The sequence below is a fragment of the Muscardinus avellanarius genome (genome assembly GCF_963383645.1).
Source record: "Muscardinus avellanarius genome assembly, chromosome: 3".
NCBI classification, from domain to species: Eukaryota; Metazoa; Chordata; class Mammalia; order Rodentia; family Gliridae; genus Muscardinus; species Muscardinus avellanarius.
The window spans coordinates 309,801-378,034 of NC_137788.1; the positions used below are offsets into that span (position 1 = coordinate 309,801).

General features: G+C 58.1%; 5 protein-coding genes across 5 annotated transcripts; 2 read left to right on the forward strand and 3 right to left on the reverse strand.

The window, feature by feature from the left end:
• Positions 1-14,010: 14,010 nt before the first annotated feature.
• Positions 14,011-25,752, forward strand: TTLL10 (tubulin tyrosine ligase like 10; the record flags this gene model as incomplete). The annotated part of the gene is made up of 14 exons (XM_080692701.1): positions 14,011-14,131; positions 14,335-14,499; positions 14,719-14,799; positions 14,869-14,992; positions 15,069-15,187; positions 15,259-15,388; positions 15,983-16,054; positions 16,701-16,786; positions 17,076-17,247; positions 18,283-18,454; positions 18,759-18,899; positions 24,619-24,735; positions 25,033-25,126; positions 25,403-25,752. The coding sequence occupies 14 exons, from the start codon at positions 14,011-14,013 to the stop codon at positions 25,750-25,752; spliced, it is 1,944 nt and encodes a 647-aa protein (XP_080548827.1).
• Positions 25,753-30,081: 4,329 nt separating this feature from the next.
• TNFRSF18 (TNF receptor superfamily member 18) lies at positions 30,082-32,263 on the reverse strand (the record flags this gene model as incomplete). Its single annotated transcript, XM_080690893.1, has 4 exons — positions 30,082-30,475; positions 30,624-30,711; positions 31,303-31,425; positions 32,104-32,263. 4 exons carry the CDS (start codon positions 32,261-32,263, stop codon positions 30,082-30,084), a joined length of 765 nt encoding a protein of 254 aa, XP_080547019.1.
• A 4,540-nt stretch (positions 32,264-36,803) lies between these two features.
• Positions 36,804-40,729, reverse strand: TNFRSF4 (TNF receptor superfamily member 4; the record flags this gene model as incomplete). Its single annotated transcript, XM_080692704.1, has 8 exons — positions 36,804-36,853; positions 36,927-37,046; positions 37,124-37,320; positions 37,648-37,714; positions 38,076-38,177; positions 38,643-38,761; positions 38,901-39,099; positions 40,636-40,729. 8 exons carry the CDS (start codon positions 40,727-40,729, stop codon positions 36,804-36,806), a joined length of 948 nt encoding a protein of 315 aa, XP_080548830.1.
• A 1,196-nt stretch (positions 40,730-41,925) lies between these two features.
• SDF4 (stromal cell derived factor 4) lies at positions 41,926-51,684 on the reverse strand (the record flags this gene model as incomplete). The annotated part of the gene is made up of 6 exons (XM_080692351.1): positions 41,926-42,102; positions 43,298-43,473; positions 43,693-43,851; positions 49,969-50,082; positions 50,532-50,668; positions 51,380-51,684. The coding sequence occupies 6 exons, from the start codon at positions 51,682-51,684 to the stop codon at positions 41,926-41,928; spliced, it is 1,068 nt and encodes a 355-aa protein (XP_080548477.1).
• A 7,146-nt stretch (positions 51,685-58,830) lies between these two features.
• B3GALT6 (beta-1,3-galactosyltransferase 6) lies at positions 58,831-59,805 on the forward strand (the record flags this gene model as incomplete). Its single annotated transcript, XM_080690511.1, has 1 exon — positions 58,831-59,805. One exon carries the CDS (start codon positions 58,831-58,833, stop codon positions 59,803-59,805), a length of 975 nt encoding a protein of 324 aa, XP_080546637.1.
• Positions 59,806-68,234: the final 8,429 nt, after the last annotated feature.

Consider the following 68,234-nt stretch of genomic DNA (forward strand, 5'->3'; position numbering starts at 1 on the left):
CCCAGAGTAAAATGAGGCTTTCAGGGCTGCCACAGTCTCAGTACCAGGTGGGCCCCTCTTCACAGAGCCCAAGAGGCAGCCATACCCCAGTGTGTGGGGTTCTCCTCGGGCAGGGGGTGAGGGGGGGATTCAGAGACCCACCTGGGCCAGGGGCCCGTCCCACTGCCAGCACAATGGGGGGCGGGGCCCTGGAGTGAGGGACAGATGGGACCCCACACACTCCTTCGAAGGCAGCCTCAGCCTGGTGGGACACTGGGGCCCAAGCCTGGGTGATCTGCCATCCAGACTCCACACCCCGCCAAAGAAGCCTCCCGACCTGGTTTTTGTTCAACCTCGGCTTGGCGGGCAAGGTGGGGGCAGGAATGTGCGGGCTTGCAGCCACCCTCGCCCACGTCACTGGAGCAGCCTCCCTCCCGGCCTATGGGAGCCCGGGGGACACACCTGTCGGGGGCCAGGAGCAGAGATTGGCCGCGGGGAGCAGGCACCTGCACGGGGCGGGGTGAGGAGCTGCATGTAAGGCGAGCCGGCCACGCCGTCTCTCCCCTTTTCCTGGCCGCCCAGAGCCTGCCTGAGCCCTCCACCTGTACGTGCCTAATCTACTCTCTCTTTGTGCCCGAGCCTCACCTGAGGGGGAGACCGTCCTTCCTGTGTCTCCCTGGCTACGACATCTGAGGCCGGATCTTGGTTGGGGGAAGGCTGAGCCGAAGCCAAACGTGGGTGCCTGGCTCTGTGGACCTCGGGCCGACAGGTATATGGGACGAGGATGCCCAAGCCTCTCCTGTCCTTCCCATGGTCGGGTTCACACACCTCCCCCCAGGGGTCCTGGGCGCCCAACTGTGCTGTGCTGGCTGCGGGGCTGGGGGCGGGAACGACTTCTAGCCCTGCCCGCAGCTGCTGAAGAACCTGTCAGGAACCTGTTGGGGCAGGTCAGGGCGGCAGGAAGGAGGCTCCGCAGGCTGAAGAGGCCGCTCGCAGCTGGGAGGGCCTCTGTGTGACGACTCGGAGCAGGGGCCTTGGTGACAGAGGGGCCACTTGGCTGTAGGGCAGCATTCGGTAGTGTTCTGCGTGTCGGGGTGCGGGCCAGGGCAGGTCCGTCCTTTCCAAGGGGGCCCCTGGGCGGCGGTGGGTGGGTTTTGGGTGCGGAGCCATTTTGGGCTGGGCTTGAGAGTGCCCCGGGTCCACAGGCCGCATCTTTGGTCCAAGTGGGTTCAGGCACCAAGCGGGCAGAGGACAGACTCCCAGAGAGTTCTCATCCTGCCACCCACCTGCAGCAGGATCTTCTGGAAAGTTCTTTCTCTGAGTAGCCACTGACACGGCCAAGCTACTTGGTCCCACTGTGGGAAGGCTGCGGCCTCCGAGGTGAGTACCGGGAGGGCTCGGGCCAGGGCCGACGTCACGCGCACCGCTGTTGGTGGGTTTCTGGAGTTTGTTTGTGGGAAGTGCTTGGTGTTGCCGCAGCTGTGGGCCCAGGGTGACCCTGCCGGCCGGTGACAGAGTGTGAGGCCCACGCTGATCAGGCCTGGACCCGGGAGCAAGGAGGTCCTGTTCCCTGGCCTGACTGCTACGCAGGTCAGGGCCGGCGTCTTTCCTAAAGGCTTTTTACTTAAATGCCGAGCAGCGGTAGTGACGAGTAGCCATACACACGCCTGGGTCTGGTAGGGCTGGCCCCAGGCAGCGGTGAGTGGGCACACGGGCCTTGAGCGTGTACCTGGGCAGCCCCTCGCACGCTAACACACTTTCAAGTTCGGGAGCTGGCAGGAGCGATGGGATTAGGTAAGGTTCGTTTTCTTTGAGGCACAATACAGAGTTCATTGTTTTCATTGCTCTTGAAGAGAACTTTTTGGGCATAAGAATATGTTTTGATTAATTCTCTGTATTGCAGACCTTTTTTGTTGTTATTTTTGGGGTTTTTTGTTTGTTTGTTTTAGCTGAGCATCTGGAGAAATTGGTCGGTTTTGTTTTTCTGGTAACCCAGCTGAGACATAAACACAATGGGCAGCTCGTTGAATTAGGCAGAATAAGTTTTGCATTTTATGGAAATGCAGCTCAAATATAACATGTAGATGTGGTCCTGTTAATTTTCAGAGGTTTTGGTGATTTGCAAATATTTGCAAATCAGTTTATTGGGTTGTTGTAGCATGCTTGCGACCAGGTGAACTGGACAAAGGAAGTCACCCTCCACCCTGGGGGCCGGTCCCACCTCCGTGGTGCAGGAGGACGCAGTGTGCTGAGGGACCCAAGTAGGGCTGAGGGATTGTGCCAGCCGTGTGGGCGAAATGGCGGCTTTGCTCGAGACACGTAGCTCCAACGGACGGCCCTAAGGAACAACCGAGTGTGGACAGGCCGAGCCGGTCGCCGCCCCCACCCCCCTCTGGCGTCTGGGGCCGTCAGGGAGAGGTTGGGTTTCAGTGCTTTGTTCTCTGGCGGCCTCGCCATTGATTAAGGCCCGCAGGGCAGGTTAACCGGACTCACTTTTTCACACTGGGATTGCATTCCAGGGGCCCCCACCCTCCCAGCCTGGCAGGTGGGGCCTCCACCCCGGGGGTGTTTGCTCTGCTGGGGGGTCGTCTTGCTCGTTCCTTGATTTTGATTTTCCCGAGCCCAGCCGGGTCCAAGGTGATGATTAACCAGCCGTTGGGGCCAGGCCCTGTGCTGCAGGAGGAGTGTTTTCACTTTTCATTTCCTTCTTGTGTGTGTGTGTGTAAGGTACTGGGGATTGAACTCCAAGCTGCACCCCCAGCCCTATTTATTTTTATTATTTCAAAACAGGGTCTCAATAGATTGGTAGTTTCACCACTTGCTGAGACTGTGCGCAAACCTGCAGTCCTCCAGCCTCAGGCTCCCAAGTACCAGGATTACAAGTGTACGCTGCCACGCCCGGCTTGACTTTACATTTCTTGACTTGCGGCCTCACCCACCTTGTTCTGTCCTTCCCCACCCTGTGCCGGGGAGCCCGCTGCCCCACTGCTGAACCGTGCCCAGAGGCAAAGGCTCTTCCTCACAGCCTTTTTTTGGGGAGTTTTCTCCGTGGAGTTACAGGCTCTGCGCTCAGGAGGACCATCCTGCCTACTGCTCTGGCCATGGGCTTATGCACCCCTCTTGGCCAGCTAGCTGAGGCTGTGCTGCCCCTCACGCCTGGAGGGCAGGCTCAGCACAGGTGGCCAGCTGGCTTTGGGCCCCTCGGCCCTCCTAGAGAAGGGCTGGCCCTGAGCAGCCAAGGGCACTGGAGACGCTGGGCCACACAATCATTGAGTCCAGGCTGTCCACCAGTCTGCCCAGGAACACGATGACCCACCCAGACGGGACAGACCGGGCACCTGCCTTCCCTGTGGCCAGCAGCCCGGGAGCTAAGATTTCGCTCTGTTCTGAAAGGGAAGTCTAGTTCACTGGAGCTCAGAAAAAAAGACGCACTGCATTCTCCAGGCACTGGTTGTCTAGGGTTGGGGGACACACCTGAAAAGGGGAAAGAGGAAAAGCATGCGGAGGCTCCTGAGGCCTGGGCAAGAGCCCACAAGACCCAGCCCCACGTCAAGGAGGCTGCCTGCCTTCTTGGGGGGGTCAGGTCCTCAGAGAAGCATGGGCCTTGGGGGAGGTCAAGGCTGGGACCTGGGCTACCAGGCCGTGGCTGGCCTGGGTGGCCTTTGTTGTGGTCAGCTGGAAGATCCCGCATGGCCTCTGTGGGTGGAAGGTGCGGGAAACTGGAGGAGCTGCTCTAGCCGGCTCTCCAGGCTCAGGAGACAGAGAAGGGACAGGTGGTGTTGCAGGCGCCCCAGGCAGTCCCTGAGAACTGAGGGTTCCATTCAGGGCCCACAGGCTATGCCCTGAGCAGAGGCAGCGGAGGAGGCCCCTTCTGCACCTGTGGCCCTGCAGGAGCTGGGTGTGCATCCGTACTCTGTCCAGGGCTGCTGTCCCTTCTGCTCTGGAGTCAGTGGGCAACAGACCCCAGTGCCGGCTGGGTGCTGTGACGTACCCTGTAATCCAGTACTCTGGAGGTTGAGACAGGAGGATCACAGGCTTGAGGCCAGTCTCAGCAACTTAGGGAGACCCTGTTTCAAAATAAAAAGGGCTAGGGTGTAGCTCAGAGATAGAACAGCCCTGGGTTCAATCCCCAGTACCAAAATCAAAACAAAACAAAAACCCAGTGCCGGCCAGGCACATCCGGACAGGGCCATGGCTCGGTGTTCCCCCATGCAGCGGGAGGGAGGAGGGCTGCCTGCCTCAGCCCGTGGCCTCTCCCTTCCTCCCCCAGTCCCCTTCCTGGGCCCTTGAGAAGGGCAGGCGGGGGCTGGGCTGGGTGGCTGGAAACAGAGCTGCATTGTCCAGCATGCACACGCACACACCTGAGACCCCAGGGGGCTGGGCCCGAGGCCCTGGCCTTTCTGTAGGGTCATCTGGAAGGAGGGTCCAGCTGTGATCAAGCCCCGTCCTGGCCCTTGGGCTCCTGGCCTGGTCCACTGGCCCCTGTGGAGCCTCCCGTCCCTAGGGGCTGCCAGCCTCTTGGCAGGAACATATCAACCCACACCTCCGGTGTCCCCCAATGCCCAGCGACACAGCAGGCCAGGCAGGGGAGCTCACTTGGGGCAGGGTGGGCACAAAGGCAGCCTCGGGGCTGAGCCCCGCCCTCCAGCTGAGCCTAAGAGCCGATGAGGCCACAGGATGCCCGGACCCCACCCCAGCCCTGCCTCTTCTGGGGCTGCTTTCCACCTTTGTCCAAAGAGGATAGGGCTCTGCCTCAGGCTGCTGGGCACCCGACTGACCCTGGCCAGGCGGTCCCGAGACCCAACTTGGGTGGCCGCGGCCATCTTACCGGGCAGCATTGGATGGTGTCTGGTCTCTAATACTGCCTGGTAAGGATGACCGCGGAGCCCTGCGCGCAGCAAGGGGCCGCCCCCCCACAGCAGCCCACCCCGCTCTGCCTGGGAGGGGGGGCTTTCCGATGGGGCTACAGGGCAGAGACCTGACTCGGGGAGGGGCAGCTCCTTCCCAGATCAAGCCTTTCTGAGAGGCTCCCATCCCCAGGGAAGGCTGTCAGCAGCTGCACGGGGTGGGGGGCCCAGATGGAGTTGTGCGGATTAGGACACTCAGGTATCAGGCCCTCCCCACAGGGCCCTCCCCACAGCGCCTGCGCAGGTGCTGCCACACCCAGCAGGTGTGGGCTGGGTGGAACCCAACAAAGGGCTCGCTGGCAGGGCAAAGGCCCTGCCTGGCCCAGAGCTGGAAGCTGTGTCCTGACCCGGGTGGGGCTGGCCAGGCCAGGGCCCCCTCCCTTCCTGTGTCCAGGGCCCAAGAAATGTGTCCTTGCTCTGGAAGAGCCAGGGAAGTTGGCAATGTGACCTCAAGGCCCTGGAGCGCTGAATCTGAAAGCCTCTGCTGGCCAGGCCGAGCTCAGGCATGGCCCCCTTCTCCTTACGCTGTGTCTTCCCACACCACAGGTCTGTCACTGTGCCTGGGCCTCTGTGGGCATCTTACCGGACAGTGCTGGATTTCTCGGCTTGACTCTAACACTGTCTGGTAACGATGTTCAAAGATGACCCACTGCTCGCCGGAGATGGCCCGAGGAAGTGCTGTCCTGAGCTCCTGGGCTGCAAATAGGGGCTGAGGCAGAGGGCTGAGCTGGGGGCCCGCAGAGGGCCTGCCTCCATGCCGCCACAGCCGGCCACCCATGGGCACACGGGCAGGGCGGGTTCTGTTGTACTAGGGCCTCCTGGTGCCGCCCGGGGCAGAGCAGCCTACTCCCCACCACCTGAACAGCCTCTGCCTGGCTTCTCCTGGCTCCCTCCAGGGTGGATCTGGGGGGTGAGCTGAGTCCTGAGAGACCACCAAGGCCAGGACACTGGGCCAGGGGGAGGCCTCTTACCTCAGCAGCCCCCTGGAATCAGGGGAAGGCTGGGGGAAGGAAAATTCAGTCCCACATAGAGGGCACAGCAGACCTCCCCACTATTCCTGACCAAGGCCAAGGTTAGAATTCCCTCCCCTGGCAGGGAGAACAAGAACTTTGTCCAAAATCAGAGCCAGGATTACCCATTGACCTCCAGGCTATACTCCCAGACCTATTTTATACTTTTTTTTTTTTTTTTTTTGTAGTACTGGGGTTCCTGGAAACCCTTCTACCTCTGGGCTGCACTCCCAGACCTACTTTTACATTTTTATTTGGAAACAGGGTCTCCTAAGCCAGCGCACGTGGCTGGCTTCGAACCTCCTGTCTCTGCCTCCCAAGCACAGGGATTACAAGCTTGCGCCACCACGCCCGGCTATTTTATACTTTTTATTTGGAAACAGGGTCTCTTAAGTCAGCGAGGCTGGCTCCGAACCAGCACGATCCTCCTGTCTCTGCCTCCCAAGTGCAGGGATTACAAACCTGCCACCACACCCGGCTATCTTTTTGATCTGAAGCCAGGATTTATGGGGCCCCAGGAACCACGCCCAGTATGGCTCCTCCCTGTGGAGGCTGGGGGGGGGGTCTTCCCGGTCTTCCCCTGTTACGCATTAATCCAGCTGGGCATCATTCAGGAAAGCAGCAAGGTGTTACCGTGAGCATTTCCCCAGGATGGAGGGCAGGTGCCGGATAGCTCCTGAGCTGCGCCCACAGACACTCAGGCCTGGAGCTGGCCACTGGGAGGGCCCACTGCATCTCCCGAGCAGCCTGGGCTCCCTCGACCCCAGGACTGACCCCACTGACGCAGGAGCTTTGTGCCATCTGCGGGAAAAGAGCGAACACCTCCGCGGGGACCAGGAGGCACCTGCCTGCGCTGGGTGTCTTACCAGACATGGTTAGATCTGGATGCTTCTGTCTAATACTGTCTGGTAATGCCGTCCATCCATGGCCTGACCACTCGCCGCAGGAGGAGGACCCCTCGCCAGAGGGCGGGCCCTGTGCCAGGCACCACTGCCCAGGGCTGGGCCCTCATGCTCCACCTGGGCCTAAGCCAAAGCCCGGCCCTCGGAAGCATTCCTGCCCTGGGTCCCTGGCTGCTCCCTCTCACCCCCGCACGGTGAGTGTTGGTGTTAGGAAGCTCAGGCCACTGGCTGACCCTGAGTACCCGGGCACTCGCCTAGAATCTGGAGATGCTACAGCGCTGCCTGGGCCCAGAGAGGACCAAGACCCAGCAGAACCTGGCCTGGTGTCCTCCCCACCTGGACTTGGCTGAAGCCCCAAGGAAGATGCAAGGAAGCAGTGCTGACCTCAGGATGCCCAAGCCCAGGGTAGAGGAAGTGAGCCACGGGTGGGAGGGAGCGCCATCTCCCAAGAGAGGGAGTGTGCAAGTGCCCAGGCCACCTTCCCCTCCACAGGGCCCACAGGCCCACACCCAAAGCCTAGACAATCGGGGTACTGCCTAGGTGCCAGGTGCCAGTGGCCCGCCAGGTTCTGGGGGCTGCATAGCCTCTGCATTCCCGGCCTGTCCTGGGCCACTCTGCCCCCCACTCCACCCGCTGAGACTCGGGGGTGCTCACAGCCAGCTCAGGAAGCAGACCCAGCATCCAGCCGCTCCCTAGAGCCCTTTGTCCCCGGGGTCCCAGGCAGGCCCTCTGCAAGGCTGGCTGATAGGCAGCCTTGACAAGAGTCCAAACACCTCAGTCACTGTGTGGGTGACATGTTGTGCTGTGATACTGACCTGGCGCAAACCCCCCTCCGGGAACGTGACGTCACTTATCAGACGCTGCAGTGAGCCACTGCCCAAGCACTAAACTCCAAGACACGCAACTCCAGGGGGACGGAGGCTCCGCTGGCCCACTCCCCGCCAGCTGTGGCCAGCCCCGCCTGCCACTGCCCTCTAGCTCCAGGGGCTTCCGGTGTCCTCCAGGTCTGGTTATGGCCTCCAACACAAGCGCGCCTCGGCTTTCCAGATCCCAGCGTCCACCCTGGCCATGGGGCATGGCTGATGCCCACGTCTGCTGAGAGCTCTCTGTGAGGCACGTCCCTGTCCCCTTTGTAAGCACTGCAAACACAAGAAAACAACTCTGTGTGGCAATAAACCACAATTTGTGAAATTATACTCTGGTCACCTCCTTATTTTAACCATGCAAAACCTGACCTGCCACTTTGCAAAGGACCCAGGTGAGGGCAGTACCCTGAACGCTGCACAGAAGCCTCTGCAGCCCCGCACAGGGGAGGCCCCCAGCTCACTATGAGTGTCTCCCAGTTGGGCAGCTGAGTTCCAGACGCGGGAAAAGAAGGAAGCTCCCGGCAGGAACCACAGGGAGGGGGGAGACGGCAGTTTCCATGAGCGCCCAGTGCCACGGTGTGGGCAGGGGTCACTTCTGGGACATGCTATGGTGGGTGGGCATCTACCCAAGGAGCCAGGGAGCCTGGGGGACTGAAGTGGTGGGAGGGGCAACCAGGGGCCCACGGGGCCTACACCACCACAGGAGGGGCCATGGGGCTGGGTCCTCCAGCCCAGCTGTTCCCAGACCACAGGACTGCAAGCGGTCCTCTGTGGCCTTTACCCTAGAACACATACACCAAATATCAGGGTGCTCTGCAAAGATGGGCTCCCTCTCTCTAGGCCGCCGTTATGGCTTGGGGAGGGCCAGGTGCATCCTGCCCAGCCCAGGGTTGGTAGCTGCGGGCCACTCACCCGCCTTCCCAGGCCAGAAGCCCACATAGCCCAGGCCCAGGCTGGGGCCCCAGGCCAGTCGCTTAGCCTAGGGCTGGGTGCAGCAGCTCTCTGGCCAGCCCTCCGTGGATCTTGTTCATGCTGTCCATGGCTAACTAGAAGAGGGGGCTCCTGGGCCAGACTGCAGCAGGACTGACCCCAAAGACCACAGGACCTTGGTATAGTCAAGTCCAGAGGGGTCAGCAACAGGCAACAGCCCCCCACTGGAAGGGGTGGAAGCCCCAGCCCCTGGCCCTGAGTGCTCCAATCTGCTCCTGCCCTGGTCCCACTGGGGATGAGGGAGGGAGGAAGCCTCCCCACCCCAGCCATGCTCCAGCCCCAGCATCCACCTGGTTCACCCCACAGAGCGGGAAGCGGGCTCAAGGGAGGGGTCCCCTGGGGTGGGGCCTGGAGCTGGGAGTCTGTGTGGTGAGAGAGCCTCTGGGCACACTGGGAGGGCTGGTGGGTGTGAATTTCCCCGGGTGCCAGGTGTGGTGGCGCACACTTATAATCCAGGTACTTGTGAAGCTGAAACAGGAGGATTGTAGGTTTGTGGCCAGCCTCAGCTACTTAGTGAGGCTCTCTGAAACTTAGTGAGAACCTGTTTCAAAATAAAAAATAAAAAGATAGGGCTAAGGGTGCAGCTGAGAAGTAGAATGCCCTTGGGTTCAATCCCCAGTAAAACACACACACACACACACACACACACACACACACACACACTCCTGGGGCTACTGTAAAAATGACCATGAACTGAACTGGGTGACCTAAAACAACAAAAGTTTATTCTCTCACTCACCAGATGGCAAAAGGCCAGCTCCAGGCACGGGCAGGCTGCATTCCCCATGGCACTGCACAGATCCCTCCTGCCTCCCTGTCCCAGGGCCTCCGTCTCTCCCTCGCCAGTTCCTCCTCCTCTCTTCCCTTTGTCTCCCCCTTAGGAGGACACAGGTCACTGGACTTAGGGCCCACCTGGTTGGCCCAGGATGATTTTAGATGTGTGCCTAACTTACATCTGCACAGACCTTTTTCTAGATAAGGATCATTCACAGGCGCTGGGGCTCAGGACATGGTCCTGTCCTGGGGGCATATCCAGCACCCTGCAAGGGGACCCTTATGACCCTCACAGGCTCTGAAGGGTGATGGGCTGAAGGGCCCACGAAGCTGGAGGCTCGAGTCAGAAGCAGGGAGTCAGACCCTGTGCCAGGGGCCTCTTCATAAGCTCTTCACAGACGGGGGTCAGGTCCTGGGGCGCGGGGCCTGGATGAAGGGGTCCCTAAGAAGGTTCAGAGATGATCCAGAGGAAACTGAGGAACGAGGACCGTGGCCCAAGCTGGGCCCAATGTGGGGCTGTGAACACAGGACCCCGACAGCCTCACCCTCATCGAGAATCCTCGGCCCTGCCCTCAGCTCCGACCTAAAGCCCATGTTTCCTCTAGGCTTTGCTGGATCATGGTTGCTGGGTAACGGTTGCCAGGAGACGGTTGTCAGGTCACCACTGTTGTATCCCAGCAGAGGGCTCCTGAGACCTTGTTGGGCAGGTAAGAGGGACAGGCCGGCCACCAGCTGGGGTTCTGGCTGCGGCTAAGGCTTGGCCCTGCCCTTCTGTGCCCCCTCTTGGGTCCCTGCCCAGAAGAAGGGAGAAGAGATTGGACAGAGACTGGGGTAGACAAGTCCTTGGGCCAGAACCAAGTCTGTCTTCCCAGAGCCGACCACTGGAGGGGCAGCCTCCTGAGAGCCACGGGACTGTGTCCCAGACAGAGCGCCCAGATAGGCGCAGACCTTCACGCCGATGTCAGCACCTCCCTAGGGCCCAGCGCCACCAACGCGCGCCTCTGGGAGCAACGCGAGGCAGGATGCTGACGTGTGGTCATTTTCCTCAGGTTTAAAAGCATCTCCTGTCCATCATACCGGAGTGCAATTTCCTGCCAGTTTTTTTATCTGACCAGGTAAATTTAATTTAAGTTTATTATGAAGCAGCGAGCCTTCTGCCTGCCCTCACCTGGGGTTTTGCTTGGCCTGCGTGTAGTGCCCACTGAAGACTCACGACCACCCTGCTCCAAAGGACACTCCCTGCCGATCCCACCACGAGAGAGTGAACAAAAGTGTGTGGAGGCACACGCTTATGATCCCAGCGGCGTGGGAGGCCGAATCCTTAGGTGTGAAGCCAGCCTCAGCAGCTTAGTGAGGCCTGCTTCCAAATAAAATATAAAAGTAGGTCTAGGGGTATAGCCCAGAAGTAGAAGGCCCCTGGGCTCCATCCCCATAACCACACACACAAAAAAAAAAAAAAAAAAAGTGCGCAAACAAAGCCAAGTGTGGTCATTACAGTACAGCTGTAATCCCAGTTCTTGGGAGGCTAAGACTGGAGGATCACGGGTTTGTGGTCAGCCTCGGCAACTTAGCAAGGCCCTCAGTAACTTAGTGAGACCCGTTTCAAAATAAAAAATAAAATAGGGCTGGGAATATAACTCAGAGGTAGAATGAGTTCAGTTGTCAGACGATGAGCGCCACTACCCCAAAGCCTCAGTGCTGGACTTAGGGCTGCGTCCTGTAGAGACCCAGATCTGCAGCCTCTAGTGGAGGCCAGTAGCGCCATGGCTTCTGTGGACTCTGCATCCCACCCCTCCTGCTCCTCATGTGCAAACCCCATATTGCACAGGATCCTGAGGGCATGTGTGTGTGTGTGTGTGTGTGTGTGTGTGTGTGTGTGTGAGAGAGAGAGAGAGAGAGGGGCGGGGGGAGACTTTGAACCTGGAACATTTTATCTCTGAGCTAGACTCTCAGCCTTATTTTTATTTATTTATTTATTTTTGCGGTACTGGGGATGGAACCCAGGAGCATTCTACCTCCGAGCTATACCCCCAGCCTTATTTTTTATTCTTTATTTTGAAACAGGGTCTCACTGAGTTGCAAAGAGCCTAAGTAGCTGAGGCTGTCTGTGAACCGTGATCTTCTGGTCTCAGCCTCCCTAATGCTGGGATTACAAGCACACGCCCAGCTTATTTTAATTTTGAAACAGCGTCTCACTAAGTTGCAGAAGGCCTAAGTATCTAAGGCTGATTGCAAACCGGCAATCCTCAGCCTCCCAAGTACTAAGATTACAATTGTATGTCACTATGCCCAGCTCTTGGGGTCTTTTCAGAAGTGTTTGTCAATCTGAAAGACAAGAAATGATAAATGATGGCTTATTGAAGTATCTGTGAGAATAATAAGTATACAAAGTTAGGAAAGGCAGAGACACGCCTAAGGCTTCTAATGAAAAATGGCACATATGTGGCCCTTCTAGATATTTCTTTGGCTGTAGCAGCAGAGTCTGGGCAGGGCCTAGGAGGGGTGGGGCGGGCAGGGATGCTACTTCCTCAGGGGCCTGGAGCTTCTACTGATGCATGTGTGCATGTGTTACTGAGGATGGAACCCAGACCCTTCCACCTCTGGGCTACACCTCCAGCCTATTTTCTAAAGTTTTTATTCAGAAACAGGGTCTCACTAAGTCACTGAGGGCCTTGCTAAGTGGCTGAGCTGGCCTCAAACCTGCGATCCTCCTGTCTTAGCGTCCTGTGCCGCCCCACGCCCAGTTCCTGCATCCTTCCTTCCGCCTCACATTTCTGAGCAGCGCCGGCATGGCAGGGGTGACAGTGGACTTTTCTCACTCCCACCTTTGTGCCGACTCCTGCGGACGCTGCCCAGCGGCCTCCGCACAGCGATGCTTTCTCTGGGGCTTCATGGCCCCCAGTCTGCATTCACTCTTCTGAGTTGTCCCCAAGCCCTGGGCCTCCTGGGCACTGTCGGGGGTCATCTCAGCCCCACGGGGCAAGTGCTGGCCGCGGGCCCCGTCCTGACCTGCTCAGGGTGGAGATCCATCTCACAGGACCCTGCCAGCCTCCGTCTCTCCCGGCCCATTGTTCTGGTGAGGAAACCAAACGGATTTGGTTTGTTCCTGCAGGCCCTGTCCCAGTTCTCCCTGGACAATCTCCTCTGCTTGAATTCCAACCTTTGTACTGAATGTCTGGCTTCATGGCCTCCTGCTGTTCTGGCAGCACCCAGCTCGCTTGGGGGCTCAGTGTCTCCCCACCCCATGTATTTCGGGGCCAGCTGGTCGCCTTGGGCTTCAGATCACCCTCCTGCCTCTGCCCCCCGTGTGTCCCGCGTGGGTCTGGCTCTTCCCAGGAGGTCTCCCCCAGACCACCTTGGGCCCTGGCAGCCACCTGGGCTGTGGACAGAGCCACTGTGGGCACGAGGGACCCAAAAGGAAGGGCTGGGGTCCCCTACCCCGTCCTCTGCAGGATCACACCCCAAGCTCTCCCAAGAAGCCCTTCTGTTCTGGGCGGGGAGGGGGCTCCCAGTTTCTGAGTTCCTGAAGCCCACCCTTGACCAAGGAGGGAGGCTGTATTCACACCAGGCAACCGCTAGCCTGGGCTGGGCTGTTCCCCATGACCTGCCACCCCTCTTTGCCACCTCAGGGGGGCTGGGCAGGGCAGAGCCAAAGCCTGCCCAGCGCACAGCCCCGTGGCTGCCACCTCCCTGTCTGCCGGCTGGTTTTCCTCTGTGGAGGTGACCTGCTCCTGCCTGGGAGCCTAGGCATGGAGGTCCGTGCCATATCTCTGTCCAGCATGCACCGGCATGGTAGGCTCCCATAGCTTGGCTCTGTTAAACTTCAAAAATAGCCCCAAACTAAGCCAGGCGTTGTGGCGCACGCTCGTAATCTCATTACTTGGGAGGCTGAGACAGGAGGATCGCACAGGTTCAAAGCCAGCCACAGCTACTTAGGGAGGCTCTCAACCCAGTGAGACCCTGTTTCCAAATAAAATATAAAACAGGGCTGGGAGTATAGCCCGGAGGTAGAAAGCCTCTGGGTTCCACCCCCAAGTACCATACACACACACACAAAAAGCCCCAAATTATGTGTTTGCTAGATGTTGAGGGCAAGGGACCCAGCCTGGAATCAGTTAAAATTTCCCTGACATCTCCAGAGCTGGCAATATGGAGAACAAGCCGCATCCGAGGCGCAGGCGCAGGGGCTGCAGGGCACAGCCAGCGGGCTGCAGTGTGGGCTGCGGGGCCCTCTGGCCCCTGTCCCTCCAGTGGGCACATCCACCCCAGCAGGTCTGACAGCCACCCTCCTCACAGCAGACACCGAGGCGGCGCTCGGCGCCAGGACCGAAGACTTTCCCAGCAGAGGCGGGGTACAGAGATGGCCCCATCCCCACCGGCTGCCAGGCCCCTCAGCTACCATGGAGATGGGAGCCAGCCAGGAGCAGAGGCCGCGGCCCAGGACTCAGGGAGGCACCCTGCCTGGGGCAGGGTCCGCCTGGCTTCGAGCCCCATCCAAGGGCTAGGTCCTCGGGCTGCCCAAAGGCCTGGAAGGGGCACGGTGGCCATGATCCCCCCGCGGGGCCCTCGCCACCGAGCCGCAATGCCTGTGCCCCTCAGCCACACCCGCTTCATCCACCGCCGGGGGCAGCCCGCAAGGCCCCACATCTGCTCCAAGAGACCCAAGAGGCCCAGGATCCGGAGGTGCCGTGCCCGGGTATCAGGTGAACACAGAGCTGCCCTGGGATGGGTCCAACCTCCCGAGCCAAGGTGCCCTGACCAGCGGGCACCCCACCTTGGGCAGGTGGCCTCATGGGGCAGGACCAGCCCAGGAGAGGGTGGGCAGGGGACCATGTGCTGGGAGAGAGGGAGCCACTGTTCTCCATGGTCTGAGTGTTCTGCCTGCCCATGCCACCACTGTGGGCAGCCACGGTGGGCACTGCCCCCCACACCCCTTACCGGAAGCCCCTCATGCCCCCCACTGACAATGGCCCCTTGGTCACCCATGATGTCATCATGGACATTGTGACCCCTGCCCTCTGGGGTCCTCCCACATCATGTCTGCTCCCTGAACAGAGCTCCTGCCCCGTTGGTAAGGAGGGTGGGTGGGATGCCTCCTCTCCCCAGCCCCTACCACCCACCCAGCCTGCTTGGAGGCTGGCCCTAGGAGATGGTAACTGTCCTGCCCCCCATGTGATGGCCGCCAGGCCTGCTGGACAGTTCTCTCCGGGCTGAATGCTGCTGGAATTGGCTGGGAGGGTCCAGCAGAGTGGGCACCTCCCCGACACCCACTGACCCCACCAGTCCCCAGGCAGGGCCCATGAGAGACGGATGGGGAGCAGCGTCAAGGAGGGTCTTCTGCCGCAGCTGAGCCGGCTGGACCCAGATGCAGGTGGGCTGCGGGCCTCGGGGGTGGGGGCAAGGCCAAGAGCCCCGGCTTCTGACCACCCACTGCCTGCAGACCTCCTGGAGGACACAGACGCTGCCAGGCCCCCAGCGGCCCCCCTGCAGGAGGGGGACCAGCTGCCGTCCAACCCCAAGCAAGGCCCCTTCTTCTACATCGGAGGCACCAACGGGGCTTCAATGTGAGTGGGCCTGGGCTGGCCGGCTGCAGGACCCTGGGGTCACCGCCGCCACTGCCCTCTGCCCTCTCCCCCACAGAATCAGCTCCTACTGCAAGAGCAAGGGCTGGCAGCGCACCCATGACAGCAGGCGGGAGGACATCAGGCTGAAGTGGTGTGAGACCAAGTGCCGGGACAGCTACTACAGCTTCCGGGAAGGTGGGGCCAGCCCGCGGGGGCCGGGCCGGCAGCCGGAGCCCCGCCCACAAGCCGCCCCCTTGTCCCGCCAGGCCAGCAGCTGCTCTTCCAGCTGCCCAACAACAAGCTGCTCACCACCAAGATCGGGCTGCTCAGCGCCCTGCGGGAGCACGCACGCACCCAAGCCAAGGTCAACAAGACGCAGCCCAGCGCCCAGGCCAAGTGAGCCCACCACCCAGCCCAAGGGACACCACAGCCCAGGGGCCTGCTCCTCCCCAAGACGGCAGCCTGACCACCTTCCCCTTCACACCGCGGCGGACCCATCCCTGCTTCTCCCATCTGCTGATCTACCTCCACCCTGCCCCCCACAGCTACCCTGGGCATCCCCCCCGCCGTCCACTCACCCCAACCCTTCCCGTCCACCCTCCTGGACCTGCACGGCCATCCACTCCCCTCCACCCACCACACAGCCACACGCGTGCCCACCAGCCACTCACCACTCACTCCGCCAGTCAGGTGCACACCTGCCTCTCATCCCACCAGTGCCCACCGTCTGTCCCACCCCCGTCGCCTGCCCATCAAGTGGGCAGCCAGCCAGCACCCCCTCGGTCATCCAGGACACCGCCCTGACGTCTGCACGTGCTGGTGTTCACTTCCCACACGCCTGTATCGGCAACACGGACCTGTTCCCCTCGAGCCACTGTCTGTCCACCTGCCCACCATGCTCAGCCACCCTCCATCTCTCCACTCATTCTCCAAACACTGTGGACTTGGGCGCTCATGCCAGGTCCTGTGTCCCCCAACCCCTGGGGCCAGATTCGGAGAGGACGTAGGACCAGTCTCGGAAGAGCTCCTGTGGACCAGCCCAGGATACCTAGGGCCACAGAGGTAGAAGCACTGACCCAGCTGGGAGGGGCCACGCTGACCTGGACTGGAGGAACCAGGCGTTAGGCGCAGGGGCCAGGGTCAGCCTTGGGAAGCTAGGCCAGAGCTCATGAGCACTCAGATCTGTACCGACCACCTGCCGCCAGCGGGGCGCCTCCCAGCACCCGGCACCAGCTCTGATCTAATGGCTCATGGGAACGCAACCAGAAGACAAGGTTACTGAGGTGGGGCTGTGGGGCTGAGTGGGGCAGGCCTGGAGGCTGTCAGCACCCAGGAAGCCACGGGGAAGAGTACACAGGCAGCCAGGCACCTGGCACACGCCTGTAGTCCCTGTACTTGGGAGGCTGACACAGGAGGATCGCAAATTCAAGGCCAGTCTCAGCAACTCAGTGAGACCCTGTTTCAAAATAAACAATAAAAAGGGCCAGGAGTATAGTCTGGAGGTAGAATGCCCCTGTTTCCAACCCCCGGCAGCCCCCCCAAAAAAATGCAAAGGCTGCATAAAGAATGTGGCTGGGAGGAGCAGAGGAACACAGTGCCAGCAAGTGTACACTGTCCCTCCAGCAGCCAACCAGGCAGGCCCCAGGACAGCCGTCGCGCCTGGGCAGGGGCAGGGCTCCCATGTCTCCCCACCTCCCCACTCTCCCAGGGTCCTGAAAATGGAAGAGTTTTTCCCAGAGACCTATCGTCTGGATGTCAGGGAAGAGAGACAGACCTTCTTCACTCTGTTTGATGGTGAGCGGTGGTAGGCCAGGGCCAGGGCCGGGGAGGCGGGCTGGGCTGGATCCAGGGAAGGCCTGGAGGGGGCTGGCTAGGATTTGGTGGGAGGGGAGTCCAGGAGGGGAGAGTGGGGCCAGGGCTGGGGAAGGGCGGCTGTGGCCTCATTGAGGGAGGGGCTCTAGGAGCCGGGGCAGAGGCTGCAGAGGGGTCCAGGTGGATGTGGTCCAGGGGGGGTCAGGCCAGGCGTCCAGGGATGGGAAGGCGGGCTGTGGTGGGCCAAAGGCTCAGGGGGCACTCCCTGCAGATACCCAGATGTGGATCTGCAAGCCCACGGCTTCCAACCAGGGCAAGGGCATCTTTCTGATCAGGAACCGGGAAGAGGTCACCGCCCTGCAGGCCAAGGCCCAGAGCATCGAGGATGACCCGGTGTACCGCAAGATGCCCTTTCGGGCGCCTCAAGCGCGGGTGGTGCAGAGGTGTGGGCATGGGTGCCAGGAGGGGCAGGGCCCTCTGAATGCTGCTGGTGATCACCTTGGCCATGGGAGGCCGGGTTCCCCCAGCACACATCCTAGCTGCCCCACGCAGGCCACAGCTGAGTCCCTGTAGCCACAGGAGGGGAAGTCTCACCTTTGACAGGTCGCAGGCAAAAGGGCAGCCCAAGCTGGATGCGATGGCCCACTCACTTATAATTCCAGTGCTTGAGAGGCTGAGACAGGAGGATCTCAGGTTCGGCAGCCAGCCAGTCTCTACAACCTAGGGAGGCCCTCAGCAACTTAGTGAAACCTTGTTTCAAAATTGGAAAAAAAAAAAATCAGAAGAATGAGAGTATAGATCAGAGGTAGAATACCCCGGGTTTCAAACCCTAGTACCTCCAACAAATAAAAATAAAACAGGGCTGGGGGGTGTAGCTTAGATATAGAATGTCCTTGGGTTCAATACCCAGTACCACAAAAATGGGCACCCCAGACCCAGGCCAGGGCCCAGACCCGGCTGAGGGGCGGTGTGGCCCTGCCCTCCTGCCGCGGCCACCTCCCCTGGACCCTGCCTGGCTGGCTCCTGAAGCCAGAGCTGACGGGTACTCTTGGCCTCCCAGAAGAACCCAGGGGCTCAGCCTCACTTGAGGCTGAGCAAGCGGAGGTGAGCCGGGCCTCAGGAGGTCCCTGTCCCCTCCAGGCCCTCCCAGGTGGCTGCTCCTTGCTTGTGGTCTTGAAGACCCGAGGGCTGTACCTGCAGTGTCCCTCCCTGTTCTCCAAGGCCACTCACCCCCAGGGCCCCAGGCCAGCCCTCCCTCTCCCCTCGAGGCTCCAAGGGAGAGCTGCAGCCCAGGACAGCCAGACACCGAGGTGGGCTGAGGTCTGGCTCCAGCCCTTCTTCCAATCCCCCGACCCACTTAGACTCAGGCGTGTCCCCCAAGCGGACGCTGTCAGTGAAGGCCACACTGGGACGAGGGTCCCAAGGACCGGAAGGCGGGCGAGGGACACGCTCCGCCCCAGCAGTCCCTGTGGCCCCAGGTACATTCAGAACCCACTGCTGCTGGACGGGAAGAAATTTGACGTGCGGTCCTACCTGCTCATCGCCTGCGCCATGCCCTACATGGTCTTCTTTGGCCATGGCTATGCCCGCCTCACCCTCGGCGTCTATGACCCCGACTCCAGTGACCTCAGTGGCCACCTGACCAACCAGGTAAGGGCGCCTCCCCCCTGAGGGCCTTCCTTGAGGTGCGGCTGATCAGAGGAACCCAGGCGGAGGAAGGGTAGCGGTTTGGCGCCCCGCCTGCCTCTGGCCATGGCAAGCGCCCAGGTGTCCTGGGTAATCCTCAAGCCCGGCAGCCCCCGGCCTGGCTTCCCGATGTGCTGAGAAGCGCCTCCCTCCATGCCAGAGTCCATGGCAGGGGCCCTGTGGGAGCTGGGGGCGCTTGCTTGCTGGGGTCCCGTGGATGGAGGGTGGGAGCGGCCAGGCCAGCTCTCTAGGGCCTGCCCTGCCCCAGTTCATGCAGAAGAAGAGCCCGCTGTACGTGCTGCTCAAGGAGGACACGGTGTGGAGCATGGAGCACCTCAACAGTTACATCAACGACAAGTTCAGGAAGACCAAGGGCCTCCCCCGGGACTGGGTCTTCACCACCTTCACGGTCCGTCCTCGGCCTCGGCCTGGGCTGTGCTGGGTGGGCGGGGGTCTCAGTCTGGAGCCACGGGCCAGATCGGAGAGTGCGTGTGTGCACGCGTGTGTCCACCTGGGCTGGTGCCCTTGGAGTGAGTGCGCCACCACCCTGGAGTCACACCTGTGTGTGTGTTCTGAAGGATGCTGCTCAAGAGGCTGAGCTCGGCCCAGCCCGGGCTTCGCTGTGCGTTTCTGTTTGGTTTTGGTTTTGGTGGTGCTGGGGATCAAATCCGGGGCCTTGTGCATGCTGGGCAGCATTGCAGTCTTCTTTCAAAACATGTCTCTTTACCAGGCACGCTGGCACACGCTTGTAATCTCAACATTCGGGAGGCTAAGAAAGGAGGATCGTGGTTCCCTGCCAGCTTCGGCTACTTTAGTGAGGCCCTTTGCAACTCAGCCAGACCTTGTTTCAAAATAAAGAATACAAAAATTGGACTGGGGGTATAGCTCAGAGGTAGAATGCCCCTGGGTTCCATCCCCAGCACCCATAGTTAGATATAGTAAGATAGGTAGGTAGATAGATGATAGATTAGATATAGGGCTACAGTTCAGAAGTAGAATTCACCTGGGTTCAGTCCCCAATTAAAAACAAAATCCACTGCCACTAGAGCGTGGTAGTGCACACCTGTAATCCTAGTTACTCGGGAGGCTAAGACAGGAGGATCCCAAGTTCAAGGCCAGCCTGGGCAATTTAGCCAGACCCTATCTCAAAATACAATAAGAAGGTCTGGAGATAAAATTCAGTGGTAAAGCACGTGTGGAAGCATGTGGAAGGCCCTGGGTTTGAGATCCTCAGTACCAAAAAAAACACACTAAATCTGCACTCATGAAGAGTTACGCTCATCATTTCTTCTGAAGTGTTCCAGACCGGGTGTGGTGGTGCACACTTGTAATCCTAGCACTTGAGAGGCCGAGACAGGAGGATCGTGCAGCCTCTCGGCAACTTAGACCCTGTTTCCAAATAAAATATAAAATAGGTCTGGGAGTGCAGCCCAGAGGTAGAAAGCCCCTGGGTTCCATCCCCAGTACCACAAGAAAAAAAAAAAAGAAAGAAAAGAAAAGAAAAAGAAAGTGTTCCAGTCTCTCTCTACATTCCGGTTGTGATCTGCTCTGCGTGTGTGTAGAGTGTGCAGTGAGGACCCAGCCTCGTTCTTTTGGGGGGAGCTCTTCAGTGCCCCAGCATTATTTGTTGAAGAGTCTTCTTCCCCCTGTGAGTGATTCTTAGTACACTGTCAAAAATAACTGGCCAGAGGTACGCGGGGTCCATTTGTGGCCTTTCATCCTGCTCCATGAGTGCATGCGTCGATCCTTGTGCCAGCACCACGCAGTTTTGTGGTGTACTGAAATCAGGATGGATATCTTTCTTTCTTTTCTTTTTTCTTTATTATTACTATTTTTTGGGGGGGTCCCTGGAAACCCTTCTCCAGGCTGCACTCCCAGACCTATTTTTTATATTTTGATTTGGAAACAGGGTCTCTTAAACCAGAGAGGGGCTTCAAACCTGCGTGATCCTCCTGTCTCAGCCTCCCAAGTACTGGGATTACAAGCATGTGCCACCATGCCCAGATGGATATGTGTCTTTCCAATTTTGGCTGTTAAGAGGTCCTTTGCAGCCGGGCGTGGTGGCGCACACTTGTAATCCCAGCATTCGGGAGGCTGAGACCAGAGGATTGCGGTTCACGGACAGCCTCAGCTACTAAGTGAGGCCCTTTGCAACTCAGTGAGACCCTGTTTCAAAAGAAAGAATAAAAATAGGCCAGGCGTGGTGGCGCACATTTGTAATCCCAGTGCTTGGAAAGCAGAGACAGGAGGATCGCCCAGGTTCAAAGCCAGCCTTGCTGGTTTAAGAGACCCACTTTCCAAATAAAAAAGTATAAAAATAGGTCTGGGAATGTAGCCTGAAAGTAGAAGGGTTTCCAGGAACCCCAGTACCACCAAAAATAAAAAAAATAAAAGCCGGGTGTGGTGGCGCACGCTTGTAATCCCCATGCTCAGGAGGCAGACAGGAGGATCGTGCAGGTTCAAAGCCAGCCGCGCCAGCTTAAGAGACTCTGTTTCCAAATAAAAATATAAAATAGGTCTGGGAGTGTAGCCCGGAGGTAGAAGGGCTTCCAGGAACCCCAGTACCACAAATAAATAAATAAATAAATAAATAAATAAATAAATAAATAAATAAATAAAAAATAGGGCAGGGTGTATAGATCGGAGGTCAAATGCCCCTGGGTTCCATCCCCAAACACACACACACACACACACACACACACACACACACACACACACAAAAAGAGGTCCTTTGCAATTCCATATAAATTTTAAGATGAATTTTTCAATTCTGTAGAGGAAAATCTCTTGACATTTTAATAGAGCTTACACTGAACCTGTACATTGTTTGGGTACTATCAACATCTTTTTTTTTTTTTTTTCGGTACTGAGGATGGAACCCAGGGGCCTTCTACCTCTGAACTACACCCCCCAGCCCATTTTTTATTCTTTATTTTGAAACAGGGTCTCACTGAGTTGCAAAGGGCCCAAGTAGCTGAGGCTGTCCTCAAACTGTGATCCTCCTGTCTCAGCCTCCCAAATGCCAGGATTACAAGCGTGCACCGCCATGCCCAGCTTGCTAATTTCATTAGTTCTAATTTTGTATGTGAAATCTTTAGGAGATTATATATATATATGTTACCTGAAAATAGGGTTAGTTTAACTTCTTTGAAATCTGAATGTTTAAAAAATTTGTTTGTTTTGCAGTACTGGATATTGAACCAAGAGGCACTCTACCACTGAGCTACACCCTCAGCCTCTTAATTTTATTTTTATTTAGAGTGTCCTAAGTTACCATGTGCTTGCCTTAAACCAGTGACCCTTTTGTCTCAGCTTCCCAAGGAATAAGATTATGGGCATGGGTCACCATGTAGCTAACCCATGATTTCTGATTTAAAAAAAAAAAAATTGGCTGTTAATTTTTTTTTTTTTTTTTTTTTTTTTTTGCAGTACTGAGGATTGAGCCCAGGGGCATTCTATCTCTGAGTTATATCCCCAGCCCTATTTTTAATTCTTTAGTTTGAAACGAGGTCTCAGTAAGTTGCAGAGGGCCTAAGTAGCTGAGGCTGGCTGCGAACCTGCGATCCTCCTGTCCCAGCCTCCCAAGTTCTGGGACGGCACCCAGTACTAAGCCGCCGCGCCTGGCCTCGCTGTGACTCTTACTGAAGCTCCCTTGTATGTGATGAGCTGCCCCTCCCCTGCGGATCTCAGCTTTTGCTTTATCCTTTGGACGTCTGTTTATGATGCAGCGGCTCTGAGTTATCCTTCCTGGAGTTCACTGAGCTTCCTGGATCTGCAGCTTAACGCTTTTCATCAGATTGGGGCGTTTTCTGTCATTATCTCCAGCTGTTCTTCCCGCTCCTCTCCCCACTCTCCTCCTGGGGCTCCCATTGTACCCGTCTCCTTCATCAGCTCTCTGAGGCTTTATTTTTATTCGTTTTTTCCTTCTTTTTTCTTCAGATGAATGATTTCACTTGATCTATATTCAAACAATTCAAATCTCTGAGGCCTCTGGGGTTTTTCTTTTATAAGAGAGGGTCTGTGTTTGTCCTCAAACCCCCGGACTCAAGGGATCTTCCTGCCTCTGCTTCCCAAGTAGCGGGGACTGTAGGTATGGGCTGCCACACCCGAGCCTAGTAAATTTATTTCAGTTATGCTTTGCTACTTCACAATTTCTACTTGGCTTCCTTCTGTTTTCTCTTATTCTCTTTGGTGAGATCCTCAACCCCATACTTTTCTGGCGGAGGGCAGTACGAGAGCTTGAACCCAGGGACATTCTACTTCCAACCTATAGCCCCAGCTCTATTCTATTTAGTTTTAGTTTCGGGTTTTTTTTTTTTTTTTTTTTTTTTTTTGGTGGTACTGGGGATGGAACCCAGGGGCCCTCTACCTCTGGGCTACACTCCCAGACCTATTTTATATTTTATTTGGAAACAGGGTATCTTAAGCCAGCTGAGGCTGGCTTCGAACCTGCGCGATCCTCCTGTCTCAGCCTCCCAAGCATGGGGATTACAAGTGTGCGCCACCACGCCCGGCTAGTTTTAATTTTTGAAACAGGGTCTTGCTAAGTTTCTGGGGCTGCCTAAAACTTGTGATTCTCTCGTCTCAGCCTCCTAAGTGCTGGAATTACGGGTGTGGCCACCAGACACAGCACCTTTGGTCCTGTCCCACCGTGCCCGCTCCTTTGACCTTTTTTTTTTTTTTTTTTAGCAGTTCTGGGGATGAAATCCCAAGGGCATTTTACCTCTGAGCTATACCCCGAGCCCTATTTTTTGTGTGTGTGGTGGTACTGGGAGTGGAGCCCAGGGACTTTTCTACCTACGGTGTACACTCCCAGACCTATTTTATATTTTATTTGGAAACAGGGTCTCACTAAGTTGCTGAGAGCCTCAGTAAGTAGCTGAGGCTGGCTTTGAACCTGCGCTATCCTCCTGTCTCAGCCGCCCAAGCACTGGGATTACAAGCGTACGCCACCACACCTGGTTCCCAGCTCTATTTTTTATTCTTTATTTTGAAACAGGGTCTCACTGAGTTGCAAAGGTCCTAAATTGCTGAGGCTGTTTGCGAACGGCGATCCTCCTTTCTCAGCCTCCCAAGTACTGGGATTACAAGTGTGTGCCACCTCGCCTGGCCCTTTGGTCATTTCAATTATCTGTTGTGTTGCCGGGCGTGGTGGCACAAGCTTGTAATCTCAGCATTCGGGAGGCTGAGACAGGAGGATCATGGTTCGCAGACAGCCTCAGCTACTTAGGACCTTTGCAACTCAGTGAGACCTTGTTTCAAAATAAAGAATAAAGCCAGGTGTGGTGGCACACGCTTGTAATCCCAGCATTTGGGAGGCTGAGACTGGAGGATCACAGTTCGCGGACAGCCTCAGCTACTTAGTGAGGCCCTCTTCAACTCAGTGAGACCTTGTTTCAAAATAAATAAAAAATAGGGCAGGAGGTATAGCTCGGAGGTCGAATGCCCCTGGGTTTCACCCCCAGACCCATAAATAAATTAATTAAATAAAACCAAAATAAAGAATAAAAAATAGGGCTGGGGAGGCCGGGTGTGGTGACGCACACTTATAATCCCAGCATTTGGGAGGCAGAGACAGGAGGATCCTGGTTCATTGACAGCCTCAACTACTACTTAGAGGCCCTTTGCAACTCAGTGAGACTCTGTTTCAAAAACAAAAAATACTAAAAAATAAGGCTGGGGGTGTAGCTCGGAAGTACAGTGCCCCTGGGTTCCATCCCAGTACCCCCCCAAAAAAAAATCTGTTGTGCTATCTCCAGTCTGGGGAGATATTTTTCAAGGCTACCAGTGATCTGGGGACAAGTTAAAAGACTACAAAACTCTCCATTCTTACCAAGACTTTACATGTCCCATCTGCAGTCTGCATCATCTGTGTCTCCGGCCACAAGTGAGCCGCCCCAGGGCAGACACTGCTGTTTCTCTTGTGTCCCCAGTTTCCGCCACGCAGTAGGGACACACGGGCTTGTTCATGAGCCTGAGACTGAGTGTGGACATTGGGCGGGTGTGGCCGGGCAGGTGAGGGACAGGTGGGAGCAGGTGAGGGTGCAGGCAGGCGGGAGCCGAGGTGAGGGCGTGACTGGCTGTGTAGCCAGGACCCCAGTGACTGCGTCCTCCTGCCTCGCCCACAGAAGCGGATGCAGCAGATCATGGCGCACTGCTTCCTGGCCGTCAAGTCCAAGCTGCAGTGTAAGCTGGGGTACTTCGACCTCATTGGCTGTGACTTCCTGATCGATGAGAACTTCAAGGTGCGGTCCTGGGTGCAGGAGGCCAGATAGGCAGGTGCAGAAGGAGGGGCCTCTCTGTAGTAGCCACTCAAGCAGGCCAATGGGGTGGCCCTGCCGTCAGGCCCCCGACCTGCCCACACCGGCCCCTGAGGCTGAGCGCCCCTCCCCAAGACAGCCCAGGATGCGTTATCAAGGCCCCAGCCTCTTAGTTACACAAAGGGAGGAGGCCATTGGAAAGAAGTCACCTGGCTTCGTGGGTAGCAGGCCCCAGGCTCCGGCTGGCCAGGTGGGCGGGGATGCTGACGGGGTCACACACAGGTGTGGCTGCTGGAGATGAACTCTAACCCTGCCCTGCACACCAACTGTGACGTGCTGAAGGAGGTGATCCCCGCAGTGGTCATGGAGACCCTGGGTGAGCCCTGGGCGGCCCGCCCATGATTCTCCCAACACCCCGCTACTCCCAGTCCTGGGTGTACCTACCCTCTCCATCAGACCCCACAGTGAGGCTGTCCAGCACACCGAGGGCCTGACCTCAGCCTCCCCTAAGGCGACTCCCCCAAGCCTCCTCCTCCGTCTCCGGCCTCCTCCCCGGCCTCAGAATTCCCAGCCCAGACCCGCAGACCTGATGCTGGGGAGGCTGGGCCTCTGCCCTCCTTCCCCCACCCAGGCCCCCTCCTGCCCCTCCCAGACCTGGCGCTGGAGACCTTCCAGAAGAGCCTGCGCAGCCAGAAGATGCTGCCCTTGCTGTCCCAGCGCCGCTTCGTGCTCCTGCACAATGGCGAGGCGGACCTGTGGCCCCGTCTGGGGGGCTCGCGCACCTTCCCACGCCCGCCGCCACCCCGGCCGCCCCTGGAGGCCACGGCCCCCGCACCCCGCGCCCGCAGGCCCGCACACCCCCGGGCCCCAGGACGGCCAACCTCTGCCGTGCGCCGCCCGCGCCAGCCGGGCCCCGGCCCCGAGCGGCCTCCAGGGGGCATCAGGGACCAGACCGAGGAGGAGCGCGAGGAGCGGAGGAGCGCCAGCCACCGCGGCTCCTAGTGGCCAGCTGCACCCTGGGGACCTATAAAGGCTACTTTGTGACAAACGCAGCCTCCGCAGAGGGTCAGGTGGCCAGCCACCCCGTCCCCACCCACCCCTTCTCCTGCCCACCGCACTCGCAGGGCTGGCTGTCCTCCTCTGTGGGGGCCCTACCTCTGCCCCTCACCCTCTGGAAACCTGCAACCCCTCAGCCCACACAGGTGGAGCCCCAGCAAAGGTCCCGATCCCCCTTCCATTCAGAACCCTCCGGATTGCCCCTCTGGGGCCACCCCACCCTGCCCAGTGCAGCCCTCCCCTGGCCCATCAGGCAGCAGGCGGGAACTCTCCACAGCCCTCCAGCCACAGGGGCCCAGGACGGGGTGAGGGCCAGGCCAGGCCAGCTCCTGTAGGACTGCTGAGGCCTGTGGCCTTCCACAGTTCCCTGCCCCCACCCACCTGGGGGCTGGAGGGGAGAACTCTGGAGCTCTGGGCCTCTGAGGATCCCACACCCCCTCCCAGGGGCCAGCACCCTGCCCCAATCTCCCCCAGGACCCCCTTGGCCACTCCCCCGCCCGCCCACTGGCTTCCAGGCGGCCCAGCCTGTTGCACACACAGCTGCATGCCCTGTCCCTGCTCACAAATAGCCATGGCCAGGGGGCAAGGTCCTCCTCGCCAGCCCACTGCTGTCCACCCGCTCACCCCACCCAGTGGGAGGGGGCTGGTGGCTCTGCACTGGAGCAACTGCAGCACCCAGGGGTGCGGGGCGGCTCCGGACAGTGTCCTCCTCCCCGCTGTGGACAGGACAGCCCCGGTCCCTGGATATCACCTTCCGAGCGCCACTAGAGGGCAACATCTACCGCGCAGGGAGGGGTGCGGCGGGAGCCTGGGACAGAGACTAGGCTAAGTGACATGGGGTCACAGGGCCTGGGGGCCAGGAGACCCTGGTGAGCCCTGGGCAGGCCCCACCACTCTTGCCTATGTCCAGCCTGTGGCTGTGGCCCCAGGTACTAGGGAGCCCCTGTGTGGAGGGTTCGGGAGCCCCAGTCCCCAAAGCAGGCCCTGGCTCCCCCTGGAGTCCCGCGGCCAGGGAGCAGCGAAGCCCAGCCTCGTGGGGCTGGGGCATCCAGGTGTCAGTAAATCCACACCCACCCCAAAGGTCAGGGCCACACTTCTGCAGTATCCAGGCTACTGCCCAGCCATCTCATCTCACACTTGCAGCCTGGACACCCCAGGGCCTCTCTGCCCCCACACTACCATGGGACACAGTGTTGACCGAGGCAGGACACTGCTGAACATGGGCAGTGGGACTGCAGCTCCCATGGAGGCCCAAGACATCAGTGGTGACAACCCCTGTCCTGGGCTACAGGGCCTCCACAGGCCTGCGACCCAGGCGCCCACTGCAGCGGCTCCTGTCCTGACGGAGCCCCTGCCCAGCTCGGGCTCCCCAACAACCCTGCACCACAGCTTCTGCTGACCCCTGACGTCAATGAATAAAGCTTTCTCCAGAGCCACGCTGCGCACTCACCACAGGAGCAAGGGTTACATCCCACCCTCAGCCCACTTGCAGGCTCTGAGGTGCTCTGGTCCAGGGGCCCCTGCGCACCCTGCCGCCTGCCTGACAGGTACAAGGTCACCGATATTCCAATGATGTGGCGGGGCTAGGGTGAGGAGCAGGCAGCAGCAGAGTCCAGTGGGCCTGAGATTCCTCCCCCCACGTCTGTCCTCCTCCTCCTCCTCCTCCTCCTCTCCCCTTGCTCTCCTGCAGGTCCTGCTGATGGGTGGGGGACTCAAGCAGTGTTTTCCACCAGAGGAAGGCATGGGCGGGGGGGTAGCTGGGTGTGTTGGGGAGGCCAACAACTCCCTCCCAAGCCTACCTGGGAGACTGAGACAAGATCGCAGGTTGGAGACCAGCCTCAGCAACCTAATGAGACTCTTTGAAAATAAAAAAGGCTGGGGTGTGGCTTGCAGGTAAAATGCTCCTGGGGTTCAATTCCAGTACCCCCTACACACACACAAAAAAAAACCCTATGGATGGTTAAGCCCCCAACTCTGACCCCCGTTTATCCCTTTAGGCTCTACTTTGGGGGCCCCCTCATCCCTCATACCACACACACTGCCTTGGCGCCCAAGGTCTGCTGAGCACCTTGGCTTCAGCTGAAGGCTCGAGGTTCCTGGAGGTCCCTGCACACCTACCCCCAGCCCTTCTCCCCTTTGAAAACAAGAAGGGGGTCAGAGCAGTCCTTGGCTGAACCGCCATCTCTAGAAAATACCCCCCAAAATGAATAGGTGGGTGTATGGGAGATCTGCCTCCCTCCCCACCCCAGAAAGTGCTCTGCCGTCCTCTGAGGGAAGACCTGGGCCTACCTGGCCAGTGGGGCACATCCTAACAGCTGGGGGCCAGGAGACACCGGCCCTTCAAGGACCCCGGCAGCTGTCCCAGCCAGGCTGGGTGGGGGGCTGGTAGAAAGAGGGCTCTTCCTACTCTCAACCCACCAGGGCCAGTCCAGACTTCAGAAAAGGGAGGGAGGGGTCTCTTCCGCCAGAAGAGGGGTGAAGGCTGGGCCGGGAGCCACCAGCTGTGGCCGGAAGCACTTCTGGGAACTGAGATAGCCGCCGGAACTGAGATAGCCGCTGGGCCCTTATCTGAGGCAGAACGAAATCTACACACTGGTGGTGGGGGTTGGGGGGTCAGGGGCGCTGAGGTTTTCCGGAGCTAGAGAGCCTCCTGTGGGGTGGGGCCAGCCCGGGTCGGGCTCAGCTGGTGGGGCCCCCCAGCACCCCGTCTCAGATCACACCTTCCAGCAGCTGGGCACTGCCCCTATGCCCCCACCAGCCTCCCAGTACTCCAGATCTCCTTGGATTGCTCACAGGTGGACCAACGCCAGGCCCGGACTGGGGTGGGGCTGCAGGAAGCCACTGGACCCCCACCCACCCAAGGCCCGGCCCTTGGTGCTCTGCCTGTGGAATCCCCCGCAGCTCTACGTCAGTCCTGCGCCCCCGCGCTGAGGTTTGGCGCCATCCATCGCCCCGCCAGGCGGCCCACCAGGAATTTCCAGCTGAGTCAGCCCAGCCCCAGGCACCTGCATGCCGCTCTGCGGTGTTTTCTGGGGACACCCCAACTGCAGAGGGAGGGCGAGAGCCCTGTGGGCCACGGGGCAAGGCAGGAAGGCCCAAAGAGCGACCCAGAGCCCTTCAGCGACTGGCACTTGAGCCCCTATGAGGGCTTCATGCTCAGAACCTCGGTGAGGGTGGGCACCCAGCTCGGAGAAGGTTTTGACAAGAATGTTCATGCCCTGTCCCCAGCGAGCGGCCGGGAATGGGGGACTAGAGGGGGAGAGAGCTGTCCCCTGCCCAGCACATCCCAGGTATCCCTGTGTGCCCTGGCTCTTCATGATCTGCACCCCAGAGCCACGCACCTTCGCCTCCAGCCCCTCCTAAGCCTGTGAGCCAGGGCTGGGCAGAGGAGACAACAGGCACTCGTGGGGGCTGTGGGCCATGGCCAGGTATGCAGAGGCCTGAGGGTACCGCAGAGACTGGTTCCCACTGGCCTGCCACTCCCTGCCGGCTGTGCCAAGGCATCCTTATCAGATCTCCCCAAGAGCAGCTGCAGCTGCCAGGCGGGTGGGAGGGTGCTGTGCTGGGCAGGCCCCCAGAGCCATGCTCCAAAGCAGGCTCAGAGGAGAGACCACTTGGAGGACCCCGCCTGGCGGAGGCAGCCTGAGCATGTGAGAGCCAGGAAGCACAGTAGAGCCGGACTCCATGGCCTGAGGAGTTCAGGACGCACTGCACGGCACGGGCCAGACGGGTCAGGGGAGGTGGTTCTGCCTAGAGGCCAAGGGGGCAGGGTCCAGCATGGACACCTCCTCCTGGTGGCCCCTGCCAAGTGCCTGTGCCCAGGATTGGAAAGGCCCCACCTGTGCCCTATAACCCCACCTGGGGAGAGTCCGCAGGCACGCATGGACAAGCTGCCCTGGAGATGGGCCCTGGGTACCCTGCCTCCTTCCTGGCCCCAGTCCACCCACTCAGGTCACTGGACAAGGGTTTATTTAAAAGACCACCTGCAGCCTTGTACTGCGCTAGGCACTGTGCACCCATGGGGGCAGACCCTGCCCAGGGAGGACGGTAGCGCGGCTGTGTCTCTCCACAGCCCAGCCGTGGCCAGAATCTTTCTGCAGAGTCCGGGAGACTCCCCACTGATGCCACCCTACACCCACTTCCACCGTTGAGGGGAGCAGGGCCGGGCCCAGAGCAGGGTGCAGAGCAGAGCCAGGGCGCCATGCCCGAGGGCCAGCCTGGGCAAGCTCCGGGGGTCTGGCTCGGGGTGCAGCTGCTCCTGAGTGCGGCCAGGCCTCACACCCACCGGTCTCCCAGCTGGCCCTTCTCCTCCAGATGCTCCCCTCGCTCCTCCTCAGGGAACTGGCAGCTGCAGGCGTCCTCAGCCAGCGGCAGCAATGCCTCTGCGGGGGGCTGGGCCTCTGCGGAGGGGCAGTGGTCAGCTGGTGGCCAGGGGCCACCTCCTACTCCCCCAGGACACAACTGACCTCGAGGCCACGTGTGCCGCTGCCTCAGCTGCCAGATGTGCAGGCCGAGCTGGACTGTGGTCAGGACGAGGACGCAGGTGGCCACAGCAAGGAAGACAGTGGTCAGGTGGCTGCGTGGCTCAGTGGGTAGTGGTCCCAGGATACACATGGCGTTGTGTGTCTTGTTCCCCGGGAACACGGTGAGAAACCCAAGCTGGTCGCAGCTAGGGCACAGACAGACTCCGTCAGCCAGGCGCTCCGCAGCCCTGCGAAGACTTCTGTCTGGGCCTCAGGGCTGGCCACACAACCCCTGGGAGGGACTGGAGGCTCCTGTGGAGGCCTGGGCTCCCCAAGGCTCCCCACAGCACTCACTCTGCCCATGGTCTGCAGCGGCCCTCGCGGCCCTGGGAGAAGGTCCCCGCAGCACAGTCAACACACCTGAAGCCAAAGTTGAATTTCCCTGGGGACAGACACATTGACAGACAGCCTGCAGGGCTTGCTGGGGCATGAGACGGGGTCAGGCTGGCGCAAGGCTCCATCTGGGGTCTGACCCCACACGTCATCTGCTTCCCAGAGGCCTCTGAGGCACATAGGACTGGGGTTCTGGATAACCTGCACCAACGGGTGCCCATTCCAGGGCAGGCACTCTCCGTCTATCCCTGCACCTCCCGAGGGACAGAGCCGGTGGCAGGGCCTGTGCCACAGTCACAGTGGAGGTCTGAGAGCTGGACAGGCCCTGGTCACTCCTACGGGCCCTCACAGCCAGCCCTGGGGGCATAAGCAGAAGCCCAGGCTGAGGGGGACGGGGTCCCCGAAAGCTGTGTGGCCAGCGGGAGTTCCGAGGGTACCCTCAGGATGCCTGGCCCACCCGGCCTTAGAGGACCCAGCACACTGGTGGCCACCTGCCCAGAGGTACCTGCGCCCCACAGGAAGCATCCCTCTAAATACACACGTCCCTGCTGCACACCCACTCCCTGGGCTCCGGCCCTGCCAGCTCAAGTCCCTGGTCATCGAGGACCCGGGCTGCCGGCAGCGCCTCTGAGGAACCTACCTTCAGGCTGTACCCCTTGGCCTGGCGGGCAGGGGTGGTGCTTACAGGTATTGCACTGCGGGTCTCCACAGTGGAACTCAGGCTGGACACACACGCAGTCCCGCTCAGGGCAGATTTTCTCCTCTGTAGGGTTGGGGAGATGGTAATGAGCCGCTGACCTCACGCAGAGCCCCTCATCTCCAGAGTGCCCCCGGCCCACCCCTGGCTCTGTTCAGCTCTGCCTCTGCCTCTCAGGAGGACAGCTCCTTGCACATGTGACCTTCCACATGCACACTGGACCTGAGAGTCCTCAGGGGGCTCTCTGAGGGTCCATGGCCCCTCCCAACCCGCATGTGCTCTCCCTGCCCACAGACCCCAGGGATGCCTCAGAGGGTGTCTACATCAGTGCCCAGCTCTGCCACAGAAGCCTGGTCCTCAGAGCCATGCCCAGCCCCAGGCCTAGGAGAAGCCCAGCCATCTCACCTCAGACAGCCCCTTACCCACAGCTGCAGGGCAGCAGGCAGGGCAGAGGAAGGCACTGGGAGCCCAAGATGGGCAGGAAGTGGCCTGGGTGGTGGCCAAACTTTGACCCTCTGACAGGACCCCACTCTCCCCTTGGGAGAGGCTCTGGGGGGCTCCTACCCCTGCTTCCTGCTCCCTGCCTTTCGGGCACTGGCCAACACGAACCTCCCTCTGCTGGGAGGGAGCCCGGAGACCCAGGCTCTAACCTCGGAAAGCTCGCCCAACCTCCGGGGCCAGGCTGGGCGGTGGGGTGGGCGGGAGGCCCCCCCCCGCAGGCCCCTCCCAGGCTTGGGCGCTCACCCGGGGCGCAGGAGCCACAGCAACGCAAGTCCGGCCCCGTCCCGCGCCGCAGCCGGCCCGGGCCGCAGCTCGGCCCCTCGGCGTGGCGCTGCCCCAGGCCCAGCGCACAGAGCAGCACCACACCAACTCCGACCCTGCACAGGGCGTCTCTCCGGCCCATCGTGCCCGCCTCACTCTTGAGCAGGGCGTTCTGGAGGCTCGGCCTAATCTAGGCGCCCTGCCCCGCCCTGCCCCGCCTACCCGCCCGCCCCGGGCTCTCCCGCTTCCTAGCTTCCTAGGGCGACTGGCAGGGCGCTTCGAGACCTCGTGCACCCACTGGGGGTGGGATGAAGCCGTTCATCGTCCAGAAGTCACCAAACAGCCTCAGCCGCAGCCCCCCTCGGGAGGAGCCTGGAAAGATCTCTAGGGAAGGAGAACAAGTCCCCCGCCCCGGCCCAGCTGCTGCCGCAGGTGCAGAGGGGCCTCCAGATGCATACCGTGGGCTGCTGCGGCTCTGTGAGGCCCCCAGAGGGCCCCCTTCGCCTCCCCCACTCCAGGGAGCCCCTCAGAGATGGAGGTCCTCTGGGGCCTCTCCAGGAAGGTCAGCGTGCCTCCAGCCTGATTTCTCTGGTCTCATACTTGGGAACATTTCTTTGAGTTTTGTTTTTTCTTTTTTTCAAGGTGCTGGGGATGGAGCCCAAGGCCTTCAGCATGCTAGGCAAGTACCCTACCACTGAGTCACACCCCAGCCCTTTTATTTGGGGACAGGGTCTCACTAAGTTGCCCGGGCTGGTCTCGAACTTGTGATCCTCCTGCCTTCACCGACTGAGTTGCTGAAAATACAGGCGTGTGCCACTGTGCCCCACTTGGAGCCACTTGTACGCACAGTCTCAGACAAGCATCCAGGATGGACCAGAGCAGGAGCCCCAGATGGAGCCCCAGACCCAGCCTCTTCTCTCTGATCCTGTCGGCCTCTGCCAGGAAGCCTCCCTGGATTGCTCAGCCATATTTTCAGCCCTCCAGTTGAGGCACACAGGGAACGCCATGGCAACGTGGGAATGCTGGAGTAGACAGTGGAGTCTCAGGGATATGATCAGGGTTGTGTCCACAGGGAGGAGTCTCTAGAGCACTGTGCCTCAGGCACCTAGAGTAGCACCTCCTCCTCCTCCTCCTCCTCTTCTTCTTCTTCTTCTTCTTCTTCTTCTTCTTCTTCTTCTTCTTCTTTTTTTTTTATTTTCAATACTGGAGATGGAACCCAGGGGCATTCTACCTCTGAGCTACACTCCAGCCCTATTTTTATTCTTTATTTTAGAAACAGAGGAGTATCACTGAGTTGCAAAGGGCCTCACTAAGTAGCTGAGGCTGTCCACGAACCATGATCCTCCTGTCCCAGCCTCCCAAATGCTAGGATACGAGCGTGCGCCACCACGCCCGGCTGAGTGGAACCTCTTCTCTGAGAGGCCCAGGAATTTTTGTTCAGCCCTGGCCCTGGGGGGGGAGGTGGTCCTGAGCACAGGGTGAAAGGGAAGACACCAGCCCTACCTGGGCTCTAGGCAAAGGCGCAGAGGAGCAAGGGCCAAAGCAGGATGGACAGTGCACCTGCCTGCTTTAAAAACCTGAGAGGCCGGGCATGGTGGCGCACACTTGTAATCTCAGCATTCAGAGGTGGAGAGCAGAGGATCGCGGTTCTCGGACAACCTCAGCTACTTAGCGAGGCCCTTCCCAACTCAGTGAGACCCTTGTTTAAAAAAAAAAAAAAAAAGGCGGCAGGGCATGGTGGCACACGCTTGTAATCCCTGCCCTTGGGAGGCGGAGACAGGGGGATCGTGCTGGCTCTGAGCCAGCCTCGCTGGCTTAAGAGACCCTGTTTCCACATAAAAAAGTTAAAAAAATAGTTCTGGGAGTGTAGCCCGTGGGAGTGTATCCCGGAGGTAGAAGGGCTTCCAGGAACCCCAGTACCACCAAAAAAAAAAAAAAAAAAGACTAAAGACCTAAGAGAGTTGGCATGGTGGCGCACACCTATAGTTCCAGCACTTGAGAGGCTGACACTGGAGGATAGCAGATTCAAAGTCAGACTCAGCAACTTAGTGAGGCCTTTAGCAACCTAGTGAGACCTTGTTTCAAACAAGAAATAAAGCTGGGCATGGTGATGCACGCTTGTAATACTAGCATTTGGGAGGCTGAGACAGGAGAAGCCGGGTTCATGGCCAGCCTCAGCTACTTAGTGAGGCCCTTTACAACTCAGTGAGACCCTGTTTCCAAACAAAGAATAAAAAATAAGGCTAGAAGCCGGGCATGGTGGCACACGCTTGTAATCCCAGCATTCGGGAGGCTGAGACAGGAGGATTGCGGTTCACAGACAGCCTCAGCTACTTAGTGAGGCCCTCTGCGACTTAGTGAGACCCAGTTTCAAAATAAAGAATAAAAACATAGGGCAGGGGGTGTGGCTCGGAGGTCAAATGCCCCTGGGTTCCATCCCCAAACCCACAAAAAAAAAAAAAGGCTAGAGGTGTAGCTCAGAGGAAGAATGCCCTTGGGTTCCATCCCCAGTAGAAAGAAAGAAAAAGAAAGAAAGAAAGAAAGAAAGAAAGAAAGAAAGAAAGAAAGAAAGAAAGAAAGAAAGAAAGAAAGACAGGCTGGGAGCATAGGCAGAAGGCCCTGGATTCCATCCCCAGTATGATATACACACAGAGGGCCCACACCAGCATGCAGTACCCTGCCGGCCCCACTGTGAGCCCCTTGCTGGCAGGAAGCAGGGGCGGGGCTCACAGGGGGCCTGAGCCTCCAGACCAGGAGCTGCAGGTTGTCTTGAGAGCTGGACGGGGGCTTCTTTCGGGAGGCCAGGTGCCCCGTGACAGCCACACAGACCATGGTGGCCAAAGGACACAGGTCGTGTGCCTGGGAGACCGGGACAAGGCCACGGGGAGGGGTGAAGGCAGCAAATGTCAGCGCTCACGTCAGCCTTCCTGTCCTGCCCGCCGGGGAAGGCCCGCCCGGTGCCCGCGCCGAGCAGCTTCTGTAACTGGGCGTTGGGAGGAAGGTGATTCTTATCTGCTCGCCTCTACTTTCCCGTATTCACAGCTCTTGGTTCCCAGGGTCCCTGGCAGCACGGCCCCTGGGGAATCCTCATGTTTCCTAGGAGGGGGCAGATGGCTGGCCTGACCCCTGGCAGAGCCGGTGCCCAGGCCGTGGGGCTCCACGGACCGTCAGGGCAGGACACCCAGGCCTGGGGTTCAGGCAAGGCCTGTGTGGAGAGTTTGCACCTCTTAAGGACCAAGGGATGGAGAGTGTGCAGAGACAGCACAGAAGCAAGATGCCTAGCGTTGGGGCAGGGCCAGAGATGTCCAGGCTGGGGAAGCAGCCAGGAGGTCTGAAGTGGGCAGGGACTTTAGAAGGGCTAGAGGCTGTGCCTAGAGCAAGTGGCTGCAGAGCTGCCCAGTATGGGGCCTCCTTCCCATGACCTCTGACCTCTCAGGCCCCTCAGGATCCAGTCCCCACTCTTCCTCTCTGGCCTTCTGCACATGTGCTGAGCAGACCCAGAACAGCCGCTTCCCTGGTAGGGGCTCAGGGTTGTCAGAGAAGCCGTAGGGAGGAGAGCCAGAGCTTGAGGCCAAGAGAGAGCCACGGGAGGGCCGAGGCCTGGCCATGGTGGCAGGTGGAGCACCGGGGGGCGTGGCTGCCAGGGGGCCACAGGCTGCTGGAGGCCAGGTGAGGGCCGGTCCGCGCCTGCCCGGGGGCTCCGCTCTTGTGGCAGTCGCTCCTGACACGGGACACGAGACACTGACTGGCCTCCCTGCCTCGAGGCAGTGCCTGCATGGCTGGCACGCCCAGTGGGCCTTTGCATGCAGGCTCAGGAGCCTCCGGCGCTCTGCCCTGGGAGCCTGGGCCCCAGTACTTGGGGCCAGTTGTGGCTTCCTCTTCCAGCACTCAGCTCTGGGTCAGCACAGGCCTGGGAGCCCCCTCGCTCACTGCAGTTAGTTTGCCCACTCAGCTGCTAGTGGCTGTCTGGGGTTTCCCCCTGGGGGCTCTTACACAGGAAAGCTGTGGACACTGTCCACACACAGGCACTTTTGTCTCTGAGGTGAATGCCCAGGAGGGAATGGTGAGTCTCAGGGGCTAAGTCTCAGGCCAAGTGGTTGTCCTTGGCTGCCCTCTGCTTGGACATGGACCTTGGCTGTCCAGGGCCAGGATTTCCACGGTGGTGTCCAGTGGGGATCCCGGGACAGCGCCCGCCAGGTGTGGACAGGGTGGGGCTTGGGTGCTGGAGAGGAAGGCCAGCACTGGTCACCCCTGAGCTACCGGGGCTGGATGGCAGCCCGTGACTCACAGTGCACCCCTGGTGCCCAGGGCACTCGGTCCCTGCCTGCTCTTGCCAGGGCCTGGCCAGGGCCCCCTACGTAGGCAAGGCCTTAGGGTCCGCTGGGAGCAGAGACTGGACTCCCGATAAGCTGCCAGGCCTGGGCCCCCAGCACTTCCACTGGGGCACGCTCAGCCCCTCACTCCACATCCCCACTCACAAGGGACTCTGAGCAGACCCCACCCACATGGCGAGACCCCACCCATGCCAGCCGCAGACCCACAGTCTCCACATGTTTATTAGGGTGCCGCCCGGGCAGGGGTATGCACAACATACATAGGTGAGCCCAAGAGCCGGCCAGCACCAAGAACAGCAGGGAGAGCAGGGCGGCTGCCGCCCCAGGGCTCTCTTGGCCTGGCAGTCGTCAAGTCGTCGCCTGCTCCTCTTGAATGGGGTCCGAGACGGCGTTTCCCTCTGGGAGGGAATAATGAGCAGTGCCGGCGGTCACCTCACCCAGGAAGCTGGGCTGGGCACAGTGGGCACTCACCAAGAGGCTTGGGGGCACTGGGTGACATCCAGACCCTTCGGTGCAGGTACAAGACCAGCAGAACAGCCATGGGGGTCAGCAGGCTCAGACCCAGGCCCAGGACGGTGGCCAGCGCGGGGCCTGTAAGAGGGTGTCACTGAGTGGGCTCCACCACCTGGCCCCCGCTTTCCTGTCCCCTGACGGGCAGAGCCCCTTACCCCTGGGGGCCCCCACAGGAGGTGTGAAGGGTCCCTGGGAGGTCCTGGGCCAGGCCGCGGTGGGCTGGGCGGTGGTGGGCTGGGCTGCGGGGCCCTGGGCCTCCCAGGGAAGTGTGGCCGGGCTGTTTCTGCCCTCACAGACAGCATCTGATCCAGAGCTGGCCAGCCGCAGGGTCCGCTTCCCAATCAAGGTGCAGCTGGGAAGTGCGTCAGGTCAGAGATGTGGGGGTCCACGCGTGGCTACCTTGAGGCAGCCTCCTCCTCCTGTGCCCCGTGCCTGCCCCAGCCCATGTTGCATTCTCCTCCTTAGAGCCAAGGCCCCAGGACGGGCCTCCTGGCTGTGGGTGGCACGGACGCCAACCTACTGCTGGGGTCTGGGCTGGAGTATGCATGCCCCTACTCCACAGCAGGGACTCCTGGAGGGGCTGTTGGAGTGCAGGCCCCCAGAGCTTGCCTGTCCTGACCCACCCCCCGGCCCCAGCCCCTCCAGTGCCCCAGCATCCACCCGCCAGCACCACACTCACTTGGTCCAGAGCTTGCAGGCCTGGTTGTCGCCTAGGGAGAAGTGGCCAGGAGGGCAGGGGGCACAGTCTGCAGTGGAGACCAGGCAGGCCAGCTACTAGACTGTGCCCAGCAAGCCTCCAACCAGGACGTTTCTGGAATTGGGGCCTGGCAGGCTGGTGCTCATTCTCATGGCAAGAGGGTGGGCAGGGGCTCTGCCTCTGGAAGCCCCCCGCCCACGTCCTGCCCACTGGCCCTGACCAGGGAGCTGAGTCCCAGTGTGGTATTGACCCACCATGGGGCTCCAGGCCTGGCCTGGTGCACAGCACGGGCATGCAGCTCACCAGAGCCCAGGCCTAGGACATGAGGGGCGGGCATGTGGGCCTGACCCCTCAGCAGGCTGCCGTGGTCACGCCCACCCAGGGCAGGCTAGGGGCCTGCAGAGGCTCACCGACTCCCAGCTTGTAGCTGCCGCGGGGCTGGGTGCCTGGCCTGCAGCGACACACGGTGTCCCTTGTAGGTGTGCAATTCTGCTTGAGCTCACTGCCACTTCCTGGAGGTGTCAGACAGGGGCTGTGGACAGGGCCCAGGAGAGGCGGGCTTGCCTCCTCTTGGTGTGGACAGAGGCCAAGGCAGGAGGCTGTGCAGTCTCGCCCCAGGCCCTTCTGTGGGCCCCTCCCCTCCCAAGACCTGCTCCCTGGCAGCTGTATCCCTTGTCGCATGGCCCTGGGGACAGCCCTGGCAGCTCTGGCCCCCCATCCCGGCTCGCAGCACCTAAGTCAAGCCCCTTGAGGCCCCTGCTCCCAGGCCTCGCTGCCCATGCTGCGCAGGCCTGGCCAGGTGGTCAGCATGTGCTCCGCACCAGCTCCACGTGGCCTAGCCAGGACGGTGGGGAAGCCCCTGGGAGGTGCCTGCTGCCTCGGCCAGGGCGCTGCAGGCTGCGCCGCTGGGGCTTCGTCCTCAGCCCCACGTGGACATGGCTGTGGCCGTGGCTGGGCAGGGCTGTGGGCAGGCTCACTCTCATTGCACTGTGTACAGGTCTTGCAGGCCTCGTAGTTCACTGCCTCATTGTAGAAGCCAGGCTTGCAGGGCTGGCACACCGTGTCCCTGTCGTGGGTGCAGCGGCTCACCATCTCGCTGCCTGCAGCAGGGCCGAGGCATCAGGCTCAGCTTAGGGCCACGGCAGGCCCATCTCAGGCCTGGAACCAGGTCCTCTGGAGCCCCTGGAACTAGCGTCCCCGTGTCCCCGTCACTGCCCAGCCCCGCGTCAGGCCACTCACCTGGCTTGCACTCATGGCAGCACCTGCGGCCGCTGGGGTAGGTGTCCCCCAGGCAGTGGAGCCCCACCGAGGCTCGAAACATGAGCCCAATGAGCAGGACGACGGCGGGCCCAGGCCGCTGGGCCCCCACACACATCCTCAGCTCTGTGTTCGCAGGAGTCTGGGGTTTTTCCTTGCAGGATGTGGTTATAAGAGCTTATGGGGGAGGGGAGAGAAGGGGAGGGGAGGGGAGGGAAAGGAGTGCAAGCACTCGTGCCCGTGTGTCCCTGCCCCGTGCTGGAACACATCACACATGTGCCCGCTGATGGCCAGGCCAACCCTGCCTTCCAGAACACTCTGGCCACAGGCCAACCAGGGGACAGGTATGCAGAGGGCGTGCCATGCTCAGAGAATTCCACAGGAAGAGGCAGGAGTCCTGAACTCAGACCTGGGCCACCCGCGGCCAGCGGGGCAGTGTATGCAGGCTACTTGGGTGTGTGAAGGTGAGCACGCGCAGGAACACATGCATGCCAGATGTGCACATGTGCAAATACACACACACACACACACATACTTTCTTTTCTCACATGTAGACATCCCTCTGTTGCCCTAAAGGAAAAAAAAGGGCTGGTTGGGTGGCGGCCAGAGCGCTCCCTTGGCCCTGTCATACCCTTGTTCTTGTTATTTAATTAATTTGCAGTAATGGGGATTGAACTCAGGAGCGTTCCACGGTAGCCTGATTTTATTTATTTGGAAATAAGGTCTTGCTAAGGTTCCTAGGCTGGCCTCCAACATGCAAGATGTTTCAAAACAAAAAAGATAAATCAGGGCTGCAGTGTTCTCAGAGGTAGACTGCCCCGGGTTCTATCCCCAGTGCCACAAACAAATTAAATACAATAAAATGAAGTCAAATTGCGTCACCACAGGAATGTCTATTCCCAAGCTGATTTTCAAAGCTGCATGTGGAGAACACTCCCCCCAGGATGAGCAGCAGGGAGGGCTGGGAATCCCCACCCTGGGAGCACAGGTGAGAGCTGGGTGGGCCACACCACCTGCAGGGAATTCCCAGCCTGGCTCGGGCCAAGCTGCAGGGGTGGGGGCGGAGTGAAGGCCTCCTCCAGGCCTCCACGGAGCAGTGAGGATATTGGGGGCCCCAGAAGCACACAGCACCCCCTAAGGAAGCTGGGGAGGGAGGGTCCAAGCCACACTCAACCCCCCCCCACCAGCCTGAGGGTTAGGATTAGGGGGACTGCTGGGTGGCTTCTCTGTTTCTTCTTGGGTAGGCTCCAGTCTTGGGGTACAGGCCTCCACCCTGAAGCACCCTTCCTTCCCCGCTGCCCTCTGCTCTCATAGCACACCTGACCAGCAGTCAGCAATGCCCACAGGTGGCCGGAGGGCAGAGAAGCCTGGATGTGGTCTGCACCCCCAGTCCACCCAACTTGCAGGGAAGGGGCCTCCTCCTGAGGCTGCCTGGCCCAGAACCACGCTGGAGTCCCGGTGGCTCCTGCAGTCCTGGGCTGCTGGCCTCAGGTCTGAGGCCCTGCAGAGGCTGTGTCCACCTACCTGGGCTCCCCAGTCTCCACAGAGGAGAACACGGCCCTGGGCAAAGGCACCAGGGTTGGGGAGGGGTCACTCTCCACTTTAGTTCATCAGCCACAGGGGAAAGCTGCCCCTTGGGCCCCAGGCAAAGGTGGCCAGAGCTCCTAGAGGACCAGGCACACACACCTGACAGCCACCTGTGCTAAGGGCTACATCGCCCTCGGGGCACAGGCTGGCCCGATGGGCACTGTACCTGGGCACTGCCAGGGCCTGCAGGCACACTCCTGCCGCCGCCACCCAGGCCCATGTCTGATGTCCTTGTCTACAAAACAATCCAGGCTTAAGCCGGGCGTGGTGGCGCACACTTGTAATCCCCACGCTTGGAGACAGGAGGATCACACAAGTTCGAAGCCAGCCTCAGCTACTTAGTGAGGCTCTCAGCAACTTTGTGAGACTCTGTTTCCAAATAAATTATAAAAAAGGTCTGGGAGTGTAGCCCAGAGGTAGAAAGACCCTGGGTTCCACCCCTAGTACCACCAAAAAAAAAAAAACAATCCAGGCTTGATGTCCCCACAGCTGACAGGAAGGAGCCACGAGGCAAAGACCAGCTCCCACGGGGGGCCTCGAGGGCACCCTGCCCATACCAGCACCAGCAGCGGTCCTTGTCTGGCCGTCCAGGAGCCCCCCACTTCCCCAGGACCCCCTGGGGTTGCTGACCCCACCTGAGCCTCCTGCCCGCCGCACACAGCGTGGCCCACAGCTGCCGGCCCGCCTCGCTGCTGCTCTGGAGAATCAAATGCTGAGCCCGAGCGTGAAGCCCTCACTGCTAACCAAATCGCCACCTCAAACACTCTAGGGGAAGCCGCCTGGCCACAACCCTTCCCACTTTCATCTCTTGTTCTGTTTTTCCACCAGAAGAATGAAGCTGTGAGAAAACACAAACTCTATTTTAAAGTAAATTAATAAAATAATTAGAAAGGCCCTGGGCTCTGGTTCAGCACTGAATCAATCAGTCAAATAAATAAAACAACAATTCTCGTGACGAGCACCTGCGTTTTCGCAGACTGCAATCTGGGACCTGTGGGGTTCTGTCGGCTCAGGGGTCCCACTCTGATGGCCCACCCAGCCCTGTGCCTCCCTTACTGCCTGGCCTCTGGCTTCCACAAAGCACATTCTAATTCTTAGTCTTTCAGTTTTCAAGGAAACTGCAGGAGCCACACTGTTCCCCGTGGTGTGGGCGCCTCCGAGGGGCCCAGGTGCTGATGTGGTTGGCAAACGAGCAGTTCTCAGAAGCAAGATGTCGTGATCAGGGCATCAGGAAGGGCAGACACCGATGGCACACACAGCCGGCCCAGGGTGGGGAAGGGCGCCCCGGACGCGCACTGCAGAGGGACACGCAGGCCAGTGAGCACATCTTTAATGAGCCCGGGCTGCCTGGTGGGGACAGCAGCAGGGGGAAGGTTCACGGGCGATGGGCCGGGCGGCAGTGGCCCCGGCTGCCGCTCAGAACTCCTCGTGCACGTTGCGGGCGTAGTCCATCAGCTTGCTGCCGGTGAAGAACTCGCTGTACTTGAGGATCTCCTCGGGCTCCAGGTGCTGGTTCTGGTTCTCGTCGGCAATGGCAATCATCTGCTTGGCCTCGTTGAGGGCGTTGTACTCGTTCATGGGGTCCATGTAGTTCTGCGGTGGGTGCCAGGCCCAGGTCAGAGGTCCCTTCCCTGCACCCATCCTTATCAGTCCTGCATGCCCAGCCCTGCCCACCCACACTTGAGGATGCGGCCTGGGCTGGGGCGGGGCAGCTGGGCTCGACCACTTAACCACCCACAAACCACCACAAGGTGTCTCCTCCTTCAAAACACCCCACTGGCTACAGGGTGGGGATGTGGCATATGCCAGGGCATTTCTGAAAGAAGCTGATGGAAGGTAAACACACAGAGGGGAAGAAGCTGGGCCCTGGAGCACCTGCCCGGGCCTGAAATGGTTCCTGCAGCCACCGGGCAGGGAGGGGCCCAGCAGGCTGCTGGGAGCCCAGCCACGCCATACGTGGCTACCAGCAGGGGTCACAGGGCTCTTGTACCAAATCTAATGCCGGTCCAGCATGGAACCCAGCAGCAACAGCTCAAGGAGGTGCCCACATGGGCTAGGGCAGGCGCTGCCCCCATACCTGCATGTTGCCTCGAGGTCACTGGAATTTCTGGTGCCATGAAAGAAGAGCCATAGACATCCCCAAACACAGGTGCCACAGGACACACACCACATCCCCTGGGCCCTCCACGGGGTGCACCACACCCCCAGGGCACACGCCCATGTCCCGAAAGCCATTTATGGTGCATGCCACATCCCCGGGCACATGCCCACAGCCCCGGCCATCCACAGGGCACACCAGACACTCCTGGCAATGCCCACATCCCCTGGGCACACGCTCACATCCCCTTGCCATCCATAGGGCACACCAGATGCTCTGGCCAATGCCAACATCCCCTGGGCACACTCTCACACCCCCAGCCATCCACAGGGCTCACCAGACACTCCTGGCAATGCCCACATCCCCTGGGCACATGTTCACATCCCCCCACCATCCATAGGGCACACCAGATGCTCTGGCCAATGCCCACATCCCCTGGGCACACGCTCACATCCCCCCACCATCCATAAGGCACACCAGATGCTCTGGCCAATGCCAACATCTCCTGGGCACACTCTCATATCCCCCGGCCATCCACAGGGCACACCAGATGCTCCAGGCAATGCCCACATCCCCCGCCATCCACAGGGCACACACCACATTCCTTGGCCACCCATGGGGCACAACAGGTCCCTGCACACACGCCCACATCCCCAGGGCCATCCGCGGGGCATGCGTGTCTCCACTCACTTCCAGCTCTTCCATGGTCACAATCCCATCGTGGTTGGAGTCGATGAGCTCCTCAAACTCCTTTCTCCTGTCTTTCACCCAGTTGTCGTCAACATCCTGGCCCTGCTGGTTTTCCACTGTGCCCACAGGCAAGGAGATGAACTCAGGGAGGGAGAGCTGCTTGTCGCCGTCCTGGTCTGTGGACACAGGGAGGTGGACACTCGCAGGGACCTGGCACCAGACGCCAGGTGGAACGTGTCACAGGTGATCAGCTTGTTAGATTTTAGCCCAAATCTCAAAAGACCTGCCTGGAATGCCCAGTTGGGCCTCTGGCAGCAGAACAGAGGCTCCTGCCCACTTTTCAGCCCCAGGCCTGGCACCTGTTGGACATGGCTTGGCATGGGGACAGGCCTTACCCAAGTCCCGGACGATCTCCTTGACCATGAACTTGAGCATGCCCCGGCTGTGCTCGGGGTGCAGGAATGACAGGAACTCATCCTCCGTCAGCAGCAAGTCCGCAGGGGGATTGTCCGCTTGATACCAGCGGTCTTTGAGGTTCTCAAGGACTTCCTGTGCTGAGAGGGGCAGGTCTGTGAGCACCAGGACTTAGGGATGCTGGCTAACGTCCAGAAGGCTCCAAGAGGTACCCTGAACCCAGAGCCCAGCACGAGGGACATGCTGGGCTTGAGGCCAAGGGCCCGGCCCAAGCCCACCTTCCCCAGGGCACCCAGCTGTCCGTTCCCAGCCAGAAGTGAAGAGGCTGCCACAGGCTGACACAAGAACCTGCAGGAACGATGGCATCACTTCTTAACCCAGGGCCTTCTACCTCCGAGTTACATCCCCAGCACTTTTTCTATCTGGAAACAGGGTCTCCCTAAGTTGCTGAGGCCGGCTTTGAACCTACGATGCTCCTGTACCGCGGAGGATCAAGTACCGAGATTATAGGCATAATGGCATCACTTCTGCTCCTCTCTACTTACCTCATCTGCAGCACCAAAGAAGCACGGCTATAGAAAACCCAACTTCTAGAAGTGGCCTGAGTGGTGAGCATCCCACAGACACACCCAGATGGGCAAGTGAAGCCTTTGGGCACGGCCCTTGCTCCCTGAGCTGGGGCTGCCTACACATCCCAGGATCCTCGCACATGTCATGTGTCCACCCTGGCCCACTGTGGTGGGAGACCAAGCCCTAGTGTCCTGAGAGCCTGCACCTGCCACGGGAGGCCTCCCCCAGGTTCCCCAGGGCCAAACTCTCAGTGCCAACAGGGAGGTGGAGCGGCCTTCACATTCTACTGCCTTCTGTTCAACAGACTGGCACGCTGACCTACTCTACATGACAGGAGCGAGGGGCGAGGCTTGCCGGTGCTCACCTGTGGCCCCAGCTACTCCACGGGCTGAGGCTGGAGGATCGTCTGTGCCAAGAGTTCAAGGACAGCCTGGGCAAGACCCTGGCTCAAAAACTTAAAATTAAAAAATTAAGCCGGGCGTGGTGGCACACGCTTGTAATCCCCGCGCTTGGGAGGCAGAGACAGGAGGATCGCACAGGTTCAAAGCCAGCCACGCGCACTGGCTTAGGAGACCCTGTTTCCAAATAAAAATGTAAAAATAGGTCTGGGAGTATAGCCCAGAAGTAGAAGGGCTTCCAGGAACCCCAGTACCAAAAAAAAAAAAAAAAAAAAAAAATTAAGCCGGACTTGGTGGCGCATGCTTGTAATCCCCAAGCTTGGGAGGCAGAGACAGGAGGATCGCATTGGTTCGAAGCCAGCCTTGCTGGCTTAAGAGACTCTATTTCCAAATAAAAATATAAAATAGGTCTGGGAGTGTAGCCTGGAGGTAGAACAGTTTCAAAAAATTTAAATAATTTAAAAAAATTTTTAAAAAGCCGGGGATGGTGGCACACACTTGTAATCCCAGCATTTGGGAGGCTGAGACCGGACGATCGCGGTTTGCAGACAGCCTCAGCTACTTAGTGAGACCCTCTGCAACTCAGTGAGACCTGGTTTCAAAATAATAAAAAATAAGGCAGGGGGTATAGCTCAGAGGTCGAATGCCCCTGGGTTCCATCCCCAGACCCGCATAAATAAATAAATAAATAAATAAATAAATAAATAAATAAATAAATATGAAGCCAGGCCATGGTGGTGCACACCTGTAATCCCAGTACCCAGTACTTGGGAGGCTGAGACAGGATTGTGGGTTTGAGGCCAGCCTCAGCAACTTGGTAAGACCTTATTTCAAAATTAATAAAACAAAGCTGGAGATGTAGCTTGGAGGTAGAAGTACTGAGTTCGATCCCCAGCACCCCCTCCCCCTACAATGGAGGCGGTGGAAGCAAAGGGGCCTGGGGTCACAGGCCGCCCCTCCCTGCCTCTCCAGACATGGCATGATGGGCCAGACTTGCCAGGCCAGGAAGGCCTAGGCCTTTACTCTGGTCAGGATGGTTGGAAGACAGCGCAGCCCAGAGAGCTATGTTGAGACCCAAGGGAAAGCGCCATTTCCCAACCCCACCCCCTAAGTCTTACATCTCCAGGAACCTATGTGGGAAGAGAGTCTTTGCTGCTTCAATTTGTTAAAGGTCTGGAAATGAGCCTTCTGGATCTGGGTGGGGCCTTGGTGAGAGGCAGGCACCCCATGCCCAGGACAGACTGAAACCATGGACTGAAGCCACGCGGCACCGGAGGCTGGGAGGGAGGAGGCACAGCCTCCCTCAGAGGCCGCGGCCCCAGGACTCAGGACTTGTGCCCAGGGGGCCCTCAGGAGGACAGGAAGGATGTGCTGACTGCAAGCTTCCCAGCCTGGCCCCTGACAGCTGCTTGGATCTCCAAGTAGAAACCAAACGAGGAACCTAGAGTGGCCATGACCATGGCCGAGCTGGAGACAGGCCCTGCAGGACACCTGAGGCTCCGAGGCAAGAGGGCCGCAGTCCAGACAGGACAGAGGCACCCAGCAAAAGGGCCCTGGGGCGAACTAGCTCCCAAGGTGGCTGCAGCATGGCCACAGAGCTGTGCGCCTGGCCCATGAGGGACGCTGTCCAAGGAGAGCATGAAGCAAGACCTGGAGGCAGAACGCCAACACAAGGAGAGAGAAGCAAGTAAGACCTTATTCAAAATTAATGAATCAGCCACCGGGGAAGAACATGGTCATACCGGTTCATTCTCAGACTGCAAGAAGGGCAGGACGAGGGCAGGCACAGTGGTGACTCCTGTTCCCAGCCCTCAGGAGGCTAGGCGAAGGACTGCTGGGGCCAAGAAGATTTTTGTTTTTTGGTACTGAGGACTGAACCCAGGGGCATTCTACCTCCAAGCTACACCCTCAGCCTATTTTTTTTTTTAATTTATTTTTTTTTTTTTTTGCGGTACTGAGGATGGAGCTACACCCCTAGCCCTATTTTTATTCTTTATTTTTGGAAACAGGGTCTCACTAAGTTATGGAGTGCCTCACAAAGTAGCTGAGACTGTCCACAAACCGTGATCCTCCAGTCTCAGCCTCCTGAATGCTGGGATTACAAGTGTGCACCACCACGCCCGGCCCCAGCCGATTTTTTTCTTTATTTTGAAAGAGGGTGTCACTGAGTTGCGGAAGGCCTAAGTAGCTGAGGTTGTCTGTGAACCACGATCCTCCAGTCTCAGCCTCCCAAATGCTGGGTTACGATCATGTGCCACCACACCCAGCTCACCCTCAGCCTATTTTTAATTCTTTATTTTGAAACGGGGTCTCACTAAATTGTGGAGAGCCTAAGTAGCTGAGGCTGGCCATGAACCTGCAATCCTCCTGTCTCAGCCTCCCAAGTACTTGGATTACAAGTGTGCACCACTACGCCTGGCTCCCAGCCCTATTTTTTATTTTTATTTTTATTTATTTATTTATTTATTTATTGGTGGTACTGGGGTTCCTGGAAGCCCTTCTACCTCCGGGCTACACTCCCAGACCTATTTTATATTTTTGAAACAGGGTCTCTTACGCCAGCGCAGCTGGCCTCGAACCTGCGCGATCCTCCTGTCTCCGCCTCCCAAGCGCGGGGATTACAAGCGTGCGCCACCACGCCCGGCGCTCCTTTTATTTTTATTTTTATTTATTTTTTTTTGCGGGTCTGGGGATGGAACCCAGAGGCATTTGACCTCTGAGCTACACCCCCTGCCTAATTTTTTATTCTTTATTTTGAAACAGAGTCTCACTGAGTTGCAGAGGGCCTCACTAAGTAGCTGAGGCTGTCCGCGAACCGCGATCCTCCTGTCTCAGCCTCCCAAATGCTGGGATTACAAGTGTGCACCACCACGCCTGGCTTAATTTTTATTTTGAAACAGGGTCTCACTAGGTTGATGAGCCTCACTACTTGCTAAAGCTGTGTTCAAAACTGCGATCCTCCTGTCTCAGCCTCCTAAGTACTGGGATTACATATGTGCACCACTACGTCCTGCTGAGTCCAGGAGTTTGAGGCCAACCTGAAAACACAGCGAGACCTCGTTCCAAAATATTAAAAAAAAGAGCTGGGTACAGTAATACATGCCTGTATCCCAATACTTGGAAGGCCAAGACAAGAGAGCATAGTCTCAAGGCCAGCCTCAGTGAGACCCTGCTTCTTTTTTCTTTTTGATGTGGTACTGAGGAAAGAATCAGGGACATTCTATCTGTGAGCCACACCCCCAGCCTTTTGTTTTTGTTTTAAAACAGGGTGTCATTAGGTTGCTGAGAGTCTAATTATACTGGAGGCTGTTCTTGAACCTGCGATCCTCCTGTCTCAGTCTTCCAAGTACCGGGATTAGAGATGTGTGCCACTGCACCTGGCCCTATTTTTATTTTATTTATGTATTTATGCATTTATTTATTTTTTGCGGTACTGGGGATTGAAACCAGAGGTATTCTACCTCCAAGCTATACCCCCAACCCTAATTTTTATTCTTTATTTTTATTCTTTATTTTGAAACAGGGTCTCACTAAGTTTCAGAGGGCCTCACAAAGGAGCTGAGGCTGTTTGTGAACCCAGATAGTCCTATCTCAGTCTCCCAAGTACAGGGATTATAAGTGTTCAACACCATGCCAACCTTTTTCTTTAATTTTTAGTTTTTAAATTTTTTGTGTGGTACTAGAGATTGAACCCAGAGGCATTCTACCACTGAGGTACACCCCCAGCACTTTTGAAACAGGGTCTAAGTTATGAAGGGCCTCACTAAGTAGCTGAGGCTGATTGCAAACATGCAATCCTCCTGCCTCAGCCTCCCAAGTACTGGGATTACAAACATGTGCTACCAAGTCCGGCTGTATTTTATCTATCTATCTATTTATTTATTTATTTATTTTTGGGTGGTACTAGGGGTGGAACCCAGGGGATTTTCTACCTCCGGGCTATATTTTCAGACCTATTTTTTATGGTTTATTTGGAAACAGGGTCTCACTAAGTTGCTGAGAGCCTCACTAAGTAGCTGAGGCTGGCTTCGAACCTGTGCAATCCTCCTGTCTCAGCCTCCCAAGGGCTGGGATTACAAGCGTGCCCACCACGCCCAGCTTCTATTTTATTATTCTGAAACAGGGTCTCACTGAGTTGCTGAGAGCCTCACTAAGTAGCTGAGGCTGGCTTCAAACCTGTGTGATCCTCCTGTCTCAGCCTCCCAAGTGCAGGGATTACAAGCGTGCCCACCACGCCCGGCTTCTATTTTATTATTCTGAAACAGGGTCTCACTGAGTTGCAGAGGCTCCCACTGCATTGCTGAGGTTGGCTGCAAACGTCTGCTCCTCCTGTTTCAGCCTCTTAAAGTACTGAGATTATAGGTATGTGCCATCATGTCTGGTGATACCGTTTCAAAATTTAAAAAAAGAGATGGAGGTGTAGCTCAGAAGTAGAACATTCTGGGGTTCAATCCCCAGTACCGAGAGAGAGAGAGAGAGAGAGAGAGAGAGAGAGAGAGAGAGAGAGAGAGAAAGAGAAAGGGGAGAGAAAACAAAAGCAGCCTAGGGTGACGCTGACGGGTCTTGGGATGGCAGCCGGTCACCATTAAGAGAGGGCCAAGGTACTGCCCGGTGCTGTCAGAGGAGCCACACCTCAGAAGAGAGCTGGGGGGCATGTGCAGGCCTTCTAGGCCAGCTCCGTGGGAAGGGTCAACCCCAACAGGACAGGGTAGGATGGCAGCCCAGGAGTGACCGCAGGAGGGACAGGACGCCATCAGCCTCATCCTAGGCCAAGGCACACACCGGCTGAGCGAGTGAGTAGGTGTGATGGCACAGTCCACCACTCCTGCTTTACAACCCGGCCAACCAGGAACTCAACCCTGAGACAGCGATCCCTGGCACCGGGCCAGGGCCACTGCTGCCTACCCCCGGGCCCTTCCTCATGCCCTGCAGACTGCCCGACTCTGACACCAGGGCAGGGATCTCCGACCTGGGTGCCATGCGCCTGCCCTGCCTATGCGGCACCCTGTGGAGGCCTCTGCCAGGTCCCCCACCACATCCTCCCCTCAGGGGAACCTCCTGGACAGCTGGGGCTGGGACTTCCCTGCTCCAAAGCCCAGCACAGACCCCAGCCCCACTGGCTGCGCCTGATAGCCTGGGGCTTCTCCTGAGGACCCAGGCCACGATGGTCGCCTGTACACACTGCTGTCGAAGGTCCTGTCCCTGCAGGCCCCTTGGCAGCTGTCACATGTTGGTGGTTCGCTGTCCAGACAAACACTTGTGCCTCACACCTCCCAGCCCGACACTCACTCTCCTCATCCACTTTGAACTCCTCGTGGTTCCTGAGTGCATCAGCAACCTCTTTCTCATTGTGGCCTTTGCTCGCCAAAAACTTCACTTTATATTCATCCCAGGACACGCGGCCTGAAAGAACAGATTCCATCTGTAAGGGTGTGGGATGCTTGCAAAGAAAGTGCTCTCCTAGGGCACCTGTGGAAATCACTGGGCCAAGGACAGCTGTAGGGTAGGTCCTGCTCCAGTGCACTGCCAGGGCCGCGGGCATCGTGGAGCAACCAGCGCCCCGTGCTTGCCTCCGCACCCACTGGGCCAACGGGGTCCCCCCAGGGCCAGCGAGGCCCCGGCTGGCCGCGTGGAGCTCCTAAGGTGCCGCGTCCCTTTGCACTAGAACTTGGGTCACGGGCACTAGTGCTCTACGTCTTCAACAAATGCTCCCCACTCTGGCCGAGACCAGCCCGTGCCCACGTGGCGCCCTGCCTGTCCCTCGGGCCCAGCCCCCCATCTGCAGCCTGTCCCTCAGGCCCCAGACAGCACGGGCGGCCAGGCTGCCCCTCCACCGCCTGGGCCCACCACACCGTCGCCATCGGGGTCCACGGCCCGGAAGTGCATCTTGTTCTCCTTCACAGCTTCCTGGAAGTGCTCGGCTGTCTTCTCCATGATCCAGCGCTGCATCTCCTTGGCACTAATCTTCCGGTCAGTATTCACGTCTACCCTGCAGGTAGAGAGATGATGGGTGGGTCTCAGACAAGGCCCCTCGAGCAGTGACACACTCCACCCAGCACTGATGCGAAGACCAGGGCCAGGCTGGTGGGAGGAGGGCGGTCTGGTGTGCAACTGGCACTTGTTAGCGCAGCCACTGACAGACCCTCTACAGCTCCCAAACCACTCCTGCACCTCGCTTTCTGTGCTGCGGGGGACCCTGAAACCACCCTCACCCTGGTGTGGTTACAGAAAGGTCCTCCGGGACCTAACACGTGTCCAAGAAGGGGGCCTCGGGACAGAGTGCTGGAAGTCACAAACAAACAAAGCACGGGGACGGTCAGGGCCCTGTGTGCCCGCTGCCAGCACTCTTGATCTCGCAGTGACTGCGGGAGCCGGCACAGGCAGCCCTGGCCCAATGGTACCATGACTGCCGTGACCACCCTGTAGCACCCATGGGCAGACGGAGGGGTGACCAAGCACAGCCCACCTCCTGGCCTGATGGTACTGTGACCCCCAAAGCACCCATGGGCGGGTGGGGTGGGGGGTGACCAAGCAGCCCCGGTCCCTGGCACAGCCCACCTCCGGCCCTCGCAGCCCCCTGCTGACCCAGGGTGCTGGGAAGAGCTCGGGGCGGCTGGCTCCGTCCTTGGCTCTGTGTGGGAGCAGCTCTTCCCGACAGGCTTCGAGGCAGCCCTCCTCACGGGCAAACGTGGGCACCTACTTGGAGAAGATGACCATGAGCTTCCTCCGGCTCCTCCGCGGCTCCGCGTCCTCCTCAAAGCCGTCCACGTCTTTCCCCAGGAAGACCTCCTGATGGAAGTCCTTGTTGAGATGCCCATCCATCTCCAGCTTCACCCCGTTCAGGTGGTCTGGGGGCAGGATCTCATTCTCCTCCCTGTTGGCTGCTCTCTCCCGAGTGGATGAGTGGTTGGCGGGTCGTGCAGACGCGTCCATCAGAAGGACGGCTCCCAGGAGCCAGAGGCAGCGTGCAGCCAGGCCGCAGAGGGGAGGCAGCCTGGGCGCCATCACCAGGCACCAGACTGTAAAACCACCCACAGGTGCAGAGCACGAGCCAGCCAGGCACCAGGCGCACCAAAGGCAGATCCCAGCTCCAAGCAGAGCCCGCGCAGTGGGACGGAGCTGAATCCCTGGCACAGCTAAGACTTCAGGCTGAAGGCAGACAGCCCGCAGGCTCCAGGCCCCGGCAAAGCTAATGGTCTACAAAGAAACACAGACCCATGATTTGGTGTGGGCCAGAAAATACTTCACACACATACTCGTTCGTTTGGTACTGGGGATTAAATTAGGCATCTACCTCCCAGCTCTACCTCCTGCCCTATCTTGTTTTTACTTTGAAACAAGGTCTACCAGGCTGATGGGAGTCTCACTACCTCTGATGCTATCCTCAAATCTGCAATCCTCCGGTCTCAGCCTCCCAAGTACTGGAATTAGAGATGTGTACCACCACACCTGGCTCACATGTTCATTTCAAAACCTGAGAAGGAGGTCCTTGACTTGTAGAATCAAGACCATTCATTGGACAGGCATGGTGACACATACGTATAATCCCAGTGTTTAGGAGGCTGAAACACGAGGATCACAGGTTTGACGCCAGCCTCAGTAACTTAGCGAGACCATGTTTCAAAAAAATTTTTTTAAAAGAGGCTTGGTCCAGGAATGGTGACCCACGCTTATAATCCCAGTACTTGGGAGGCTGAGACAGGAGGATAGCAGGTTTGAGGCCAGTCTCAGCCACTCAGGCTCTTGCACTTAGTGAGACTGTTTCAAAATAAAGAATATAAAATAGGGCTGGGGGATGTAGCACGGAGGTAGAATACCCGAGTTCAATCCCCAGTGCCACAAAACATAAATAAGTAAGAAATAAATTTTATTTTTATTTACTTGGGAGGCTAAAGACAGGAAGAGCGCAAGTTCATGGCCAGTCTCAGCAAATTAGCAAGCCCCCCCCACAACTTAATGAGACCCTGTTTTGAAATAATGAATGAAAAGTAGGCCTAGGGGTATAGCTTGGAGGTCGAATGTCCCTGGGTTCACTCACCAGTAGTGGAAAAAAGAAAAAAAGCACCTGGTATTTTCCCTTCGTCAGGCTGGGATGAAACCTGAGGCCTCGTGCATGCTAGGTACACGCTCTGCCACCGCACAGCAGGCCCAGCCCTTCTGCCCCAGACTGGGTTTCTAGCTCTGTTGCCTGCCCTGCCCACAATGCAGCCTGCCCGCACGGGCCGGCAGCATCCCTCCTGACTGCGGCTTACCGTGGGGTATGGGCACTCACTCACCAAACCCTGACTTGAGTCCTTATGGGCTCTGACCTTGGCCAAATCGCCTGACCTTCCTGAGGCCAGAATCAGGCCAAGAATCAGGAAGCTAGCTGGGCGTGGTGGGACATACCTGTCATCTCAGAACTTGGGAGGCTAAGACAGGAGGACCACGGTTCAAGTCCAGCCTCTTGACTAGGACTCTCAGCAACTTAGTGAGACTCTATTTCAAAATACAATAAATAAGCCAGGCGTGGTGGCATATGTCTGTAATCCCAGGATTCGAGAGGCTGAAACAGGAGCATCGCTGGTTCTCAGCCAGCCTCAGATACTTAGTGAGGCCCTTTGCAACTCAGTGAGACCCTGTTTCAAAATTAAGAATAGAAAACAGGGCTAGGGATGTAGCTTGGAGGTAGAATGCCCCTGGGTTCCATCCCCAATACCGCAAAATGAATGAATAAATAAATAAACAAACAAACAAACAAACAAATACATAAGTCAGGCATGGTGGTGCAAGCTTGTAATCCTAGCATTTGGGAGGCTGAAACCAGAAGATCACGGTTTGCAGACAGCCTCAGCTACTTAGTGAGGCCCTCTGTAACTTAGTAAGACGCTGTTTCAAATTAAAGAATAAAAAATAGAGCAGGGAGTATAGCTTGGAGGTCAAATGCCTCTGGGTTTCATCCCCAGACCTGCAAAAATAAACAAACAAATAAATAAGCCTGGCATGGTGGTGCAGGCTTGTAATCCCAGCATTTGGAAGGTTGAGACAGGAGGATTTTGTGTGAACAGCCTCAGCAACTTAGTGAAGCCCTTTGCAACTCAGTGATAACCTGTTTCAAAATAAAGAATAAAAACACAGCCAGATGTGGCCACACTTGGAAGGCTGAGACAGGAGGATCCCACAGGTTCAAACCCAGCCTCAGCTACTTAGTGAGGCTCTCAGCAACTTAGTGAGACCCTGTTCCCAAATAAAATGTAAAATAGGTCTGGGAGTATAGCCTGGAGGTAGAAAGCCCCGGGGTTCCATCCCCAGTACCATACACAAAAAAAAGGGGTGTGGGGTGTAGCTCGGAGGTAGAATGCCCCTGGGTTCCACCCCAGTAGTGCAAAAAATAAAAAATAAAAAAATAGGAATGGGGTGCAGTTTAGAAGTAGAGCACCTCTAGGTTCAATCCCCAGTACCCTCCCCACACAAAAATACCAGGAATCTCCCCAACACCCGGCCCGAGGACTTGTGAGTAGTGAGAGGCCTATGTGCAAAGCCCAACAGGGCTCAATGCCAGCGAGCACTCCCACCCACCAGGAAGGGCACAAGCCCCCCACTGTCCTACCATGGTGGCTCACACACACATGTGCCCCGAAAGGCATATCCTCCTTCACACCTACTGAGGAAGCCCAAGAAGACTGAAGCACCCAGGACGTCTGTCCCAGCACGCAGGGGGGCTCTGGTTCTGTCTTGGCGAACAAACACCCGCCTGCCCTTCCAGGTGCAGCTGCTGCCCCAGCTCTCTGCGTCGAGGTATCGCCTGCTCCAAAGCCCTTGAGATCCTGGCAGGCAAGGACCCTGTCTCTCTCTCTCTCTTTTTTTTTGCAGTACTGGGGATGGAACCCTGGAGCACTGTTCCTCTGAGCTACTCCCCAAGCCCTATTTTTAATCTTTTTATTTTTATTTTATTTTTGAAACAGGGTCTCACTGAGTTGTGAAGGGCCTCGCTAAGTAGCTGAGGCAGTCCGGTCAGTGAACCATCCTCCGATCTCCACCTCCTGAATGCTGGGATTATCAGCATGCGCCACCACCCTGGCCCCCCCAAGGACCTTGTCCTTTTTTTTTTTTTTTTTTTTTGCGGGTCTGGGGATGGAACCCAGAGGCATTTGACATCTGAGCTACATCCCCTGCCCTATTTTTTTTTTTATTCTTTATTTTTGAAACAGGGTCTCAATAAGTTGCAGAGAGCCTCACTAAGTACCTGACCCTGTCTAAGAACTGCGATCCTCCAGTCTCAGCCTCCCAAACGCCTGGCTTAAGGACCTTGTCTTTTTTTTTTTTTTTTTTTTGGTACTGGGGTTCCTGGAAGCCCTTCTACCTCCAGGCTACACTCCCAGACCAATTTTTTAATATATATTTTTTGGAAACAGGGTCTCTTAAGCCACCGTGGCTGGCTTCGAACCTGCGCGATCCTCCTGTCTCCGTCTCCCAAGCAGGGAGGGGAAGGTTACAAGCGTGCGCCACCATGCCCAGCTCGGACCTTGTCTTAATCAGCTTCTGCATCTTAGAAGTGCCAGGCTGGTCTGGATGTGGTGGCCGGTGACTGTAATCCCAGTATCTGGGAGGCTGAGATAGGAGGATTTTAAGGTTAAAGGCCAGCCTCAGCAGCAATTTAACAAGACTGTTTCAAAATTTAAAAAACTAACAAGGGCTAGGAGTGTAGCTCAGAGATCAAATGCCCTGAATTCAGTACCCAGTACCAAAAAAAATAAAAGTGCACAGCTGTCTGCACACAGTGGACACTAAGTGAGTGCTGCCTCTGAGGGGCTGAAACAGCAGAGACGCTGCTCACAAGTCAGCGTGGTGGTGCAGTTTGCAATCCCAGCACTTGGCAGGCTGAGACAGGAGGATCCCAGGTTTCTGGCCAGCCTCTGTAATTTGTGAGGCCCTCTGCAACTTAGTGAGACTCTGTTTCAAAAAGAGCTCAGCATGGTGGTGCAGGCACGCTTGTAATCCCAGCATTTGGGAGGCTGAGACCAGAGGATAGTGGACAGCCTCAGCTACTTATTAAGGCCCTTTGCAACTGAGTGAGACCGGGGTTCAAAATAAAGAATAAAAAGTAGGGCAGGGGGTGTAGCTCGGAGGTTGAATGCCTGAGTTCCATCCCAGACCGGCAAAAAATATATTAATTAATTAAAAAAAAAAAAAAAAGGCCAGGCGTGGTGGCTCATGCTTGTAATCCCAATGCTTAGAAGGCTGAGACAGGAGGATCGCACAGGTTCGAAGCCAGCCTAAGCTACTTAGGCTCTCAGCAACTTAGTGAGACCTGTTTCCAAATAAAGTATAAAAAATAGGTCTGGGAATATAGCCCAGAGGTAGAAAAACCCATGGGTTCCAACATCAGTACCACACTAAATAAATAAATAAATAAATAGACTAAAAAATAGGTTTGGGGGGTGTAGCTTAGAAGTAGAATGCCCCTGGGTTCCATCCCCAGTACCACACACACACAAAAGTAACTAAAATAAAATAAAATAGGGATGAGAGTATAGCTTAGAGGTAGAATGCTCCTGGGTACAATCCTCAGCAACACTTAAGACACACACACACTACTAGCATGGGAAAAAAAAAAAAAAAAAAAAAAAAAACACTACTCACAGGCCCAGTCTGATGCCTTGGGCTGCCCCGGAGGTGGGCCTTGCTGGAGCCAAGAGCTGAGTGGGGCTGGAGTCATCCAGGAGAGAACTCCGAAGCATATGCTTGGGGTCTGAAGTTCTTACCATAGGGGTGACTATTCCTGCCATCTCAATTCGTCCTCTCAGCCAGGGAAGTACTGAGTAAGAACCAAGACAACCTCTTCCTGGTGTTAACTCCACCAACTGCATCATAAAATTATATGCTGTGTGCAGACTACTTTGTATCTTAAAAGAACAAAGTCAGTTCACACACCTTTTTTTTTTTTTCCCCCTGTACCAGGGATTAAACCCAGGAGCACTTTACCATTAAGCTATTGCCCTAGTACTTTAAAAAAAAATTTTATTTTATTTTTTCTGTACTGGGGATTGAACTCAGGAGGGGCATTCTACATCCCAGCTATAGCCCCAGCCTTTCCTCTCAAGTATTAGGATAACAGGTATGTACTACCAGTTATACCCCTAGCCCTATTTTTAAATTAATTAATTAATTAATTAATTTGGTAGTACTGGGGTTCCTGGAAACCCTTCTACCCCGGGCTACACTCCCAGACCTATTTTATATTTTTACTTGGAAACAGGGTCTCTTAAGCTACTGAGGCTGGCTTCGAACCTGCGTGATCCTCCTGTCTCTGCCTCCCAAGCGCGGGGATTACAAGTGTGCGCCACCACACTGGCTCTTTATTCTTTATTTTGAAACAGGGTCTTACTGAGTTGCAGAAGGTCTCACTAAGCAGCTCCAGCTGTCCTCGAACTGTGACCCTCCTGTCTCAGCCTCCTGAATGCTGGAATTTTGTGTGCCACTTTGCTCTGTATTTTTTGTTTTGATACAGTATTTCACTAAGTCCCAGGCTGGCTTCAAACTTGCAATCCTCCTTCCTCATCTGAATAGCTGGAATTACAGCCTTGCCCCGCCTCCCCTAGCCAGAACCTACTTATCTTAATGAATCATGTAGAACAGTTACTTACAGCCTGTGTTACCAAGTAACATAAACAGCAACAAATACCAGGAATCCCTCAAATAGAACTTTCTCTGATTCACAACAGTTATTTATTTATTTATTTAGTTTGTTTGTTTTGTTTGTGGCACTGGGGATGGATCCCAGGGACATTCTACCTTCGAGCTGCACCCCAGCCCTCTTTTTTATTCTTTATTTTGAAAAAGGTCACAAAGGGCCTCACAAAGTAGCTGGGTCTGTCCTCTAACAGATGACAGGCGATCCTCCGTCTCAGCCTCCCGAATGCTGGGATTGCAAGCGTGCGCCACCACACCCAGTAACACAGCAGTTATTTATCTTAGCGTGAAAGCAACAGGATGGCTGGACAAGTTGTGCAAGTGCCTCCTTCTCTGACCTCTTCCTGTCTCACCTGGACTAAGTCTCAAGGAGTTGGGTCACTGGTCACACCCCTCCACGTCACGTCCCCACAAGTATTCAATACACCCCGGTCACTAACTGGAGACGGGAAACACCTTACGCTGAGGCCCTACAGTGGTACTCCCTATCTGCCGTCAATCACAGTCTAAAAACACTGTGTTGCCTCCTCGGGAGAGAAGTCACATTCTAATAACTTCATTACAGCAAGTCACCAGGCCGGGGTCAGTGCTGCCGTGGCTGAGCTCTTTCAGGGCCTTACCCCTCCGTCGCTCCATCACTGCTGGGCGCGGCTGGCACACCTGGCTAGGCCCCCACCCGGGGTCTTGAACAACCGCGGAGCGGCGGGGACTCCTGGATTCCTTTGCAATTCTTGGGTTTAGATTTTGGTGAAACGAGATACTCCTGGCGGTTAAAAACACGCGCCTCCCAGACGCTCCGTTAGTTTGGGAGCCGCGCTGTGGTGCCAATGAGATCTGCCACGAAGCCGAGCCAGCCCTCGAGGGCTTGGCGCGCGATCAGAGCCTTCGCCCTGCCCCGGGCTCTGCGCACTGTTTACCGGGGAGGAGACGGAAACTGGGCTCCGCGCCCGAGCGCTCGGGGCAGCAGCGCCAGCGCCCGGCCGCCCGCCTCGGCTCCTGCGGCCCGGCAGGAGGACGCCAGGTGACAGCGAGCCAGGTGGGCCCGCAGCCCCGGCCCGGGCGCTAGGCAGCGTGCCTCGTCCTCCCTCCGCGCCCTCGCGGGCCGGGCGGCCTCACTCACCGCCTCCTACCCGCGCCGGTCCGGGAGCGCTGCGGAGCGCCCGCGCTGCGGCCCGCCGCCTCGGTTCAGGCCGCCGCCATCTTTGTTCCGGGAAGAGGAAAGCGAAGGACCGGGACGGTGCGAATGGGCGCGGCTCCAACGCGGACGCCGGCGCCGCCATCTTCCTTGCGGGCTGAAGCGACCGCTCCGAAGCAGCCAATGAGGAGGGCTCGGGGAGCCACGTGACGGCGGCCGTGGCCCCGCCCCCGTCGCCCCGGTAGAACGCCAGACTGCGCGCCGCCGGGACTCGGCCTCGCGCCGCTTCCGCCCGCGGCCCCGCCCCCTCGGCGCCGCGCCTGCGCACCGGCCCGCCCGCGGCGATGAGGCTCCCGCGGCGCGCGTGGCGGCGCCGGGCGGCGCTGGGCCTCGGCGGCCTGGCGCTGTGCGGCGCCGCGCTGCTCTACCTGGCGCGCTGCGCGTCCCAGGCCGCCGCGCCCGCCGCCGCCGCCGCCGCCCCCCGCGCCGCCGCCTTCCTGGCCGTGCTGGTGGCCAGCGCACCCCGCGCCACCGAGCGCCGCAGCGCGGTGCGCAGCACGTGGCTGGCGGCGGCGCGGCGCGGCGGCGCGGGCGACGTGTGGGCGCGCTTCGCCGTGGGCACGGGCGGCCTGGGCCCCGAGCAGCGGCGCGCCCTGGAGCGCGAGCAGGCGCGGCACGGGGACCTGCTGCTGCTGCCCGCGCTGCGCGACGCCTACGAGAACCTCACGGCCAAGGTGCTGGCCATGCTCTCCTGGCTGGACGAGCACGTGGCCTTCGAGTTCGTGCTCAAGGCGGACGACGACTCGTTCGCGCGCCTGGACGCGCTGCTGGCCGAGCTGCGCGCCCGCGCGCCCGCGCGCCGCCGCCGCCTCTACTGGGGCTTCTTCTCCGGCCGCGGGCGCGTGAAGCCGGGGGGCCGCTGGCGCGAGGCCTCCTGGCAGCTCTGCGACTTCTACCTGCCCTACGCGCTGGGCGGCGGCTACGTGCTGTCGGCCGACCTGGTCCGCTACCTGCGCCTCAGCCGAGAGTACCTGCGCGCCTGGCAAAGCGAGGACGTGTCCATGGGCGCCTGGCTGGCGCCCGTGGACGTGCAGCGGGAGCACGACCCCCGCTTCGACACCGAGTACAAGTCCCGGGGCTGCAACAACCAGTACCTGGTGACGCACAAACAGAGCCCGGAGGACATGCTGGACAAGCAGCGCACGCTGCTGCAAGAGGGCCGGCTGTGCAGGCGCGAGGTGCAGCTTCGCCTCTCCTACGTCTACGACTGGTCGGCGCCCCCCTCGCAGTGCTGTCAGCGGAAGGAGGGCATTCCCTGAGCCCAGGGACGTGGGCCGAGCCTTGGCGATCGGCCGGGGGAGCCCAGCCCGAGGGGCACCCAGAGCGTCCAGTGACCAGCGAGGCTCTGGGGTGGGCGCCAGGCACTGTGCCCAGGGTCTGCACCTCTGCTGCCGCTCGCGGTCCCAAGAGTCTCGTGGGCTTGGAAACCCCTGGGGTGCGGGCGCTTGAGGCTCGCCCAGTTCCTGGACGCCACCAGCATGAGCTGAGCCGTTCAGCCAAGTGGAGCCCCGCTTTGGGTGTGAGGGCAGGACCTCCGCAGCGGGGTCCCGCGCCTGCCGCCTTGGCCAGCACCCCCAGCCGCTGCCAGCTAGGGAATGCCCTGCACAAGTGTGAACCGATTGCCTCCCAGGCCGCCTGTCGGGCCCACCGGTGTTGCCGTCCAAAGGGCTTTCGTCCAAGTTGTCGTGTTATTTGGACAGATTACGCTCTTGTGTCTTGTTGGCGTTCTTTGTCACGTCTAAGTCTGAGCTCTGAGTTGGCGTCACATTAATTCGCTTTAGTGGTATTTTGGTCTGTCCCCATAGAGTGAATTCATGGTGAATATAATTCAGTGATTGTCTGTGACCTATTTACAAATAATGTAAATGTGTGTAGATAAGAGCTTCAAGTTGAAGTATACAGGTCTTAGTATTTTTTAAATTATTTAAGAAAAGACTTTTTACATCAGAACTTGGAACTTGTGGTTAATCTGTCGGCCCGAGTGGCTGACCCGGCTGCTGTGTGTTTAAACACGGAAGAATTTTTAAACCGTCGTTTCTCTTTAAGTTTACACATAAGTCAATCCTTTTGTCTCTTTGTGAAGAGATTTTCCTTTTAAGGCGCCCACACAGGCCTTCAGATTCCCTGTTACTCAGTCTCGGCCCAAATTCCAGGAATCTGAACCCTTGGCGTGTTGATGAGGCTTCCCGGATTCCATCTTAAGAAAACAGGATTTGCTGGCTTGCGCACCGACCACACGGACCTTAACACACTTAACACATCCCTTTTTTTCTTTTGGCGAAAGTGAATGCTGGGGATGTGGTTGAGCAGTAGTGGTTCAGCAGTGGAGCACTTGCCCAGCATGGGCAAGGCCCTGAGTTCAGTCCCCACCATGAGTAGCTGAGGTAGCCCAGCACAGGTGAATGGCCTTGCCCAGCCTCAGCCTCCAGCCCCATGTGGAAGTCACACATGCTTCTGGTCCAGTCTGGCTTTCTGTCTGTGTGGTCTGGGCTCTGGTGATCCATTTTGGGGTACTGTGATACTGGATTTGAACCCAGAGGCATTCTGCGTCCAAGCTATAGCCCCAGCCCTAATTTATTTTATACTTGAAAACAGGGTCTCACTAACTTGCTGAGACACTCACTAAATTGCTGAGGCTGGCCTAGAACCTGTGGTCCTCCTATCTCAGCCTCTCAAGTACCAGGACCACCACATGCGCCATCACATCCAACTTATGTACAGCTCACCTCCTGCTCAGCGTGTGTGTGTAGTGAGCAGGTGCTGGCCCATGGCGACCCCCTGCACCATCCTCCCGACTAGTCAGTGCTGTCTCCATAGGGTCCTGGGGTTAAAACCGCTGACGTGCACACCTCCGTGGCATGTGGGGTCTGTGGCCTCGGCTGCGCCAGCTGCTCTACCCTGCTCAAGACAGCTCAGAGTAGGGGCTCTGTGAGCTTTCTCATGGACCACCCAGGGGTGGCAGGTTCTCAGGGATATTGATGGCAGCAGGACCCACATTCCTGCCAACCATCTTCACCTGGGATTTCTCGTCTGAACCTCAGAATTGTTTGAGGAGTTGGTGTGTCTTCATTCTTGGGATGAAGAAAAGGAGCTTGGAGAGGCCAAGGACTCTGGCTAGACGGCTAGAGCTTGAACCAGGGCCGGACTCCCATACCACAGTGCTCAGGAGGCAGCCACACAGCAGTCAGATGCCAAGACATCCTTGGTAGGAAGTATAAGCACTGAACTCAGGGTCTGTGGCCTGCAGGCAGGACCGTGAGCTTCAGAATTCAAGCAAGCCGCGAGGAGGAACCCATGTTCAGCCAATTCTGACCTGTAAAAATGGAAGCTTTTAATCATTCAGCTGAAAACTTTTTACCCCCAGCCTTGTGTTTGTGTCTTTGGGGGAGGGAGGCATTGGGGATTGAACCCAAGGACATTATCACTGAAGTACACCCCCAGCCCTATTTTATTTATTTTGAAAGAGTGTCTTACTAAGTTGTGGAGGGCCCTGCTAAACTGCGGAGGCTGACCAGGAACATGCAATCCTCCTGTCTCAGCCCCCATGTACTGGGATTACAAACCTGCACCACCACATCCTGCTTTTTTTTTTTTTTTTTTTTTTTTTTTTAAATTTTGAAACAGGGTCTCACTAGGTTGCTAAGGTTAGCTGAGAATCTGCCATCCTCCTGCTTCAGCCTCCCAGTACTGGTACTAAGAGCTTGCACGTGACACTTGGCTGCCTAAGACAGTCTGAAGCAGGCCGGAGCCCACCCAGCTGACCTCCCACACCCGTGCTGTAGCGGAAGCCACTTCCATGGGTGCTCACGGGCTTCGCAGGGCATACCACCTTCTGCTGGTCTCCTCCCAGCAACCCTGCTTGACACTGAAGCACCCTGTGGAGTCGCCAGGATGGGAGCCATACCCCCCACCCCACCCAAGTCCCCTGGAGACCACGCCCGAGTCCACTCTCACAGGAGTTGGGGGCACACAACTTGCTCTTCCCAGGCCAGCTGGTACCTCTCCTCAAGTGGACTGAGCTCAGCCATGGAGGGACAGTGGATGGAGGCAGGGTGCGCACTCAAACCCAGAGCAGAGGGCTCTGGTCCACCTCAGGATTCCCTCAGCAGGGCCAGAGGACTGTATCCCTCTTCAGATCCCTCCTGAGGACCTGGTCACTCCTGTTACTGAGCTGGTGTGGAGGCACCTAAAGTCAGCTCAGGTCCTCCAGTCAGCCCAGGGTGCCTGCGGGCAGGACTGTGGCATTGGCAGTTGCCCACACCCAAGTGCTGCCCCCAAGCGGGTCCTCCAGGGTACCCACACATCCCCAGGCCTTCTTAGAGTTGCCCAGTTGAAACTGGGCATGGCGGAGCATGCTTGTAATCCTAGTACTTAGGCTGAGAAGATTGAGGAACGCAGGTTTACAGCCTGCCTCAGCAACTTAAACCTGGTTTCAAAATAAAAGAATAAACAGGGCTGGAGGTATAGCTCGGAGACAGACTGCCCATGAGTTCCATCCCCAGTACCACATACACACAAAAAAAATAGCCTAAATACAAGCCAACACAGGAGCCCCGGGAGATTAGAGCTGTGGGGCCGGTGGATGCCTGCTCACAGGGAGGTCTCCCTATGCCCTCCCACCTCAGCCACACTGCTAATGACCGCGCCCTGTGACCTTTGTTCTTAGGGCTCCTGTTAGGGGCTCCATCATGCCTTCCAATAGATAAATGCTTAAGTCCTGACCCCAGCACCTGTGAAGAGGGCCTTTTGGAAATAGGGTCTTTGTAAATGTGATTAAATGGGGCCATTGGAGAAACTGACCTAGCAGGACTGGGTGGGTCATTGTAAGAAAAGACAGGAAGAGACAGTGGTGACACCTGTCCAAGCCAAGCCTCTTCAGGATGCCAGCACCATGGGAGTCAGCAGGAGGGTTTCCCGGAGTCTCAGAGGGTCATGGGAGGAGGCAGGAGGGTACCCCGGCCCCAGAACTGGGTGGGGTGTGGCCTGCTAAAGCCTGGGTTTGATCTTCTGGCCCCAGGACCAGGAATGACTTCACACTGAATGTGCTGCTCTGCCCAGGGGTGCTGGCACAGCTCACCTTCCCAGCGCTGGGTGCCACACAGGCACTTCTGGGCCGTCTCCACCTGTCCAGCCTGCTGCAAGAAGCCCCCACAGCCCTTCCCAGGGCCTGGCCTCTGCCCCTGCTGTCTTCCACTCGCTGGCCAACTGTCCCGGCTCAGGGTCCGCAGGGCTGATGGGAGCAGCCAGTGCTGTTCCAGGGGTCCCACCTGCACGAGCACCCCCATATCACAAGATGGGCAGGGACTGCTGGGCCTTCAATACCCAAGGGACAGCCGGGCATGGTGGCACATGCTTGTAACCCCCGCGCTTGGGAGGCTGAGACAGGAGGATCGCACAAGTTCGAAGGCAGCCTCTGCTACTTAATGAGGCTTTCAGCAACTTTGTGAGACCCTGTTTCCAAATAAAATATAAAAAAGGTCTGGGAGTATAGCCCGGAGGTAAAAAGCCTCTGGGTTCCACCCCAGTACCACCAAAAAAAAAATACCCAGGGGACTGCAGAGAAACAGGCAGCCCATGTCCAAAACGCTGCGTCCCGGGCTGCCCATAGCCGCGAGGACAGCTTTCCCGTTCAATTTGCTCTTTGGTGCGTGCTCTCTGGTTCAGGGTCCTAGAGCGAAGCTTGGCTTTGTCTCACTCGGCTTCCTCTGAGACACTCTGGGAGCGTCATGTCTCTCCCACAGAGCCAGGGAGCAGGTGAGGGGCCTGCACATACCTGAGGCCATGTCTGCCTGCCAATGGCCCCAGACCTGGCCAGCCTCTTTCACCCTCGAGCAAACAGAGCCTTTACGGGGCCACAGTCCAGCCTCCCAGGGTCTCCTTGCCCCTGGGGCCCAGCAGCCTGTACCCCTGGGTTCTCCCACCCTCCGCTGGCCCTTCCTTTGGGGCTGCCAGCCTGGGGTCCCTTCAGGCCCCACCTTTGGCTCTCTCCTGAGTCCAAAGGCCCCATCCTCGCCACTCCTTGCTTCAGCCACACTGAAACAGTACCCCCCTCTCACGCCCACCCCTCCTGGGACCTGCCCACTACCCCACCGTGCCCAGGTCCTCTGCTGCATCTCCCTGAGCCCGTCTCCTTCCCTCCCCAGGGTGAGTGCGTGTGTACGTGTGTTTGTGTATACCCAGGGGCACTCTATCTCTGACCTACATCCCCATCCCTTTTTTTGGAAAGGGTCTTGCTAGGTTGCTGAGGCTGTCCTGGAAACTGATCATCCTGTCTCAGCCTCCCAAGTACTGGGATAAGTACTTGGATTACATGCTCGGCCTGTCCAGGACACGCACCTCCTTCACGGTCAGTCAGACGGCAGGAGGCAGGGTCTGGAGCCAGGGGACTCTGAGCAGGTGAAGTCAGGCATACCGGAGCCTCTCTTGTCTTACTTCCCAGGAGCCTCGGGCCTTTGGAGGCCTGCAGCATGGGATGCTGCTCCCAGTCCTGGACAACCGCAGAGGAGGCCCATGGCCAGCGCTTCCTGGTGACCCTGCATAGCTCTGTCTGGCTCAGCTGGCTTCGGGGCGGGACGCTGCTCAAGGCGGGGAGGTAGCCCGGGGCTGTGGAATGTGGCCGCAGGAGCCTGGGCAGTGGTCAGCATCATCCTCTGGCGAATACTGCAGGCAGCAACTGACCCTCTGGCAAGGTCTAGTGGGCAGGAGCCCAGCAGGGCCTGTGTCCAGCTCCACTTCCCACCAACACAGCCCTGCCCCAGTCTATGAACCAAAGAGGAAGAAACCCAGGCCCCAGCCCTCCCCCCAGTGGCGTCTGAGGGTCTCTGCCGCCCAGCCTCCCCACGGCCCTCACACCACTCTGATCCTGAGAGGGGTGATGGGTCATCAGCACCAGCTCAAGTCTGTGGGCGGTGACAGAGGGTCCCTGGGTCTCACCCTGTGTCCCAACAAGCTAGCTCCCATCCCCACCAGCCCCAGAAGAATCACAGAGAGCTGCTGGGCAGTGTCTCCCCCAGCCCCGGTGCCCTGCACAGGCTGGGACTGGGCCAGGACCTCCGTGGGCCAGTGGAGCGGGGTCTGCAGGGTGGAGAGGTGGACACAGGCTCAGGGGATCGAGCAGCTGCTTGGAGAGACACTTTACCACAGAAATGGAGTGCTCTCGACCTCCAGCACTGCCTTCCTGTTCCTGCTGGGACACACCCACATCCCAATGGGGCAGGCTCAGGGCTGTGGGTGCAGGTGGGGGCAGGAGCCGCCAGGCTGGGATTCATGATGCCTGTTGCAAAACTGATACTATCTCCCCCAAGGAACCCATGAGTCACTGCCCCGAAGCAGGGGCAGTGCCCCAAATCCTCCCCAACAAAGACCCTTTGTCCCCAAAACCTCCCATACCAGGCCCACCACAATAACTGTCAGACACACAGGCGGCAGAGCCCCGACTGGCAGCAGTGTAGCAGAGTCAGGGATGTGTTCCTTACGCCTGGATGCAAGAGTCTCGGAGCCATGAGACCCTGCCAGGGGTGGCCCCATGAGCAAGGGGTCCAAAAAGGGAGAGTAACTGGACGTGGTGGGTACACTTGTAATCCCAGCATTCTGGAGGCTGAGACAGGAGGATCACAGTCCACAGCCAGCCTCAGGTTCTTAGTGAGGCCCTTTGCAACTCAGTGAGACCCTGTTTCAAAAATAAAAATACTGCCGGGCATGGTGGCGCACACTTGTAATCCCCGCGCTTGGGAGGCAGAGACAGGAGGATCGCGCAGGTTCGAAGCCAGTCGCGCGTGCTGGCTTAGGAGACCCTGTTTCCAAATAAAAATGTAAAAATAGGTCTGGGAGTGTAGCCCGGAGGTAGAAGGGCTTCCAGGAACCCCAGTATCACCAAAAAAATAAAATAAAATAAAATAATAAAAATACTTTAAGCCGGGTGTGGTGGCGCACGCTTGTAATCCCCATACTTGGGAGGCAGAGACAGGAGGACGGCACAGGTTCGAAGGCAGCCACACGCGCTGGCTTAAGAGATCCTGTTTCCAAATAAAAGAAACCTAAAAATAGGTCTGGGAGTGTAGCCCAGAGGTAGAAGGGTTTCCAGGAACCCCAGTACCACAAAAAAATAAATAAATAAATAAATAAATAAAATAAAAAGACTAAAAACTAGGGCTGGGGGTGTAGCTCAGAGGTACAATGCCCCTGGGTTCCATCCTCAGACCTGCAAAAGAGAGTAGGAAGAATGTCACCTTCCCCAGGCCACCACTCCCAATGGACCTCGGCCAGCACCCGGCAGCAGCAGCTCAGTGGCCCATGACCCACGGGATGATCTGTGTTCTGCTCCCAGGGCCAACCCATAGGGCCTCCTGCCCACGCTGGTGGAGCTTCTCCAGAGACCTCAGTGAGGATGGGTGGCCCCTGTCCCTTGACCTCATCACTCAGCTCCCCACCCAGGCCCCGAATGCCAGGGCAGCCAGCATGGTGAGCCAGCTCAAGGCCCAGGCAGCACACATCTCTTCCCAGGCCCACCAGTTGACTCTGCACACAGAAATTCAGAGACACAGACACTCCAGGACACACCTCGGGCTCCTGAAGTCACTCATGTGACACAGCTGTCGACTGGACCAGGTACACATTCAGGAGAAGAGCACAGGTGCCAGGACAACTCCACATACCCAGGCAACAAGAGTCAGGACAGGTGGCCTGGGTCTGGGGCCAGTGGACCATATACTGAGCTTCTTCTAGAAGGCCCGCAGAGAATAGGCAGCCCCAAAGACCCTTGAAGCAGACTCTTTAAAGGGCCAGACTGTCCTGGTTGTACCTCAGGCCCACATCAGGGCCCCCCAGGACCAGACAAGTAAGGATGGGGCCCTTCTGCATGCCCAACCTCCAAAAGGGGTCCTGGGGTGGGTGGGGATGACTACTGGCACTGTCAAAGCCACCTACCTCTGACATATGGGTCGCAGGCTGCAGAGTGGCTAGAAAAGCCCAGCCCTGCCCGCCCTACCCGCTCTTGGCCCTTCCTGTGGCCCCAAGGGGCTTTCCAGCCACCCTGAGCAAAAGGTTCACATTCCTGCTTGTGCTCAAACTCTGGACGGGCTCCGAGAGTGCAGGGGGTGGGCTTCAGAGCCAGGAGGGGCTGCTAGGCCCACCAGGCTGCAGCCCCAGGCCGGGCTGGGGAAGGCTCAGCCCACCTCGTGCAAGGCTGGAGGTGCGGGAAGAAGCAGCCCATTGTTCCCCGCCCTCCCGCTCAGCGGGCGCTTCTGCAGCGGCTCTCACCCACCCAGGCAGGCGGCAGCGTCAGGCTGAGGGTCTGGGAAGTCAGCCCAAGTGGAGGGGTCAATGAGGCCAGACTGCAACTCCAGCTACTCTAGGGTAGGACTCAGGGTCAGGGGTTAAACTGAGGCCACCCAAAACTTGCACAGGCTGCTCTGGCCCCAGTCAATGCTGGAACATGGCTAGACACTTGTATTACTCCGTAGCCCAGATCCCCAAGGAAAAGAAAATCACCTTTCCCTGAGCCACCCCCGCCAGCTCTCAACAGTAGAGCTGGCTGAGACCCCAGCCAGCTCTCAACAGTAGCAGCTCCGGCTGGCCTGCATGCCATGGGATGCCCTGTTTAGGCTGCGTGGGTATGACGGGGGTCTCCCACCCCCTCCAGGACACCAGGGTCCAGGTGAGGTGGAAACACTCACACAATACACCTGGG